Below are 72,089 nucleotides of genomic sequence, written 5' to 3' on the forward strand. Positions count from 1 at the left end.
CTATTACTCCACACATCGACCGACTTCTGCCTGCATCTAGAGTATTAAGTTCATAAAGAACAGAGTAACGCCTTAAGTAAGATGACATGCTGTAGAGGAATAAACGCAAGCAATATGATGTAAACCCCATATTTTTATCCTCGATGGCAACAATACAATACGTGCCTCGCTACCCCTACTTTGTCACTGAGTGAGGACACAGCAAGATTGAACCCAAAGCTAAGCACTTATCCAATTGCAAGAAAAACCAATCTAGTTGGCCAAACCAAACCGATAGTTCAAAGAGAAATACTAAGATATCAAATCATGCATATAAAAATTCAGAGAAGATTCAAATAATATTCATAGATAATCTGATCATAAATCCATAATTCATCGGATGTCGACAAACACACTGCAAAAGAATATTACATCAGATAGATCTCCAAGAACATCGAGGAGAACATGGTATTGAGAATCAATGAGAGAGAAGAAGCCATCTAGCTACTAGCTATGGACCCGTAGGTCTATGGTAAACTACTCACGCTTCATCGAAAGGGCAATGGAGTTTATGTAGATGCCCTCCGTGATCGAATCCCCCTCTGGCAGGATGCCGGAAAAGGCCCCAAGATGGGATCTCACGGGACCAGAAGGTTGCAGCGGTGGAAAAGTGTTTTCGTGGATGCTTTTGGAGGTTCAGGAATATATGTGAATTATAGGAGGAAGAACTAGGCCAGGAGGTCACCGAGGGGCCCACAAGGTGGGGGCGCCCCCCTAGGGCGTGCCCTCCACCCTTGCCGCCACCTCGTGGCTCTTCTGACTTGTATTCCAAGTCTCCTGGGTGTCTTTTGGTCCAAGAAAAATCATCGTGAAAGTTTTATTCCATTTGGACTCCGTTTGATATTCCTTTTCTGTGAAGCTAAAAACAAGGAAAAAACAAAAACTGGCACTAGGATCTAGGTTAGTAGGTTAGTCCCAAAAATAATATAAAATAGCATATTAATGCATATAAAACATCCAAAATAGAGAATATAATAGGATGGAACAATAAAAAATTATAGATACGTTGGAGACGTATCAGGCCGCCCCTTGGATGACTCTGTAGGTGGGGACGGAGGGATGGAGGGCATAACAACCAAACATAATGAATGTTACATTGATATGTAAAAAATAATTAGATTGTTATTGCAGCCACCATTGTAAACAAGAACACTATAATCTGGGAGGGAACACAACAGGTCACTATCGACTCAGGAATGACCTGATGGAGAACGGCTTGGTATGCTATTTTTGTAGCTATTACACACGAGTGACTTGTCAACATGGATGACCTTGAGGTTCACGCCCCACGTGCAGCTCCCATCTTATCTATTCCTATACCCCTCGGGTGTCAATGATGGTGGACTTGAAAGCAACGAAAGAAGAAAGGAAGATGACAGTGGAGACAGTGCCTACTCCATCAAGATCATGTATTGGGCCACAAGGGAGGTGGCCGACGTAAATCCAAGAAAGAGATGGCGTTGGTGTGAGTTCTGATTACGAGAGTTAGCCGAGAGGAGAAGTCAGTTGGAGTGGTACCATCTCCCACATCTCTGGAGCATTGAGCGTGAGCAGCTCCTCGGACCCTTGTAGTGGTGTGTCATATGTCTGGTATGGTTATGTTGCGATCGAGGGTGTAATTACGCACATCATCTTTCTTCGCAAACTAGGCCAAGTATCCATCCTATTTAGTAGGTGGGAATTGTCTTGTAGATCGACCGAGGTGGGTTTTCGAACCTTGAAGCTCTCTTATCCTTTGGGACGAGCCTTGAGGTGATCCATGTTGGATTATTTCCACCTCTGCATTTGGGTACCTCGGGAGCACACTTGTTTGCTCCAGCTTATCCTCGAATGTCTACTTTGCTTGGAGTAACTCGGTCCACCTATCATTCATGTAGTTCTCTTCCTCCTTAAGACACTGAGACTTGTTTTTCATCCTCTTAGCCATACCACCAACTGTTTTTGCAGGGTTTCAAGTTGAGGGCCCTCAAGTGGCACCTCGAAATCGGCATAGTCATCGGGGTCGAGGCTTCGCCCTTCCTCGACCTCGGGGCTGTAGTCACAGTCATTGGGGTCATCATCGTCCATGTTGGCCTTGTCGTTGTTATCGTTGGTGTCTGATGCCCCACAAGTATAGGGGATCAATCATAGTCCTATCGATAACTAAGAGTGTCAAACCCAATGAGGAGTAGAAGGAAATGACAAGTGGTTTTCAGCCATTTATTCTCTGCAAGCACTGAAATTATCGTAGCAAATAGTTTGGTAGCAAGGTAATTCGTAACAGGTAACAAGTGACAAATGTAACAAAGGTGTAGCAAGGTGGCCCAATCCTTTTTATAGCAAAGGACAAGCCTGGACAAACTCTTATATAAAACAAAGCGCTCCCAAGGACACATGGAAATTATCGTCAAGTTAGTTTTCATCATGCTCATATGATTCGCGTTTGCTACTTTGATAATTTGATATGTGAGTGGACCGGTGCTTGGGCGCTCTCCTTACTTAGACAAGCCATCCACTTATGATTAACCCCTCTCGCAAGCATAGCAACTACGAAAGAAGAATTAAGATAAATCTAACCATAGCATTAAACATGTGGATCCAAAACAGCCCCTTACGAAGCAACGCATAAACTAAGGTTTAAGCTTCTGTCACTCTAGAACCCATCATCTACTTGCTACTTCCCAAGCCTTCCCCTAGGCCCAAATCTGTTGGAAATATGAGCAATTTACCAAATGATTTTATTAGCAGAAATACTAGGTAAAACATGACAACTATAGCAGAGATAAAACAAGTCATGCAATCTCATAGAGAGAAGGTAAATAGCATCTGCATATATGAACTGGAACCAAACATATCTAGAGCAGACACTGGAGTAAGAAATTGTGGCAGAACCTCATATAGAAAGAGCATGAGAACGTACGGAACGGCGACAGAAGCATTATTCTTGCGGTCGAAGTCCTTGCCGGTCATGTTGTCGAAGAGGTTGTCGACGCCAGGGAAGAAGTGGTCGTTGAGGAAGTGGTCGTCGACATTTGGATCGTCCATGATGAACCGGTCAGTAGTCGCGCAGAGCGCTCCCACAAACCTTATCACCCTTATCCCTTATAGGACTCAAAGAGGTGGTGTTTTGGAGGCCTACTGTCCCGACATGCGGTGCACGCCACAAGCAGGGATGGGGAAGATCGTAGCAGTAGCTCAGAGATTGGAACTCACTGGCGAGAGGATGAGATGTTCTGGTGTGTCTCTCTAGAGAGGAGCGACCTCTCTTTTATAGGCACAGAAGAAGCACGCATACGGGCTGTGACAGGAGGTCAAACGAAGAGAGGGAGGCGCAATGAACAACCAGCAGCTGAAGGGATGTGCCGTTCGTACTCAGTCTCCACTATAGCAGAATATTTTCAACTTTCGTATACCCGTCATGGGTGGCAAAAATTTAGACATTGTCTCAGCTCATTCTCGCAACCGGCGGCGGGATGAGGCGGGCAGCGGAGGAGGAGCGCGTGTGAATGTCCCTCTTGTTCTCATGCTCATACATGTGGGGAAACAACCTCCCTTATAAGGAGGTCCATCTCCTACCGAACTAGCAATGTGGGACTAAACTTCAGTCCCAACTCTTGCCTTGCACGAATGGGGGGCCTCTATGACTTATTAGGAATTCTGAAACTGATTGTTGGGTTGGCCCAAAATAGATTAAAATTCTAGCAATCCCCCACCAGATCATAGAGGTACACAAAATTTGTCTTTGGTTCCAAAACATTGTTTTATATACCAGTACCGTAGTAGAGACAGTTACGTTGAACTTCCACCTAGAACTCTATGCTACACCAGTAAGCAACTTGAACAGTGGAATAGGCCTTAAACTACATGTTTTCTGCGAATCTAGCTTCACACAGAGCCTTGCCCGATACTAGGCTATCGTGGGTCTTCCCCGCGGGTGGAGCTTATGCGTCATACTCTGAGACCTTTCATGAGTTTACTAGAGAGCACCCTACTCTCATAGATTGAAATGTTTAACAATCAGACTCATATATGTGTGTTCTTCAAAAGGTGTTCTGCAGGATAACATCTCTGCTTAAATGAGCCACTTAGAACACATTAAGATATACATAAAGCTGCAATGCAGATTAGGAGAGTATTGCATCTTCATGGAGTGGTATTGTTAATAGTAATGATACTCTCCTCTCAGTTGACCAATGATGTCGCTTGAGATGCGTCGGTGTTTCCCCAAGGAATAAGGGAAGATGCAGCACAACAACGGCAAGGTATTTCCCTCAGTGATGAGACCAAGGTTATCGAACCAGTAGGAGAACCACGCAACACTACGTAAACGGTACCTGCACACAAATAAAAATACTTGCAACCCGACGTGTTAAAGGGGTTGTCAACCCCTTTCGGATAGCGGCGCCAAAAAGTGACGTAAGGGTAGGATAAAATTGTAGTAGATTGATAGATGCAAATAAAAATAAATAAAACGCAACAAGGTATTTTTGGGTTTTTGATATAGATCTGAAAATAAAAGAAAAGGCAATTGGCAATATGGATCTAAAATTATATGATAGGAAAATAGACCCGGGGCCCGTAGATTTCACTAGTGGCTTCTCTCGAGAAAATAGCAATGGTGGGTAGACAAATTACTGTTGGGCAATTGATAGAAAAGCAAATAATTATGATGATATCCAAGACAATGTCATGTATATAGGCATCACGTCCAAGATTAGTAGACCGACTTCTGCCTGCATCTAGTACTATTACTCCACACATCGACTGCTATCCAGCATGCATCTAGTGTATTAAGTTGATGGAAAAATGGAGTAATGCAATAAGAATGACGACATGATGTAGACAAGATCTATTCATGTAGGAATATACCCTATCTTTTTATCCTTAATAGCAACAATACATGCGTGCCTTGCTGCCCCTTCTGTCACTGGGAAAGGATACCGCAAGATCTAATCCATTACAAAGCACCTCTTCACATCGCAAGATAAATAGATCAAGTTGGACAAACAAAACCCAAATATCGGAGAGGAAATACGAGGCTATAACAATCAAGATTGGATATTAAATCAAGGAAAATCTGGATCATAAACTCACAATTCATCGGATCCAAAGAAAGACACTGTAAAGAGTCATTACATCAAATAGATCTCCAAGAGACCATTGTATTGAGATACAAAGAGAGAAAAAGCCATCTAGCTACTACCTACGGACCCGTAGGTCTGAGTTGAACTACTCATGCATCATCGGAGAGGCACCAATGAGGATGGTGAACCCCTCCTTGATCGTGTTCCTCTCCGGCGGAGTGCCGGAATTGAGCTCTAGATTGGATCTCGTGGTTCTGGAACTTGCGTCGGCTGGAATAAAATTGTCAACTCCCCTAGGGTTTTTGGAGCAAGGAGGTATTTATAGATTGAAGAGGTGGTGCAGGAGGCCACCGAGGTGGGCACAACCCACCAGGGCGCGCCTGGGATCCCAGGCACGCCTTGGTGGGTTTTGCCCCCCTTGGGGCACCCCCACAGGTGCTTATCTGGCACATCTGGTGTCTTTTGGTCCAAAAAAATCCACAAAAAGTTTCACTGCATTTGGACTCCGTTTGATATTGATTTTCTGCGATGTAAAAAACAAGCAGAAAACAGCAACTAGCACTTGGCACTGTGTCAATTGGTTAGTCCCAAAAATGATATAAAATGATAGTAAAACATCCAAGAATGATAATACAACAGCATTGAACAATAAAAAATTATAGATACGTTGGAGATGTATCAACCAACAGCTTGTCTTCCGCATCTAATTCACGGGATCTCCTATCACCTAGACTAGGTTACCACTATGAACAACTCATATTGTGGGTCTCATACCCATCTCCTTCGATGCATTATCTATCACATTACGTGATAGACCCTTAGTCAAAGGATCTACTAGATTTTTAGACGTTTGGATATAATCCAATGCAATTACTCCGAAGTTTTTCATTTTCCTGGCAGACTTTAACCTTCTGTGAACGTGTCTTGATGACTTCATGTTATCCTTTGAGCTGCTCACTTTTGTAATCACAGTTTGATTATCACAGTTCATAAGGATACCCGGCACACGTTTCTCAACGACCGGCAAGTCATTCAAGAGCCGAAGAAGCCAATCTGCTTCAACCGTAGTTGTATCTAGTGTTATGAGTTCTGCTTCGATTGTTGACCTTGTTAAGATGGTCTGCTTGCAAGACTTCCAAGAGACAACGCCACCTCCATGAGTGAATACATATCCACTCATGGCCTTTATCTCATTAGCATCAGATATCTAGTTTGATTCACTATACCCTTCCAGTATCTTTGGGTACCCAGTGTAGTGAATTCCATAACTCGCAGTACCTTTCATATAACGCATAACTCTCTCTACAACTTTCCAATGCACATCTCCTGGTTTTGAGACAAACCGACTCAGTTTGCTAACAACAAAAGAGATGTTAGGTCTTGTAGTACTGGATAACTACATAAGCGTGCCAATAATCTCAGAACATTTCAATTGATCTCTAGCAATTCTTTGATTCTTTCGAAGTAGCACGCTAGCATCGTATGTTGTTGGAGAGGGCTTGCAGTCACTATAGACAAAGCGACTCAAGATCTTTTCCATGTAGTGAGATTGAAGTAATGTAATCCCACCATCATCATCTCTCAACAACTTGATGTTTAGAATAACACCAGCCACTCCTAAACCCTTCATATCAAAACAACGAGATAGAAAATCCTTGACCTCCTTCATACCATTCAGATTTGTTCCAAAAATCAATATGGCCTAAACATACAAGTAAAGGATAACTCCCTCGCCCCCACCATGGCAATAGTACACATATTTTTCAGCTTCGTTTACAACAAAGCCTGCAGCTGTTAAAGTTCTTTCAAACTTCTCATGCCACTATTTGGGCGCTTGCTTGAGTCCATCCAAAGACTTCAGCAACTTGCACACTTTTCCTTCCTGACCATCTACTACAACCCCATCTGGTTGTTCCATATAAATTTCCTCGTCCAACTCTCCATTTGGAAAAGCAGTCTTAACAACCATTTGATGAATGAAAAGACCATGTGAGGCAGCAAGTGAAAGTAGTACTCGAATAGTGGTCAGTCGAGCCACAGGTAAGTAGGCATCAAAGAAGTCTTCACCTTCCTTTTGGATATAACCCTTGGCCACGAGTCGTGCCTTGTACTTCTCAATAGTACCATCGGGCTTAAGCTTCTTCTTGAATACCCATTTGCACCCTATAGGTTTGCAACCATAAGGACGATGAGTTATCTCCCAAGTTTCATTTGCCAAGATGGAATCCATCTCACTATGGATCGCTTCCTTCCAGTAGTCAGCATATTCACATGCATAGGCCTCTAAAATAGAACTGGGAGTGTCATCTATGAGATACACAAGAAAAGCATCGCCTAGTAGGAACTTCATTGTTCTCCTCCACATGATTTTGAAAGTGTTCCATCAAAATGGTAGGTTCAGTAATTGTAACTAATTCCTGATTCGAGGAACTAGGCATCTCCTGATTTGATGAGCTTGCCATATCCTTCATGGGAAAATATCTTCAAAGAAAGTCGCATCATTCGACTCCATGATTGTACTGACATGCATGTCAGATACCTCAGATTTTACAATCAAGAATCTATAACCAATGCTATGAAAAGCATATCCTAGGAAAACACACAGTTTTTGGTCCAAGGTTGCGCTTCTTTGGAATTGGCACATTGACTTTCGCCAAACAACCCCATGTTCGTAGATAAGAGAGTTTTAACCTTTTCTTCTCCCATTCCTCGAATGGAGTTATCTCTTTGTTCTTTGTGGGAACTCGGTTTAGGACAATGACATGCAATCAATATCGCCTTCGGCCACCATGCCTTGGAGAGACCCGATGTGTCTAACATGGCGTTAACCAAATCAGTTAGAGTATGGTTCTTTCTTTTGGGCAACCCCATTTGACTGAGGTGGATAGGTGGGCGTCCTCTCATGGATTATACCATGTTCAGCGCAAAAACAATCAAATTCGCTGGAAAGATACTCTCCACCACAGTCGTACCTAAGCCTCTTGATCTTTCGATCAAGTTGGTTTTCCACTTCAGCTTTATAGATCTTGAAAAGGTTCAAAGCCTCATTCTTAGATTTCAGAAGATACACATGGCAGTATCTAGTGGAGTCATCAATTAACGTCATGAAATATTTCTTTCCACCTTTTATCAAAATGCCATTCATTTCACAAAGATCTGAATGTATGAGCTCTAGTGGTGCAAGCTTTCTTGTTTCCGGGGTCATGTGAGACTTAAGAGGTTTCTTAGCTTGCACACACACTTGACACTTAGATCCCTTGACAATGGTGAAACTAGGGATTAAGTTCAACTTGGCTAGTCGCGACATGCAACCAAAGTTAACATAACAGAGACGTGAATGCCATAAATTTGATTCACTATTGTTGCAAACATGATTAACAACTTTATTGCAAACATCTAACAAGGGTAAACAGAACAGGCCTCCTGACTCATAGAAATTACCAACAAAAGTTTCATACTTGGATATTGCAAATTTATTAGACTCAAAGACAAGCTTGTAGCCATCTCCACACAGAGGAGATCCGCTAACAAGATTTTTATTGACGGAGGGGACATAATGCATGTTCTTCCACCACATGATCTTCCCCGAAGTAAACTTCAGATCGACCGTGCCAACACTATGAACAGAAGCACTTGAACCGTTGCCCATCTACATGGTGGAAGTCCCTGCGGTCCAACATCCTTCATGTCAATCTCCCCAATGACAACATTAGCGGTCTTGCCGCCTTTCCCATGTTGATGCTTGTCATAATGGTTAGGGAAACTAGGAGCCCAATGATCAGGATCTCCGCACACATGACAAACACCTTTCTTCTTATCATTCTTCTTCTTAAAGTTAGTGTGCTGTACAGCCTTGTTCTTCCCATCAAATTTTGCTTTACCAGCAAACTTACCCTTGTTCTTGAAATTGTGGGGTTGGAAGTTTTCCTTCTGTACCAGATTGGCACTAGATCCTCCCTCAATACCTCGAGCACGTGTGTCTTTTGATCTCGCCTTTTCTTCCACATCAAGAGTACCAATGAGATCCGGAACAGAAAACTCATGTCTGTGGTGTTTCAGAGAGGTAGCAAAGTTCCTCCATGAGAAAGGAAGCTTAGTGATTATGCCTCCGGCAACAAACTTTTCTAGTAACACACAATTGAAGTGATCAAGTTCTCTAGCAAATGACTGTACCTCATGAGCTTGCTCTACCATGGAGCGCTCATCAGTCATCCTGTAGTAATAGAATTGTTCCATGATGTACAACTCAGTGCCGGCATCCGAGACCCCAAACTTGGCCACGAGTGCGTCCCACATATATTTTCCATTATCAATTGATGCATAAGCATCAACTATATTGTCACCAAGAACACTCAAGAGAGTACCCATAAACAGGATATCCATTTTCTGAAAAGCTTGTTCATGTTGAGGATCAAGATCTCCTTCGGGTTTGCCAGGAGTGGAGTCATAGCAACTCATGGTTTGAAACCATAAGACAGCTCTCATGCGCCACCTCTTATAGTGCACACCCTCAAACATAGGAGGTCTCATGGATGCAGCAAAACCACTTGGGGTAAATTGCCTATAATAAGGTTTTTGGATTGCTGAAAACATTAGCAATTTACCAAATGATTTTATTAACAGAAATAATAGATAAAACATGACTATTATAACAAAGATAAAACAAGTCATGCAATCCGACAGGGAGAAGGTAAATAGCATCTGCATATATGAACTAGAACCTGCTATCTCTTAAGCACTGCGTTGGCTTTCCCCGAAGAGGAGGGATGATGCAGCAAAGTAGCGTAAGTATTTCCCTCAGTTTTTGAGAACCAAGGTATCAATCCAGTAGGAGGCTACGCGCGAGTCCCTCGTACCTACACAAAACAAATAAATCCTCGCAACCAACGCGAATAGGGGTTGTCAATCCCTACACGGCCACTTACGAGAGTGAGATCTGATAGATATGATAAGATAATATTTGTGGTATTTTTGTGATAAAGATGCAAAGTAAAATAAAGACAAAGTAAAAAAGCAAAGGAAATAACTAAGTAGTAGGAGATTAATATGATGAAGATAGACCTGGGGGCCATAGGTTTCACTAGTGGCTTCTCTCGAGAGCATAAGTATTCTACGGTGGGTGAACAAATTACTGTTGAGCAATTGACAGAATTGAGCATAGTTATGAGAATATCTTGGTATGATCATGTATATAGGCATCACGTCCGAGACAAGTAGAATGACTCCTTCCTGCATCTACTACCATTACTCCACTCATCGACCGCTATCCAGCATGCATCTAGAGTATTAAGTTAAAAACAGAGTAACACCTTAAGCAAGATGACATGATGTAGAGGGATAAACTCATGCAATATGATGAAAACCCCATCTTGTTATCCTCGATGGCAACAATACAATACGTGCCTTGCTGCCCCTACTGTCACTGGGAAAGGAAAACGCAATATTGAACCCAAAGCTAAGCACTTCTCCCATTGCAAGAAAGATCAATCTAGTAGTCCAAACCAAACTGATAATTCGAAGAGACTTGCAAAGATAACCAATCATACATAAAAAATTCAGAGAAGATTCAAATATTGTTCATAGATAGACTTGATCATAAACCCACAATTCATCGGTCTCAACAAACACACCGCAAAAAGAAGATTACATCGAATAGTTCTCCACAAGAGAGGGGGAGAACATTGTATTGAGATCCAAAAAGAGAGAAGAAGCCATCTAGCTAATAACTATGGACCCGTAGGTCTGAGGTTAAACTACTCACACTTCATCGGAGGGGCTATGGTGATGATGTAGAAGCCCTCCGTGATCGATGCCCCCTCCGGCGGAGCTCCGGAACAGGCCCCAAGATGGGATCTCGTGGATACAGAAAGTTGCGGCGGTGGGATTAGGTTTTTGGCTCCGTATCTGATCGTTTGGGGGTACGCAGGTATATATAGGAGGAAGGAGTACGTCGGTGGAGCAACAGGGGGCCCACGAGGGTGGAGGGCGCGCGTGGGGGGGGGGGGGGTAGACGCGCCCCCTACCTCGTGACCTCCTCTTTTGTGTCTTGACGTAGGGTCCAAGTCTCCTGTGTCTTGTTTTTTGAGAAAATCACGTTCCCGAAGGTTACATTCCGTTTGGACTCCGTTTGATATTCCTTTTCTTCGAAACCCTAAAACGGGGAAAAAACAACAATTCTGGGCTGGGCCTCCGGTTAATAGGTTAGTCCCAAAAATAATATAAAAGTGGATAATAAAGCCCAGTAATGTCCAAGATAGTAGATAATATAGCATGGATCAATCAAAAATTATAGATACGTTGGAGACGGATCAAGCATCCCCAAGCTTAATTCCTGCTCGTCCTCGAGTAGGTAATTGATAAAAACAGAATTTTTGATGCGGAGTGCTACTTGGCATAATTTTAATATAATTCTTCTTAATTGTGGTATGAATACTCAGATCCGAAAGATTCAAGACAAAAGTTTAATATTGACATAAAAATAATAATACTTCAAGTATACTAACAAAGCAATTATGTCTTCTCAAAATTCCATGGCCAAAGAAAGTTATCCCTACAAAATCATATAGTCTGGCTATGCTCCATCTTCACCACACAAAATATTTAAATCATGCACAACCCTGATGACAAGCCAAGCAATTGTTTCATACTTTTGACATTCTCAAAACCTTTTCAATATTCACGCAATACATGAGCGTGAGCCATGGACATAGCACTATAGGTGGAATGGAATTGTGGTTGTGGAGAAGACAAAAAGGGGAAAGATAGTCTCACATCAACTAGGCGTATCAACGGGCTATGGAGATGCCCATCAATAGATATCAATGTGAGTGAGTTGGGATTGCCATGCAACGGATGCACTAGAGCTATAAGTATATGAAAGCTCAAAAAGAAACTAAGTGGGTGTGCATCCAACTTGCTTGCTCATGAAGACCTAGGGCATTTTGAGGAAGCCCATCATTGGAATATACAAGCCAAGTTCTATAATGAAAAATTCCCACTAGTATATGAAAGTGATAACATAGGAGACTCTCTATCATGAATATCATGGTGCTACTTTGAAGCACAAGTGTGGTAAAAGGATAGTAACATTGTCCCTTCTCTCTTTTTCTCTATTTTTTTTATTTGGGCCTTTTTCTCTTTTTTATGGACTCTTTTCTTTCTCCCTTTTTTTTATTTTTCGTCCGAAGTCTCATCCCAACTTGTGGGGGAATCATAGTCTCCATGGTCCTTTCCTCACTGCGACAATGCTCTAATAATGATGATCATCACACTTTTATTTTTCTTACAACTCAACAATTACAACTCGATACTTAGAACAAAATATGACTCTATACTTAGAACAGAATATGACTGGGATATGCAATGAATCAAGAGTGACACGTATGAAAGAATTATGAATGGTGGCTTTGCCACAAATACGATGTCAACTACATGATCATGCTAAGTAATATGACAATGATGAAGCAGAACGGTGGAAAGTTGCATGGCAATATATCTCGGAATGGCTATGGAAATGCCATGATAGGTAGGTATGGTGGTTGTTTTGAGGAAGGTATATGGTGGGTGTATGATACCGGCGAAAGGTGTGCGGTATTAGAGAGGCTAGCAACGGTGGAAGGGTGAGAGTGCGTATATTCCATGGACTCAACATTAGTCATAAAGAACTCATATACTTATTGCAAAAATCTACAAGTTATCAAAGCAAAGTATTACGTGCATGCTCCTAGGGGGATAGATTGGTAGGAAAAGACCATCGCTTGTCCCGACCGCCACTCATAAGGAAGACAATCAAAAAATAAATCATGCTCCGACTTCATCACATAACGGTTCACCATACGTGCATGCTACGGGAATCACAAACTTTAACACAAGTATTTCTCAAATTCACAACTATTCAACTAGCATAACTTTAATATCACCATCTTCATATCTCAAAACAATTATCAAGTATCAAACTTCTCATAGTATTCAACACACTCATAAGAAAGTGTTGTTATTAATCTTGTATACCAAGCATATTAGGATTTTAAGCAAATTACCTTGATATTTAAGGCTCTCAAAATAATCTAAGTGAAGCATGAGAGATCAATAGTTTCTATAAAAAAATCCACCACCATGCTCTAAAAGATATAAGTGAAGTACTAGAGCAAAACTACATAACTCAAAAGATATAAGCGAAGCACATAGAGTATTCTAACAAATTCCAAATCATGTATGGATCTCTCAAAAGGAGTGTACAGCAAGGATGATTGTGCTAAAATAAAAAGTAAAGACTCAAATCATACAATACGCTCCAAGCAAAACACATATCATGCGGCGAATAAAAATATAGCTCCAAGTAAAGTTACCGATAGAAGTAGACGAAAGAGGGGATGCCTTCTGGGGCATCCCCAAGCTTTCGATTTCAGATGTCCTTAGATTATCTTGGGGGTGCCATGGGCATCCCCAACCATAGGCTCTTGCCCCTCCTTATTCCATAATCCATCAAATCTTTACCCAAAACTTGAAAACTTCACAACACAAAACTTAAAGTAGAAAATCTTGTGAGCTCCGTTAGCGAAAGAAAATAAAAGACCACTTCAAGGTACTGTAATGAACTCATTCTTTATTTATATTGGTGTTATACCTACTGTATTCCAACTTATCTATGGTTTATAAACTATTTTACTAGCCATAGATACATCAAAATAAGCAAACAACACACGAAAAACAGAATCTGTCAAAAACAGAACAGTCCGTAGTAATCTGTAGCTAGCACACGATCTGGAACCCCAAAAATTCTAAAATAAATTTCTGGACGTGAGGAATTTATCTATTAATAATATTAAAAAATAATTAACTAAATATCACTTTCCAAATAAAAATAGCAGTAGTTCTCGTGAGCGCTAAAGTTTCTGTTTTTTACAGCAAGTGTAACAAGACTTTCCCCAAGTCTTCCCAACGGTTCTACTTGGAACACACACTAATTAAACACAAAAACACAACCAAAACAGAGGCTAGATAAATTATTTATTACTAAACAGGTGCAAAAAGCAAGGAACAAAAATAATATTGGGTTGCCTCCCAACAACCGCAATCGTTTAACGCCCCTAGCTAGGCATAACAAGCGAGGATAGATCTAGGTATTGCCATTTTTGATAGGCAATCCATAAGTGGCTCTCATAATAGATTCATAAGGTAATTTAATATTCTTTCTAGGAAAGTTTTCCATTACTTTCCTTAATGGAAATTGGAATCTAATATTTCCTTCATATCAATAATTGCACCAATCGTTCTAAGGAAAGGTCTACCAAGAATAATAGGACATGAAGGATTGCAATCTATGTCAAGAACAATAAAATCTACAGGCACATAATTGCTATTTGCAAAAATAAGAACATCATTAATTCTTCCCATAGGTTTCTTAATAGTGGAATCCGCAAGGTGCAAGTTTACAGAGCAATCATCAAAATCATGGAAACCTAACAAATCACACAAAGTCTTTGGAATCGTGGAAACACTAGCACCAAAATCACATAAAGCATAGAATTTATGATCTTTAATTTTAATTTTAATAGTTGGTTCCCACTCATCATAAAGTTTTCTAGGGATAGAAACTTCCAATTCAAGTTTTTCTTCATAAGATTGCATCAAGGCATCAACGATATGCTTAGTAAACACTTTATTTTGACTGTAAGCGTGAGGAGAATTTAGCACGGATTGTACCAAGGAAATACAATCAATCAAAGAGCAATTTTCATAGTTAAATTCCTTGAAATCCATAATATTGGGTTTAGCAACATCTAGGGTTTTAATTTCTTCAATGCCACTTTTATCAATTTTAGCATCAAGATCAAAAAATTTCGAATTCTTGGAACGCCTTCTAGGTAAAGGTGGATCATATTCAGTACCATCATTATCAAGATTCATATTCCAAAACAAAGATTTAATAGGGGACACATCAATAACTTTTAGATCTTCATCTTTATTTTCATAGGAACTAGAAGAACACGCTCTTATAAAGGCATCTTTCTTAGCACGCATCCTAGCGGTTCTTTCTTTGCACTCATCAATGGAAATTCTCATGGATTTGAGAGACTCATTGATATCATGCTTAGGTGGAATAGATATAAGTTTCAAAGAATCAACATCAAGAGAAATTCTATCAACGTTCCTAGCCAACTCATCAATCTTAAGCAATTTTTCTTCAATCAAAGCATTAAAATTCTTTGGCGAAGTAATAAATTCTTTAATATTAGATACAAAATCAGAGGGCATATTATTATAATTTCCATAAGAATTGTTGTAGGAATTACCATATTTATTTCAGGGATTACTAGGATAAGGCCCAGGTATGAAATTTCCTCTATACGCTTTGTTACCAAAATTGTTCCTACCAACAAAATTCACATCCATAGATTCATTATTATTCTCAATCAAAGTAGACAAGGGCATGTCATTAGGATCAGAAGAAACACTCTTATTAGCAAACAATGTCATAAGTTCATCCATCTTTCCACTCAAAACATTAATTTCTTCTATCGCATGCACCTTTTTATTAGTAGATCCTTCAGTATGCCATTGAGAATAATTAACCATAATATTATCTAGGAGTTTAGTAGCTTCTCCTAAAGTGATTTCCATAAGAGTGCCTCCCGCGGCCGAATCTAAAAGATTTCTAGAAGCAAAATTCAATCCGGCATAAATTTTTTGTATAATCATCCACAAATTTAAACCATAAGTAGGGAAATTACGTATCATTAGTTTCATTCTCTCCCAAGCTTGTGCAACATTTTCATAATCAAGTTGCTTAAAATTCATAATATCGTTTCTAAGAGAGATGATCTTAGCGGGAGGAAAATACTTAGAGATAAAAGCATCTTTCCACTTGTTCCATGAATCAATACTATTTTAGGCAAAGACGAAACCAAGCTTTAGCACAATCTCTAAGCGAAAAAGGAAATAACTTCAATTTAACAATACCATTATCCACATCTTTCTTATTTTGCATATCACACAAATCAATGAAACTATTTAGATGGGTAGCGGCATCTTCACTAGGAAGGCCGGGAAATGGATCTTTCATGACAAGATTCAGCAAAGCAGTATTAATTTTACAAGATTCAGCATCGGTAAGCAGAGCAATCGGAGTGCTAATAAAATCATTGTTGTTGGTACTGGTGAAGTCACACAATTTAGTATTATCTTGAGCCACTCATGACAAGCATGCAAACTAACACACAAGCAAACAAAAAGCAAGCGGTCAAAAAGAGGTAAATAGAGAAAGAGATGGAGAATAAAGAGAAAGAGGGCGAATAAAACGGCAAGGGTGAAGTGGGGGAGAGGAAAACGAGAGGCAAATGGAAAATAATGTAATGCGGGAGATAAGGGTATGTGATGGGTACTTGGTATATTGACTTTTGCGTAGACCTCCCCGGCAACGGCGCCAGAAATCCTTCTAGCTACCTCTTGAGCACTGCGTTGGTTTTCCCCGAAGAGGAAGTGATGATGCAGCAAAGTAGCGTAAGTATTTCCCTCAGTTTTTGAGAACCAAGGTATCAATCCAGTAGGAGGCTACGCGTGAGTCCCTCGTACCTGCTCAAAACAAATAAATCCTCGCAACCAACGCGAATAGGGGTTGTCAATCCCTACACGGCCACTTGCGAGAGTGAGATCTGATAGATATGATAAGATAATATTTTTGGTATTTTTGTGATAAAGATGCAAAGTAAAATAAAGGCAAAGTAAAAAGCAAAGGAAATAACTAAGTAGTAGGAGGTTAATATGATGAAGATAGACCCGGGGCCATAGGTTTCACTAGTGGCTTCTCTCGAGAGCATAAGTATTCTATGGTGCGTGAACAAATTACTGTTGAGAAATTGACAGAATTGAGCATAGTTATGAGAATATCTAGGTATGATCATGTATATAGGCATCACGTCCCAGACAAGTAGACCGACTCCTGCCTGCATCTTCTACTATTACTCCACACATCGACCGCTATCCAGCATGCATCTAGAGTATTAAGTTAAAAATAGAGTAACGCCTTAAGCAAGATGACATGTTGTAGAGGGATAAACTCATGCAATATGATGAAAACCCCATCTTGTTATCCTCGATGGCAACAATACAATACATGCCTTGCTTCCCCTACTGGCACTGGGAAAGGACACCGCAAGATTGAACCCAAAGCTAAGCACTTCTCCCATTGTAAGAAAGATCAATCTAGTAGGCCAAACCAAACTGATAATTCGAAGATACTTGCAAAGATAACCAATCATACATAAAAAATTCAGAGAAGATTCAAATATTGTTCATAGATAGACTTGATCATAAACCCACAATTCATCGGTCTCAACAAACACACCGCAAAAAGAAGATTACATCGAATAGTTCTCCACAAGAGAGGGGGAGAACATTGTATTGAGATCCAAAAAGAGAGAAGAAGCCATCTAGCTAATAACTATGGACCCGTAGGTTGAGGTAAACTACTCACACTTCATCGGAGGGGCTATGGTGATGACGTAGAAGCCCTCCGTGATCGATGCCCCCTCCGGCGGAGCTCCGGAACAGGCCCCAAGATGGGATCTCGTGGATACAGAAAGTTGCGGCGGTGGGATTAGGTTTTTGGCTCCGTATCTGATCGTTTGGGGGTACGCAGGTATATATAGGAGGAAGGAGTACGTCGGTGGAGCAACAGGGGGCCCACGAGGGTGGAGGGTGCGCCTGGGCGGGGGTAGGCGCGCCCCCTACCTCGTGGCCTCCTCTTTTGTGTCTTGACGTAGGGTCCAAGTCTCCTGTGTCTTGTTTGTTGAGAAAATAACGTTCCCGAAGGTTACATTCCGTTTGGACTCCGTTTGATATTCCTTTTCTTCGAAACCCTAAAATAGGCAAAAAAACAACAATTTTGGGCTGGTCCTCCGGTTAATAGGTTAGTCCCAAAAATAATATAAAAGTGGATAATAAAGCCCAATAATGTCCAAAACTGTAGATAATATAGCATGGGGCAATCAAAAATTATAGATACGTTGGAGACGTATCAGAACCAAGCATATCTAGACCAGACACTAGAGCAAGAAATTGAGGCAGGACCTGAAACAGAAAGAGCATGAGAACCTACGGAACAACGACAGAAGCATTATTCTTGGCGTCGACGTCCTCGCCAGCCATATTGTCAAAGAGGTTGGACGTCGGGGAAGAAGTCGTTGTTGGGGAAGTGGTCGTCGGCGTCTGGATTGTCCGTGATGAACCGGCCAGTAGTCGCGCAGAGCGCTCCCCAAAAACCTTATCACCCTTCTCCCGTACAGGAATCAAAGAGGTGGTGTTTCGGAGGCCTACTGTCCTGACTTGTGGTGCACGCTGCAAGCCGGGATAGGGAAGATTGCAGCAGCAGCAACAGCTCAGAGATTGGAACTCAGTGGCGAGAGGATGAGGATGTTCTGGTGTGTCTCTCTGGAGAGGAGGGACCTCTCTTTTATAGGCACAGAAGAAGCAGGCGAACGAGCTGCGAGGGGAGGTGAAATGAAAATAGGGAGACGAAGTGAACAACCAGTAGCTGAAGGTATGCGCCGTTCGTATTCAGTCTCCACTATAGCAAAATCTTTTCAACTTCCGTATACCCGTTGTGTGTGGCAAAAATTTAGACATCGGCTTGGCTCGTTCCACAACCCGCGGCGTGGCGAGGCGTGTGGCGGTGGAGGACCGCGCGTGAATGTCCCTCTTGTTCTCATGCTCATACATGTGGGGAAACAACCTCCCTTATAAGGAGGTCCAACTCCTACCAAACTAGCAATGTGGGACTAAACTTTAGTCACACCTCTTACCTTGCACGAATAGGCCGCGTGGGCCTCTAGGATTTATTAGGAATTCTGAAACTGATTGTTGGGCTGGCCTAAAATAGACTAAAATTCCAGCAAAAATCTTGGTGAAGTGTCATTTAGTGGGCGTTCTCATAACACCACTAGAGGAAACACAACATACATCTTATCAAAATATCAAACGTATACCAAATTCACATGATTACTTATAATAAGGCTTCTCCCATGTCCTCAAGAACAGAAGTAACTACTCACATAACATGTTCATGTTTACGATCATAGGAGTATTGAATATCATTAAGGATCTGAACATATAATCTTCCACCAAATAAACCAACTAGCATCAACTTTAAGGAGTAATCAACATTACTAGCAACCCACAGGTACCAATATGAGGTTTTGAGACAAAGATGGAATACAAGAGATGAACTAGGGTTTGAGATGAGATGGTGCTGGTGAAGATGTTGATGAAGATTGGTCCTCCCATGATGAGAGGATTGTTGGTGATGACGATGGTTTCGGTTCCCTCCTCCGGGACGGAAGTTACCCCGGCGGAATCGCCCTGCCGGAGCCCTAGATTGCTTCTGCCTAGGTTCTGCCTCGAGACAACGGCGCTTCATCTCGAAAGCCTTCTCTTAATTTTCTAGGTCAAAACACTTCATATAGCAGAAGATCGGCACCAGAGGATGGCCAGGGGGTCACAATCTCAAGGGGTGCCCCCTAGGCTTGTGGCCACCTGGTGGGTCCCCTTCTAGTATTTCTTCGCCCAATATTTTATGTATATTCCAAAATAATTCTCTGTAAAATTCTAGGACATTTGGAGTTGTGCAAAATAATTGTATCATAAAGTGTAATGACAGTCCATAATGTAATAAATATCAACATAAAAACATGATGCCAAATGGATGTATTAGTGTCGCCATTACAAGTACACCATTAGCTGCTAGGCCTTTAACAACATCATTGTTACTTGTACCACCATTTCTTGCATCCATGTTGGTAGTGCTCTCATTATGGCGGCCTTTGCATCAGCGCTTCGAGTTTCCTACTCATCCGCCATCTTTACGGGTATCTACCATGTAGACATCATAGGTGGAGGTCGTGGCCCACCTGCCGGTATGGTTGACATCTAGTGGTGGAGAGGTGTCTGAAGTTTCACTGATGTCTTCACCCATGTCGGTTGCCTCCTCGGAGGAGCTGGCTAAACCTCCAGCTAAGTCTGTGATGTTAGAAACTAGATTGGTGGTGGTTGGGTAGAAAATTCTAGCTTTTCCGGGCTCCTAGATATGATCGTAAACCAAATTTCAATCATCCAAGATTGTGAGATTCTGAATTTGATCTAACATCTTGTGCAAAAGCGCCTTTTCACTTTCATCCTTGGCCCGATCAAAGTTCGGGTCCAATGGGAGCTTGCCTGAGATTAGATTTTTCATGGCCTCGAGTGCTTCCTCGACCAGGCTAGATGCCTAATCTGAATGATGGTGCTCAGTTCTAGACTCGAGACCGGATATTAGGTAGATATCATGCCATTGTTCTGGGCTAGGATTGATTTCAAGACCTGGACAAGCGTGACAGTGTGTGCTTTGACCTGGTCTGACACCCAGCTCGAAAACCCATGAATCTGTGGTGTATTCCAGGTTCCCGAATCTAATGACCCAGCCTGGAGCGAAAAGTTTTGATCTGGCCGAGGTGACTTGTCGAATCCTCGTGAAGGATCATGCTTCCGAAGGCAAAAAGTTGACCCGAAAAGAAGGTCAAGGCAGAGCAATGCTGTCATTGATCTGGAGGCGAGCTAACTTCGGAAGATCTCAGGTAGGGGTTCCCAATTTGGTAGCATTGGCTAGATGGTAACAACGACACAAGGCACAAAGGTGTTTACCTAGATTCGAGACCTCTGGAAGAGGTAAGTGTGGATGGGTTACAAAGGACAATTGATCTACCACGAGATCGTATGAGAATGAGTTAGTCCTCTAAGGTTCTAGCACCTTGGTTTATATAGATACCAAGTCTGCCTAGGGTTACACATAAGTCGGTCGTACCTAGGGGAAAATACGTCGGAGACTACCACAATATCTTTGGGTACACGCCAAGTCATTAGATCATCCCTTCTTGGCTTTCTTGGAACAGACAAATGAGGCCCACTAGTTGATCGGCCTAGGGGTTATTTGGCCTAGCCCATAGGTCGAGCAACCGACATGCTGAGCACCCTCCCCCCTAATCCAGGACTCCATCAAATGGCAATGCCGGTTCAAGGTATGCATGATATCCCAGTCATCCTGGAGGAGGTCAGAGGATTGTTGTGGGAACATCGGAGGGCGGAAAGTGGAACCTAGCTTCCGCGACGCTCCCCCAGGTTCTTGCGACGTTCTACCAGGCTCTAGGAACTGGCCAGATCTGATCAAGGTGATTAGGCCACTTCCCAACTGGCAGTCGATTCTGGCTGCTTGTTGGGGAGGAGTCTGATGAACAAGAGGTTGACGAGGATGATACGTCTCCAATGTATCTATAATTTTTGATTGCTCCATGCTATGTTATCAACTGTTTTGGGCAATACTGGGCTTTATTATCCACTTTTATATTATTTTTGGGACTAACCTATTAACCGGAGGCCCAGCCCAGAATTGCTGTTTTTTTTCCTATTTCAGTGTTTCGTAGAAAAGGAATATCAAACGGAGTCGAAACTGAATGAAATAAACTGGAGTTATTTTTGGAAGGAAAGCTACCGGATGGACTTGGACCCCACGTCAGGAGCCAAGGAGGTGCTCACGAGGGTGGGGGCGGAGGGGTGGGAGGAGAAAACTGCATAAATATACAATTATGTTTTTCTAAATTGTGGGTTACCGGTTCATGTCGTTTTTATAAAAAATATAAAGAGAGTAGAAGAAATGAAGAGAGGGTGATGGGGAGCTGGTGCACGACAGGCTCACAAATACCGCACATGGGCTTAGATGAGCACCTAGTCAAAGAGTGGCGGTTTTCCAACTTGAAATCATCCTTGGAGATGACAGTACTAGCAGAGATCGATGGTGCTTCTAAGGAGTGATGGTATATTTAAGGGGTGGCAATGGATCTCGAGGAGTAGTGTCGTATTTCAGGAGGATCAAAAGAGATAGTGGAAGGTCGGGCTACCAAAAATCATGGTCATGCGTGTGCCACCTTTTGGATGCAACACTCCTAGATTTGAATTATCAGGCCATGTGTCATAGACACAGGGGTGTTGAATCCTTAGTTGCTAGAGAAAAAAAACATAATATATAACATGGGGATATAAAGGCTAAATACGAAGCCACATCGATGCAAGGAGGGGGTCGAACTGGAGAGAGAAGATGGGGGTTTCACACATAATGCATTTGATGTTCTTAATGAGCACTTTACATGGCAAACATTAAAATTTTCCAAAAATGGCAGGCTCTGCCATTGAATTATATTGAAGAAACTACCATAATAAAAGTCTTACAACAGTCAAAATGAAACAAAATGTAAACCAAATTGAAAACACATCATCATCCTATTTAGAACATGAGGAAAATAAAGTTACAAACATATTATCACCTACAACACATGGGTCTATAAAACATATTGCACATCACATTTGGGTTGCATCATCAGCCATCAATCTACCACGTTCTCGAAAGGGGCGGGGAAGAAGAAAACTCCTGAAATATATGGTTGTGTTTTTCTAAATTGGGAAGTGTCGATTCCTGTCGAGTTTTCTAAAGAAGATGAAGGAGAGAGGAAGGAAGAGAGAGAGAGAGAGAGAGAGAGAGAGAGGGACAATGAGATGATCTATGGCGGGCTTGCACATATCGTACATTGGGCATAGAGGAGTGCCTGATCAAAGAATCATGACATCATCTCTAGCAATGACGGTACTAGTAGACATTGGTGGAGGGTTTTAGGAGTGATGGTAAATCTAAGGGCTGATAGTAGATCTCGAGGGGCGGCGGTGGTTTTCAAGAGGGTCTAAATATAGAGTCGAAGGTGGGGCTCTGAAAAATCTGGTTCATTCGTGTGCCACACTTTGGATGCAACACTCCCATATTTTTATTATTATGTCATGTGTCATAGACACATGGGTGTTAAATCCCGGGTTGCCAGAATAAAAAAGATACCAACAATGGCACTAGAGAGAGAGTGATTGAGGGGATATAAGGGCTGAAGATGGAAGTCATGGTCGGGCGAGGTAGGGGTGACAAGCAGAGGAAGAAGATGGGGTTTCACATGTAATGCATTTGATTTTCTTAAATAGAAAATTAGAGGGCAAACATTGAACCATTTTGGAACTAATGGGCTTGGTCGTCAAATTATATTGAAGAAACTACATCATAAAATTATTACAACAATCAGAAAAAAATAAAAAGTGACCCAAATTGAAAATTACCATCATCCTACTTAGGAAAGCTGCATCATATAATAAACACCTATGACAATTGGGCATATAAAAACACATTAAGTATCACATCGGGATCGTATCATCACTCATCAATACGTTGTGTCATCAAAGGGGTGAGGTAGGAGAAAAATCTTGAAACATTATTATGTTCTTATAAATTGAGGGTTAACAATTCCTATTTGTTTTTTTCTAAAATAGATAAAAGGAGATGGGATGGAAGGGAGAAAAAGGAGAGAGAGGGACGGGAAGCTGACGAGCAGCAGGCTCGCACATTGGGTTTAGAGGAGGACCTCATCAAAGAGTGACAGTTTTCCAACTTGACATCTATCTCTCGCGACGATGGTACTAGTAGACATAGGTGGTGTGCATGAGGAGAAATGGTAGATCAAAGGGGTGGTAGTGGATCTCGAGGGGCAGTGGCGGATTTCAGGCAGATCTAAAGAGAGATTGGAAGATGGAGCTGTGAAATTTTTTGGTCATGCATGTGCAACCCTTTGCATGCAACACTCCTAGATTTTAATTATTAGGCCATGTGTCATACACACATGGATCTTGTATTCTAGGTTGCCAAAGTAAAAATGGTAATAATAGCGTCACTAGAGATAGAGTGGTCGAGGGGGTATAAGGGTTGTAGGTGGAAGCCACGACGGTGTGAAAAGGGGTACAAAGCAGGGAAAGAATATGGAGGTTTCACACAAGATGAATTTGATTTTTTTAATGAGCACTTTGAAGGTCAAACATTAAACCTTTTTGGAAATAATGGGCTCTGTTATTCTATTGTATTATATAAACAACGGTTAGAAAATTCTTACAACAATAAAAGCAAAGCAAAAGCAAAACAATTTGAAAAAACATCATCATCCTAGTTAGTAGTTACTAGAACACTAGGGAAACACAACTGCAACATAAATCAACACCTACAACACATGGGCATATAAAACATATTAAGCATCACATAGAGATTGCATCATCACTATAAATACATCGCATCATCGGAGGGGCGATGGATTAGAAAACTCTTCAAGCACATATTTATGTTCTTATAAATTGAGGCTTAATGGTCCCTGTCGAGTTTTATGAAAAGATAATGGAGAGGGGGAGGAAGGGAACAAACCGAGAGAGGGGAACCGGGAAATGACCTTTGGTGGGCTCGCACTTGTCATACATTGGGCTTAGAGGAGCACCTGGTCAATGAGTGGAGGTTCACCAGCTTGAAATCATTGATGGCAATGACGGTACTAGCAGGCAACAGTGCTGGGTCTGACGAGTGATGGTTGATCTAAGAGGTGACAGTTGATCTCAGGAAGCAATGATGTATTTCAGGATGATCTAAAGAGAGAATGGAAGGTGGGGCTATGGAATATCTTCAGCATGCGTGCGCCACCCTTTGGATGTAGCACTCCCTAATTTTTATTATCAGGCTATGTGTCATAGCCACATGGGTGTTGAATTTTACATTACCAGAGTAAAAAAAGATAATAACAATGACACTAGGGGAGAGTGGTCGAGGGGCTATAAGGGATGAAAATGAAAGTCACGGCGGTGCGATGAAGACGTTCATGGCGGAGGAAGAAGACGGGAGTTTTGCACTTAATGCATTTGATTTTCTCAGTGAGCACTTTACATGACAAATGTTAAATCTTCCCCAAAATACTGGGTTTAGTCTTTGAATTGTATTAAAGTATCTACCATAGTAAATTTTTTGCAACAATCAAAACAGAAGAAAATGTAAACCAAATTTAAAACACATCATAATCCTACTTAGTAGTTCTTAGAACACAAGGGAAACACAAGTGCAACATATAATTAACACCTAAAACACATATGCATATAAAATATATTAAGCATCACATTGAGATTGTACCATCATCATCAATACTCTGCACCATCAGAGGGGCTATGGAGGAGAAAATATTTAAATATATGGTTTTGTTCTTATAAATTGATGGTTGCTTGTTCATGTCGATTTTTCTAAAAAGATAACGGAGAGGGGAAGTAGGGGAGAGAGAGAAGAGGGAGAGAGAGAGAGAGAGAGATGACCCGCGGCATGCTCGCACATGCGTACATTTGGCTTAGATGAGCACCCTATCAAAGAGTGGCAGTTTGCCAGCTTGAAATCGTCTCTCATGATGGTGGTACTAGCATTTCAAGAGGATCTAAAATGAGAGTGGAAGGTGGGGTTACAGAAAATCTTGGTGAAGATTATGCCACCCTTTGGATACTTCACTCCCAAGTTTTTTATTATCAGTCCATATGTCATAGGTGTTGAATCATGGCTTTCCAACGTAAAAAAATAGTTAATAACAACAGCACTAGAGGGAGAGTGGTCGAGGGGGTATAAATGCTAAAGGCGAAAGACATGGCGATGAGAGGAAGGGGTGCGAAGTGGAGGAAGAAGATGGGGTTTTGACAGATAATGCATTTTAATTTTGTAATGAGTACTTTAAATGCAAACAGTAAATCACTCTAGAAATAGCGGACTCTATCGTAGAATTATATTGAAGAGACTACCATAATAAAAAATTTACAACAATGAAAATGAAACTAAAAGTAAACCAAATTGATAACACATGATCACCCTACTTAGTAGTTATTAGAATACAAGGAAAACAAGGCTGCAACAAATTATCAACACCTATAACACATGAGCATATAAAACATATTAAGCATCGCATCGGTAATGTATCATTAGCCATCAATCGATCGCATCATCGGTGGCGGGTGAGGGAGGACAATATTTTTGAAATATATTAGTATGTTCTTCTCAATCAAGAGTTACTGGTACCATTCACTAGTAGAAAAAGGGCCATTTGTCCCGGTTCGTAAGGCCCATTTGTCCTGGTTGCGGAACCGGGACTAAAGGGTCGTTACTAAAGCCCTAAACATTTAGTCCCGGTTCATGCACCAACCGGGACAGATGGGCCTCCACGTGGCCTCTGTGGCGAGACCAGGCAGGAGGGCCTTTGGTCCCGGTTGGTAGCACCAACCGGGACCAAAAGGCATCCACGCGTCAGCAGCTCGCATGAGCTGAGGTTTTTTTTTGAAAGGGGGTTTTGGTGGGGTTAATTTAGGTGTTTCATATATTGTGTTAGCTAGCTAATTAATAGAGAGAAGTGTCCTCTCTTATCTCCGTGCTTGGTGGATGCTACGTACTATACATATAGAGAGGCCCTCGACATGCTAGCTAGTAAGCAAATGAAGGAAACCATTAAGTACAGAAGTTCGTGATGAACATATTCATACAAAGAGAAGTGATATCGACCTCTCCTTCTCCGAGAGATTGGTCGAACAACAAGTTTTCGTACATCTATCCAGCGCTACTGGCTACATATATACAATATTAAGATCTCTTACAATATAATCCCCTAATTATATATGAAGTCAGCTTCTAGATGGTATTCTCCAGCTTTATTGATGACGTGGTCAAGAAAGAATCCCTTCAATTCCTCTTGAATGGCTTTCATGCGATCTTGTGGTAGGAGATCATCCCGCATCTGCCACATCTAATTTGAAGAAGGGGGTCAATACATATATATGAATGAAACTTAACACAAATGATGGTAATATAACGAAATTGTGAATATTATTGCTTACGCACATCAAATTGTCTTTTAGAGTAGCCCCGGATTTTTTTGCATGTCGAGTTGTAGATGAACTCATAAACATAGTATCCACAGTAATCATTCCCGGGTTCCTGCCACAAGAACTTTACGAGAAATAGAGGTCAATCAAACTAATAATGAAGCATTATAAATGGCATGGATGAAAGTAGCTAGAATCAACGGGAGATGCGCGAAACTAGCTAGCTAGTACTACTTACTTTCGGGTATGTCCATCGCAGCTCCTTCGGCAGTCCCGGAGCTTCTGCGGTGAACTTTTTCTAAACCCTACAAGACAAAGAAAATAATTATTACTTGTGATATCAGGAAATGAACAAAAAGTTGCCGATATGGTGCGATAATGATCGATTGAACTTACTTGTTGAGAATTTTAGTCATGTCCGCATAGGTCTCAGGATCTTTTCGTCTCGAGTCTAAGACAGTTACTAGTCCCTGCTCAAGCTTAATCTCCAGGAGAATATAGTGGAAGTTGCGCACGCATGCACAACTCATCAATTAAATTACTATAACCTCGAGTAATAAGGGAAACCGAATATGCAGAAGACAGTAACACTCACTTGAAGTTGTAAGGAAAGAGTATTTTATCTTTGTTTTGATTTATTACCAACGATTGGAGCAAGTTGGCCTTGGCTTCTTTGGCATTCTTTTTAACCGTAAATTCATCTACGAGATTTGTGTTAATGAAGCCAATATCATAGATTTCTGCTTTTCTGCATTCGACGATCTTCAATCTGCATAATATAGTGAGGATAATTATATATACATGCAATGAAAGAGCTGAGCTATATATAGAGAGACTTAATGACAGAAGTAGCACTTACAGACAGTAGCAAGTGACCGTTAATTTATCGAGGGCATTTTGATTGAAAAATTGGAAGAACTCCTCAAATGGAACAGTCAACAGTTCAATTCCAACGAGGTCGTGCTCCTCTTTAACTCTCAGCGTCAAAGTATTCTTTCCCCCAGACTCGCTGCATATTTTCATGTACCAATCATGGAATCCTCGCATCATCGTTGTCAGAATAGATCCATCTCTGACGAGAGGCTTCTCGTACTGGTATTTGTGTTCGTCCGCCTCCATTATATAAAAATTTGCATTGTCGGGCAGGTAATCTCCAAGATTGGTATAACCGGGCACCATCCTCGGATCATTAGCGACGATATCTCTAGACACCTTAAGCGGGGGGGGGGGCACGATTGGTTCGCTTGTTCACCGAGCTGGGCAATTTTTTTCCCATCTCGTCGTTCTGCTAACCTTCGATCACTGATAGTACTTCTCGACCGCTCCACTTCGATAAATGACTTTCCAATAATGCGCTCATAGTTGTTTTTCGGCGGAGACGGTGGTGGTTTCTTCAGGGCATCGAGTGTGCGCTTTGCTTTCACCGGATCTACCTTCTCCTCCGGAGGTGGATGTTTCTTTGCTTTCACCGCTTCAAAGAAGTCCCTCACTTCGCCATCCATGATCTTCACATTTTCCTCCATGGACCTCTCGTATGGTAACTTCTCTAGAGGCTTTAGAGATGGACCGAATCTGTATTACCTCCCGCCTCTGGCTGTACTGCTAGATGCCGGAGCAGATGGAGGGGCTGTGATTGTCTTTTTTGCTTGCTTACGAGGCGGAGGAGAACGAGTACGATGCGCCGGAGCAGCCGGAGCGGCGGCGGGTCTCTTCCGCCCTTGCTAACGAGGCGGAGAAGGAGGAGGTTGGCTGCTCTGGCGCGCCGGCGCAGGCAGAGAAGGAGGCGGAGTGCCGCCATGCACCGGAGAAGGAGGCAGAGTGCCCTGATCACTCACCGGAGGAGGAGGCAGAGGAGGAGGCGGAGTGCCCTGACTCGCCGGAGGAGAAGGAGGAGGCGGAGTGCCCTGACTCGCCGGAGGAGGAGGAGGAGGAGGAGGCGTAGTGCCCTGACTCCCCGGAGGCGGAGGAGGAGGCGGAGGAGGAGGCGGAGTGCCCTGACTCACCGGAGGAGGAGGAGGAGGATGCAGAGGTGTCCAGTCCGGAAGGTTGATGAGCTCCTTCCGCCATAGGCGTGGAGTCTTCAGAGCTGAACCCAGCCGAGTCTCCCCATCACTGGTAGGGTGGTCAAGATCGAGGTCCTCTAATCCCTCCATCATTTCGTTCACCGTCACCCTAGCATATCCTTCTGGAATTGGACGACAGTGAAAAGTTGCTTCGGGTTCAGGAGGTCGAGCAGAGCCGACAGCCGCCTTGACTTTGAAGTTCTGCCATTGCGTCATAAGGTGGCAATGTTGAGACCCCGTGATAGCATCCACGGGGCAGCTAGCAGGAGCTATGAAGACAGGCTCCAGCTGAAGCAACTCGGTGGAAGCCATGCTGCTTCTCCGCTAAGATGGCGGGGTAGCTTCGGGGGTAGCTTCAGTAGGTCGCTTGCTGCAAACTGCTTCTCGTTCTCGCTCCTCTATTGCTTCTACCCTTGCGCGCAGTGCCTGCAGTTGGGTCTGCTCCACTTTCTTCCTCCTCTCCTGGCATTTGTAACCGCCTGCGTCCGGAAACCCAGCCTTCTACGGAATGGAGCCTGGCGTGCCTCGTGTCCGTCCAGGGTGCTCAGGATTCCCGAGGGCCATTGTGAGCTCGTCATTCTCTCTGTCTGGAACGAACGTCCCGTCTTGCGCTGCGACGATATAGAACTTAAGCTTCATGATGGGTATTTGCATTTGCTCTTTTATCCAAACGCACTTCCCTGTTACAGGGTCCAAGCTTCTGCCAACCCCGAAGAACCAAGTCCGGCAACGGTCTGGCCAGTGCAATGTCTCTGGTTCTACCCCTTTATCAAGCAGGTCATTCTCAGCCTTGGCCCATAATGGTCGGGCTTTGAGGTAACCACCTGACCCCATGCGATGGTGATGCTCCTTCTTCGCAGCATTTATCTTGTTTCTCACTGACATTTGCTTACTCTTCTCCGATGTCTTGTGGGCCACAAATTCGTCCCAGTGATCTCTGATCTTCTCATCTCGGCCGGTGAATTCTAGTGTCTCTTCTTTGTCGACAAACATTGTTTTCAGCTCATTCTTCCACCTCCTGAATAGGTCTGACATCTTCTTAAGAGCATGAGACTTGATCAATTGCTCTTTAACTGGCTTCTCCGGATCCTCCTCTGGTGATAGGGTGAAATTTGCGTTCAGCGCGGTCCAAAGATCATCTTTCTGCATATCATTGACATAAGAGACCTCAAGGTCTTCCTTCTTAGGCCTGAACCATTGCTGGATGCTGATCGGGATCTTGTCCCTAACAAGAACCCCGCACTGAGCAGCAAATACTTCCTTTGTTCGGATGGGTTCAGTCGGTTGGCCATTGCACGCGATTGCTGTGATCGTGAACCCTTCATTAGGGCGCAACTTTTTCTTCGGGCCTCGTTTCTTTACCGAAGTTGTGCTCGATTTGGAGGGCTAGAAAAAAGAAGAAAGACGAGAGTTAATATGTGTACATATCAAAACAATGAATGCATCAATTAGGTAGTCAACACAGGCTTAATTTATATATATATATATATATATATATAGGAAAATGGTTGTGTACTCCTAGGAGTACGTACTCCCGCTTCTCATATACCACATAGATGAATCTTTTATACCACTTAATTATTTTTAATATACTTCATTAGTAATTATTAGATACCCCAAAATGAGTTCCATGAAAAAATTCATGTGAGTCTACATATTTTTAAATGTTTACGTATATACTGATGTGTTTGTACATGAAAAAGGTATATTACAAAAAGTACATCGCAGATGATATTTTTCAACAAAACTCGTATTGGGGTATCTTAGAATATTTAATGAAGTATATTGATAATAATAAAGAGGTATAATTAATGCGTATATGAGGTATATTGAGAATGGGAGTACATACTCCCAGGAGTACAGAAGAGGAGTCATATATATATATATATATATATATATATATATATATACCTGGCCGGACTCCGTTCGGTCACCGGAGCCGTCATCACGGTCTCCTTGCACCGGCATTCTGTCATCGGAGCCATCATAATCATGTGTTTCCTCCTTCATTGTTCGATCATTGTAGCCTACTTCTTCACCCCGTCCTTCCAAACCATCATTGTCATTAAGATACGACATGACATCACCTCCGGCTAAGATTATGTCCTCCAACACCTCTTCTGCTGCCTCTTCTCGTCTGTGCTCCATTGTTTCTGCAAATATTACAACATGACAATTATACAAACATGACAGCAGGTGGATATATTAGTGGCAAACGTAGACCTAGCTACCTAATCACAACAAGGAATCATATTAGTGGCCTCGACGCTTCTCTAGGGTTTGGGATGGCCTCGGCAACGATTCTAGGGTTTGGATCAACTTGTCACGTTTGTCTAGTGTCAAACGATTCAACAAAACCATGTCTTCATCATTAGGCGAAAGTAATAGCCGCATGATGGTATGAAGTTCTGCAAAGTTGTTCTGGAACGGAGTCCCAGATAGGATAATTCGCTTTTTCGTACAAAGTTCAGCAAGAGCCTTCCGAATATCGCTATTCGGAAGGCCTTTGCTGAAATTCGTACAAAAAGGTGAATTATTCTATCCGAAACTCCGTTCCAAAAAACTTTGCACAACTTCGCATCATCATGCCCCGGTTACTTCCGGCTAATGATGAAGCCATGGATTTCTTCAATACTTTGACACTAGGCAACCTCTCGACCCCTCGGTGACCCTCGAACCTCTGCCCTAGTTCCCGGCCCTCGCCCCTCGAACCCACGGCGCCCCCCCCCCACCCTCATGTCGAAGTTATCGGGGAGGGGGTATATCGACCCCCCACCCTCATGTAAGAAGAGGAAAAAGATCGAAGAAGAAAAAAGAGAAGAAGAAAGGAATAGAGGAGAAGATCGAAGAAAAAAAAGATAAAAAAGAGGAGGAGAAGAAAGGAATAGAGGAGAAGAAGAAAAAATAGAAGAAAGGAATAGAGGAGAAGATCGAAGAAAAAAAGATAAAAAAGAGGAGGAGAAGAAAGGAATAGAGGAGAAGAAGAAAAAATAAAAGAAAGAAATAGAGGGGTATATCGAAGAAAAAAAGAGGAGAAGGAGAAAGGAATAGAGGGGTATATCGACCCCCCCCCCACCCTCATGTAAGAAGAGGAAAAAGATCGAAGAAGAAAAAAGAGAAGAAGAAAGGAATACAGGAGAAGATCGAAGAAAAAAAGAAGAAAAAAAAGAGGAGAAGAAGAAAAAAAATAGAAAATTCTATTTTTTTTCCTTTTTCTCCTCTTTCTTCTTCTTCTTTTTTCCTCTTCTTATTTATTTCTCCTCTTCTTTCTCTCCTCTTCTTCTCCTTCTTCCTCTTCTTATTTTCCTTTTTCCTCTCCTTCTTTTTCTTCTAAATATGAACATATACATAAATTGACAAAAAATATGCACAAAAACATATACATAAAATTTCCTATACATACATAATTGTTTTACAAATATGCACATAGATATGAACATATACATAAATTGACAAAAAAATACATTTATGAAAAAAATGCTACGAGCATGTACACACATATATACACATACACACACATGCATATACAAAAAAATACATTTATGAAAAAAATGCTATGAAATAAAAATGCAGGGCAGGGCGACGGCACGACAGGGCAGGGGTGGCGCGCGGCGGCAGCGAAGGACAGGGGCTGCACCCGGCGGCAGCGAAGGGCAGGGGCGGCGGCACGGTGGTAACGCGCGGCGGCGACAGCGGCTAGTACAGGGAGGAGGAGGGGGGATCGGGGTGGCGCTCACAGCGAGGTGGCGTCAGCGACGAGGAGCGGGCTCGGGTGCGGCGGATGGCGAAGGCGCGCTCGGGGTGGGGGCAGGGGCGTGCGGGCTCGGGGACGACGTCGGCGACGACGGCGACGGAGACGGCGACGACAAGGCACGGGCGACGGCGACGGCGCGGTCGGGGGCGACGGCAGGGGCGGTGGACGGCGTCGGGGCGGCCTGGCAGCGTCGAGGAGGTCGGCGTCGTCGGGGGCAACTGGCGATGAAAACCAAATTTTCACAAGTGTTTCTTATATAGCAAACCGTTTGGTCCCGGTTGGTGGCACCAACCGGGACCAATGCACCCTTTTGGTCCCGGTTCGTGCCACAAACCAGGACCAAAGGTCTCTTTTCAGCAGCCCAAAGGGCGGGAAGCAGAGACCTTTGGTCCCGGTTGGTGGCACCAACCGGGACTAAAGGGGGGCATTGGTACCGGTTCGTGGCAGCAACCGGGACCAGCACCACCCTTGAGTCCCGGTTGGTGGCACCAACCGGGACCAAAGTCCTGCGCTTGCCAAAGCCGAGGTGCGGTGGGATATTTAGTCCCACCTCGCTAGCTGAGGAGCTGCTGCACCTGTTTATAAGCGCCGCCCTGCCATCTCTCTCCAAATCCTCCGAATTGCAGGCATTTGGGCCTAATCTCACACTGCTATGCCTGTGGGCCTTCTGCGGGCCTGAATCCTAGCCCAACTATCTGTGTTCCTAGTCGTATTCAGGCCGTGGTGGCCCAGTAGGTGACATTTTTTATTTTTTCCCCAGTTTTTTGTTTTCTTTTTTACTGTTGCTATTTTTATTTATTTTATTAACGTTTACTTATTTTATTTTATTAAGGTTTATTTTATTTCTACTTATTTATTAAAGTTTATTTTGTTTCTACTTATTTATTTTATTTTGTTTATACTTATTTACTTTATTTTGTCTACTTATTTATTTTATTTTGTTTCTACTTATTTATTTTTATTTTCTTTTTGCTTATAATGCTTTGAACAGAAAATACTTTGATAATTTTAGTTGCTTAAAATTTATATAATTTTAGTTTCAACAATACTAGAGGTTTATAAAAGCTTTTTAGTTGATTCCTTTAGTACCGGTTCTAAGGCTGTTACGAAGGGATTTCATTTTTTTGAACTTATTTGAACTCCAGACTTTTTCTGTGTTCAAAATGCACTATTCAAAGCCATATCATCAATTTTCAACCCTTTCTGACTTCATTTGTCATTTTTCATGTATTTATTGATTGTTTTGAGCTAAATGACCCTAAATTGAAAAGCATTTCAAATGAACTCTGAAAATATTGAAAGTTGGCATGGTATCATAATTTCATCCACATAGCATGTGCAAGAAAGTAGAGAGGGTTACGGCAAAAACTGAATGCACTTCGTGTACAAAACAGACAATCTCTTTTGAAGTATCAGGATTTCATACGGAAACTCATCTGTTACAAAGGGATTTCATTTTTTTGAATTTATTTGAACTCCAGACTTTTTCTGTGTTCAAAATGCACCATTCAAAGCCACATCAACAATTTTCAACCGTTTCTGACTTTATTTGTTATTTTTCATGCATTTACTGATTGTTTTGAGCTAAATGATCCTGAAATTGAAAAGCATTTCAAATGAACTCTGAAAAGGTTGAAAGTTGGCATGGTATCATCATTTCATCCACATAGCTTAAGCTGAAAAGTTGAGAGGGTTACGGGAAAAACTGGATGCATTGCGTGCAGTATATATAATTATGTGTGTCAAAAACCATTACAGATTCACATGGATAGATAAGTGACCAAATTAATAGAAGTTCATCATCACATTAAAAACAAAGTACATACATAGTTCTCATTGAACAACATATAGCTCTCCAGAGCATCTAGTTAAACCATACATTAATACTATGTAAAACCTTTCAATGCAACAACAAATGCGATCATAATCACAACCAAGGTAACAATTGATCCAACGACATAATGGTACCAAGCTTCGGTATGAATGGCATATTTTCTAATCTTTCTCATCTTCAACCGCATTGCATCCATCTTGATCTTGTGATCATCGACGACATCCGCAACATGCAACTCCAATATCATCTTCTCCTCCTCATTTTTTTTATTTTTTCCTTCAAGTAATTGTTTTCTTCTTCAACTAAATTTAACCTCTCGACAATAGGGTCGGTTGGAATTTCCAGGTCAACTAACTCCTACATAAATAAAATCTATGTCACATTGGTCGGCATAATTGTCATAAACGATAAATGAACCAAATAGTTACATAAAAATAATATATACCACATCCGAATCATAGTTAGGACGAGGCCCGATGGGGGCGGATACCAAAACCATCGCACTATATAAGAACAAGCAATAATAAAAGCAAGAAAATTAGACAAGTATCTATGTAAAGTAAGAATTCTTTTCTTTCAAAAAGAAGATAAGAACAAGAGGCTCACCACGATGGTGCCGACGACGAGATCGGCGCGGGCGATCGACGACGGTGAAGATGGGAACGGGACGTGACGAACCGCTAAACCTATGCAAATCTCGGGGAAAATGGAGCTTGGAGGTCGAGCTTTGAGAGGAGAAAGCTTAACTAGTGTGGCTCGGGCATTTCATCGAACACGTCATGTGCATAGGAGGTGAGCTAGAGCACCCAAATGCCCTCCCCTCGTCGGCCAGAAAAAATAGAGCACTATGGAGTGCTCTGCTGCGGCGATGGGGTATATATAGGCAACTCATTTGTCCCGGTTCGTGCCTGGAACCGGGTCTAAAGCTCCCCCTTCTGTCCCGGTTCGAGCCAAGAACCGGGACCAATGTATGTGGGCCAGGAGCGAGGCCCATTGGTCCCGGTTCCTGCCAGGAACCGGGACAAATGTGTCCAGACGAACCGGTACCAATGCCCACCAGGCCCCGGCCGGCCCCCTGGGCTCACAAACCGGGATGTATGCCCCCATGGATGCCGGTTTGTGACTGAACCGGGACTAATGGGCTGGCCAGGCCTGAACCAAAGCCCTGATTTCTACTAGTGATTTCAAGCTTTCTAAAATGATAAAGGAGAGAGGGGAGGGAAGAAAGCGAGGTTTTAGAGGAGCACCTGATCGAAAAGTGATGGTTTGCCAACTTGATATCATCTCTGGTGGCAGCGGTACTAGCAGATAAAAGTGGTGGGTGAGGGAGTCCTGGATTAGGGGGTCTCCGGACAGCCTGACTATATCCTTTGGCCGGACTGTTGGACTATGAAGATACAAGATTGAAGACTTCGTCCCGTGTCTGGATGGGACTCTACTTGGCACGGAAGGCAAGCTAGGCAATACGGATATGTATATCTCCTCCCTTGTAACCGACCTTGTGTAACCCTAGCCCCCTCCGGTGTCTATATAAACCGGAGGGTTTAGTCTGTAGGACAACAGACAATCATACCATAGGCTAGCTTCTAGGGTTTAGCCTCTACGATCTCATGATAGATCAACTCTTGTAATACTCATATCATCAATAACAATCAAGCAGGACGTAGGGTATTACCTCCATCAAGAGGGCCCGAACCTGGGAAACATCGTGTCCCCTGCCTCCTGTTACCATCCGCCTTTGACGCACAGTTCAGGACCCCTTACCCGAGGTTCACCGGTTTTGACACCGACATTGGTGCTTTCATTGAGAGTTCCACTGTGTTGTCACCATAAGGCTTGATGGCTTCTTCAATCATCGCTAGCAATGCGGTCCAAGGTGAGGTTTTCCTCCACGGGCAGATTTTTGTATTCGGCGGCTTCGCACTGTGGGCCAATTCGCTTGGCCATCTGGAGAAGATCGAGAGCTATGCCCCTGTCCATCAGGTCAGATTCGAAAACTTAAACTACACGACCGACATCCGCGGAGACTTGATCTTCGATGGATTCGAGCCCATGTCGGACGTGCCGCACAGTCGCGGCGAGCATGACGTTACTCTGCCGTCGGACAATGTTCGGGAGATCGCATCTGCAACTACTCCGACTATCAATCCGGAGCAAATTGCGCCATCCAAGAGCAGAGGGATAGACCCCGCCATGGAGACTGCACTCTCAGTGGCGATAGAGTCAGATACTGACTTTACCCCTTACGAGAGTCGCATCGCCGAACCACTGGATTCTTCTCCAGCCATGGGCTTCGAGCCGCCTGCATCCGCACCCATCGAATCCGATTGGGCGCCGATCATGGAGTTCACCTCCGCGGATATCTTTCAGCACTCACCTTTCGGCGATGTGCTAAATTCATTAAGGTCTCTCTCCCTATCAGGAGAACTTTGGCCGAACTATGTCCAGCTAGAATGGGATGCGGACGACGAAGAAATTCACTGCCCACCCACCACCCACTTAGTAGCCACTGTCGACGACTTAACTGACATGCTCGACTTCGACTTCGAAGACATCGACGGTATGGACGACGATGCAGGAAACGAACAGGAACCACCGCCCACAGGGCGCCGGACCACCACTTCATCACATGACATATACCTGGTGGATACACCCACAGAGGGCAATGGCGAAGAGAGAGCGGAGGATGCCCCATCCAAAGCAACCCAAGCGCCAACGTCAGCGGCGCTGCTCTAAGTCCCGCCATAGCAAAAACAGCGATAACAGCGCAAGAGGAAATAACAGTCCAGTCGACTCTAGAGGAAAGGACGACTGCACCACCCCGGTGGCAGAGCACAATCAAGATGCAAACGGCAAACATAGTACGGATCCAGTGTCCAAACACGGCGATGCCAAGGATAAACCTCATCAAACCCCGTTTGGGGAGGAAAACAGTCCGGACGAAGATGCACACATCATCCCGGAAACGCACTTGGAACAAGAAAACCTCCGCAGAAGGCTTATTGCCACAGCGAGGAGCCTGAGGAAACAGAAGCAAAGGCTTAAGGCCGCACAAGATACGCTCAACAGCAGGTGGAACAAAGTGCTCGACAAGGAAACAAAGTATGGTGGAAGTTACCACACAAATAGCTATCCAAAGTGCAAGTTATTACCGGAATTCGACGATGAGGCCTTAGAGCCCACACAGCCGAAGAATGATATGGCCAACCGGCCGGGTCCACCACATTGTGAACGTGATAGAGCGGCTAACAAAGTCGCGCATAAGTCAACACTCGATTTACGCGAGAACTTGCGCCAAAAATCCGGCGCGACTAGATCCATCTATGGATCTAGGAAGTGCGCTATGGTACAAAACCAAGATGGAACACTACAACCGTCCGAACACCATGGCACATCCCAATACAGGGGTGCCGCACACCCCTTATGTTTCACTGATGAGGTGTTGGATCACGAATGCCCAGAAGGATTCAAACCGGTGAACATAGAGGCGTACGATGGGACCACAGACCCTGGAGTCTGGATCGAGGACTTTATCCTCCATATTCATATGGCTCGCGGAGACGATCTCCATGCCATTAAATACTTGCCCCTCAAGCTTAAGGGGCCAGCTCGGCACTGGCTGAAAAGCCTCCCCGAAAACTCAATTGGAAGTTGGGAGGAGCTCGAGGATGCTTTTCGGGCTAATTTTCAAGGGACTTATGTCCGACCTCCGGATGCAGACGATTTAAGTCATATAATCCAACAGTCCGGAGAGTCCGCCCGAAAGCTTTGGAATAGGTTCCTCACTAAGAAGAACCAAATCGTCGACTGTCCGGACGCTGAAGCCTTAGCAACTTTTAAACACAGCGTCCGAGACGAATGGCTCGCCAGACACCTCGGCCAAGAAAAACCGAGAACAATGGCAGCCCTAACAAGCCTCATGACCCGCTTTTGTGCGGGCAAAGACGGCTGGTTGGCCCATAGCAGCACCAGCGACCCAAGCACATCCGAAGTCAGGGATGGCAATGGTAAACCACGACGCAACAAAAACAAGCGTCGAAATAAAGAAGGTAGCCCAGATAACACGGCGGTAAACGCCGGATTTAGGGGCTCTCGACCAAGTCAGCGGGAAAAGCCTTTCAAAGGCAGCAGAGAAGGACAATCTGGCCTAAACAAAATTCTTGACAAGCTCTGTCAGATTCACGGCACCCCCGACAAACCTACAAATCATACCCATAGAGAATGTTGGTTCTTCAAGTAAGCCGGTAAGCTAAACGTCGAACACAAAGGGGAGGAGACACCAAGTGGAGACGAGGATGAACCTCGCTAGCAAAGCACCGGAGGACAGAAAAAGTTCCCACTAGAGGTCAAAACAGTAAACGTGGTCCATGTGACGAAGAGGAGAAGCAAGCATGCACTCCGAGACACACGTGCCATAGAGCCCGTCACCCCTAGGATCAACCCCTGGTTGGCCTGCCTGATCACTTTTGATCGTAGGGATCACGTGACAAATATCCGGCATGAAGGACTGGCGGCCTTGGTGTTAGACCCAATAATAAATGGGTACCATCTTACACGTGTCCTCATGGACGGCGGCAGTGATCTAAATATGATATATCAGGACACAGTCCGCAAAATGGGGATAGACCCGACACGAATAAGCCACAATAATACTACCTTCAAGGGAGTAATACCAGGCCAAGAGGCCCGCTGTACGGGCTCTCTACTGCTAGAGGTGGTATTCGGTTCTCCCGATAACTTCCGAAGAGAAAGGTTAACTTTCCACGTCGCTCCATTCCGAAGTGGTTATCAAGCACTACTCGGAAGAACGGCTTTCGCTCGTTTTAACGCAATACCGCATTAAAATGCTCGGTCCACATGGCATCATCACAGTTAGCGGAAATATCGAACGTTTCTTACGTCCGGAAGAGGATGCGGCAGCTCTAACAGCCGCGAACTAGACGACCTCACCAACCAGAAAAAATGGCAGGTCGTCAAGACCACGGACACGGTTAGACGAGTCTGGCGTTCCACCACATATACATGAGATTGGTTTGATGATCAAACGCTCAAAGACGACACCAGGGCTTCCCGCGTGTAATCAGGGCCAGCCCGGCTCAACTTGACTTCTCTTGAATTTTGATAGTTCACTGATAATAACCAATTCTTCTTTTTTTGGCACGACAACTTTCACCTAAGTTCCTTCCTTTTACAGATGACAATCGTGCTACACCCGTCCAGGACACGGCACAACGGAGACACAGGCGCAGACGTGCAGCAAGGACCCGCCCAAAGGTTTCTTTTTAGATTAAGACCCTGCGTAAACCTTTTTTACTGTCTCTTGTTGCTCTCATCCTCCGGATACTACACACAACCGAGAAGGATGCCGACGTTATTGGCATGTGGCCACGTCAGGATATTGCACGTACCTGGACACATGGGGTTTATTATTGAGGGCATTGTTTAGCCAGGTATATATTATAAAGACCGAACACCTTAGAGAGTGTTCGGCGTCGCGAGTTTGGCCCTATATGCATCAGCTCCAAATCATGTCTTTGGTCAAATGTTGGGTTTGCTCGGCTCCCACGTTTTGGTACCTTACGTCCCGTTATATCGGCTAAGGTAGCACTGGGAGAACTACTGTGATTGTTCCCTGGTTCATCCGGATGAGCACCTCAGTAGAGAAAGCTGAAAACTGACTGTCATGATATAGCGCGAGACTGGTCAGCCACTCAATGACTCAGCGGAATCTTCGGGATTACTCCGCATTAACGAAGGGCCGTTTCTCGGCCAGGTACGCACGCGCCCCGTATACGGACGAGCGCAAAAGTACCAGGGGCTATATAGTAGCCCCACCGTCAAACTCCTATGGCTAAGTGAAAGTGTTAAAGCAATATAGTCAGATTGCCTCGTTCGCTGCGCTATCACCTCCTTAACGGACCAAGACATTGGATCAAGTGTGGATATGCCTTTCTGTGAACACCCCCGCATTATATGCGTGGGGGGGGAAGCCGACGACTGCAAACTTTCAGGTTATATACATATATACATAAACGGCCGCACATGAGGCATCACAGTACTTTCGGGAAAAAGTATAAATACAGCCTTGATAATTCAATAAACATTGTTTCTACAATGGGAGTACATGTTACTAGAACATAATATTCTTCGAGCACTGCGCCTCTATCAAACGAGCGCCTTTAAGAACTTCTTCAAAGTAGTGCTCGGCAGCCACTCGGCCTACGGCCGAACCTTGTGTCGCAACAGTGGTGGCCTCCATCTCCGCCCAGTATGTCTTAACACGGGCAAAGGCCATCCGTGCACCCTCTATGCACGCCGATCTCTTTACAGCATCGATGCGTGGCACAGCACCAAGGAATTGTTGCACTAAACTAAAGTAGCTATTCGGCCTTGGCCCTCCCAGCCACAGATGATCTACAACGGACCTCATGGAAAGTCTGGACAACCTATGGAGCTCGGCCCACTCGGCCATTCGCTCATTCAACAGCAGCGGACGGATTGGAGCATGAAACTGTGACCAGAACAGCTTCTCCACTTCGCGATCTTTCTGATCCATGAAGTACTCGGCCACATCAGCAGCACTTGCAGCCAAATCCACGTAGGTGTCCGCAGAACTCCATAGTCGGTCCAGAGGAGCATACTTCGGATCTCCGAATTTAGTCCGCAATAAGAAGGGCTTCCCAGACACGATATCTGCAGCTTGATGCAGCTCCTCCTTCGTTGCTCTAATTTTGGAGCGGGCTTCCTTGGCAGCTACCAGGGCCTTCTCCAGGTCTGTCGCCCTCGCTCGGCTTTCTTCTTCAAGAAGCTGGCAACGGTCAGCGGCATCTTTTAATTCTACAGCCATTTTGGCTATTCTTTCCTTGCTCTCGCAATGCGCGGCCTGTTCGGCCCTTAACTCTCCGGTCGCCTTTAGAGCGGCCACATTGCTACTCCTTGCTTGCTCCTTGGCTCGGGCCAGCTCCGCCTGAAGGGTCTTCACAGTGGCAGCTCCATCTGCAGTCACAACATATTAAAGATACTAGCATCATGCTCCTCTTATTATGTGATGATCACCAGAGAAATCACTCACCCTGTGCCTCGTCAAGCCGCTGGTTGACAAGCACGATATCGGCATCGGCCGCATCAAGTTGCTGCTTTAGCTCGGTAAACCCATCAATTCAGCTAGCCACCGTAGCCTTAGCCACCTGCACATAAAGGCAGTCGAGTTATTACCCGGGAATATGATCCTCGGGTTGCCGCCGTTCTCGACGACAACCAGAGTCTCAGGGCCTACTATCTGCATAGGGCACACCTAACGTGTGCGGTACTATCAGAAACACACACTATTGCACGTACCTCAAAGCTCTTCAGCAGACTCATAAAGGCTTCGTGCAAACCGCTTTCAGCGGATGAAATCCTTTCAATTACCGTACCCATTAGCGTATGATGCGCTTCCGAGACGGCCGCTTACCCCAAAAGATTGTTCAGCATGTCTGACCGCACATTGTATGGTTCCGGACCCTTGCTGCCGCTCTCCTTGGAAGCCGGATACTGGGGATTTCGGGTAGCCAAAGGGTTATCCTCTGGCCTTGGCGGATCCGGAGATATCCTCCGCGACGACACTTCAGGGTCGCCCACCTCCGGATGCGGGGTGTCAGGGGGAGGCATTTCGCTCTCCATCATCTTCGGAAGGAGATCCCTCGAAGACGAACTCTGTCGAGAAGGGCTGCGATCCGGACTACAATTTATAAGCATCAGTTATTGTCTTCGGAAGTAAGGTAGGATATTTTCACCATTAAGTACTTTTCGATTACTTACAGCTTGGTAGAGGGCTGAACCCCGCGCGGACATTGTGCGGCAAGAATACCCTCCAAGGCAGGACCCTGTGACGAAGATTTCTTCTCCCGTTTGGAAACCTTAGTTTTCGGATCTTCAGAGGTAGTCCTCTTCCTTCCCCGGGGAGAGAGATTGTCGGATTCTTCCCCTTGGTTATCCTCCCTCGCGGAGGCGCTCATTTCCTCAGTTGGAATAAGTAGCGAGTGAGGCCCGCTTTCGCCCTCTTTATTCCCCCCTTCATATTCCTTTGAGCGCACTAGATAAGGTGCTGGCTCGAGCATCTTTTCCAGCACCGGATTGTCCAAGCCCTCAGGAAGGGGGGCCGAACACCTGATCATCTTGGCCTTTGTTATCCAGTCCTGGTCAAAGAGCGACTCTTTAGAATGATGCCATGATAAATAAAAATACGGCGGGTTCGGCCGTGGGATTACTTACTTGGGTAGCAGGGCGGTTGCAGCTCAAACCCACATCCTCGGAGGTGTCCGGACACTTTATTTGGGGTTCGAAGAATGATTTGTACATCTCTTCGAGCGTCATGCCGAGGAAATGTTGAATAGCTCGCGGTCCTTTCGGGTTGAATTCCCACATACGGAGGGGCCGACGTTTGCAAGGCTGGGCTCGACGAACTAGCATAACTTGCATTACCATAACCAGACTGAAATCTCTCTCGAAGAGATCTCGGATACGGCTCTGCAGTATTGGCACGTCCTTTACTGGACCCCAGCTCAGTCGCCTGCTGATCCATGACATCAGTTGCGGTGGGGGGCCCGAGCGAAAGGTGGGGGCGGCTACCCACTCACTTCGGGGAGCTGTGATGTAAAACCACTCCCACTGCCACAATCCGGACACCTCTGGGAAGGAACCCTTTGGCCATGGAGCATCAGCGATTTTGCTTATTAAACACCTCCGCACTCTACGTGCCGCCCCTCGATCATCTTCGGCTTCACATCGAAGGTCTTGAGCCACAGGCTGGAGTGAGGGGTAGTGCGGAGGAAGGCCTCACATACGACAATAAATGACGAGATGTGAAGAAGGGAGTCCGGGGCTAGATCATGGAAATCCAGCCCATAGTAGAACATAAGACCCTTGACAAAGGGATCTAGAGCGAGGCCTAGTCCTCGGAGGAAGTGGGAGATGAACACGACACTCTCAGTGGGTTCGGGAGTAGGGACAACCTGCCCTCGGGCAGGCAGCCTATGTGAAATTTCTTCGATCAGATATCTGGCCTCTCTCAGCTTCTTGATGTCCTCCTCTGTTATAGAGGAGGGCATCCATCGACCTTGAAGGTTGGATCCGGACATAGCTGAAGGTACGAAGCGTTTGACCTGAGCTTTGGGTGTTAGAACTCGAGGCGGGGGAAGGATTCGATTGAGCACGAGAGGGAGAAAGAAAAGGCCTTGTCCTCGTTATAAATGGGGTGAATATCAAGCGTCCTCCTCGTGGCCGTTTGGGACTTGCCTAAGATCTGAGAGTCATACCAACAAGCATGGTTGGGTTACCCACGTTTGTATTGATGAGAATCCCGTGATAAGGGGAAAACGATCTCTGCTTTGATGAGACGTGTCAAGAAAACCGCCTCGCGATATGTGCAGTGCTGGTTGAGAAAAACGGTTTGAATAATGACCGGGCCGTGGCGTGATGTCATGCTGTCAAAACATGTCAGCAGATTAGATTTGTGAAAATATTATTCTCTCCACAGTGGTATGTGGAACTTATTTTTCAGGGTCGGACACTATTCTTGTGTTCAAACTCTTCCATGGAGTATTCGGAGGAGGAACCCGCCTTGCAATGCCGAAGACAATACTGCGCGCCGGACTCATCGTCATTGAAGCCTGGTTCAGGGGCTACTAAGGGAGTCCTGGATTAGGGGGTCTCCGAACAGCCGGACTATATCCTTTGGCCGGATTGTTGGACTATGAAGATACAAGATTGAAGACTTCGTCCCGTGTTCGGATGGGACTCTACTTGGCGTGGAAGGCAAGCTAGGCAATACGAATATGTATATCTCCTCCCTTGTAACCGACCTTGTGTAACCCTAGCCCCCTCCGGTGTCTATATAAACCGGAGAGTTTAGTCCGTAGGACAACAGACAATCATACCATAGGCTAGATTCTAGGGTTTAGCCTCTACGACCTCGTGGTAGATCAACTCTTGTAATACTCATATCATCAAGAACAATCAAGCAGGACGTATGGTATTACCTCCATCAAGAGGGCCCGAACCTGGGTAAACATCGTGTCCCCTGCCTCCTGTTACCATCCGCCTTAGACGCACAGTTCGGGACCCCCTACCCGAGATCCGCCGGTTTTGACACCGACAGTGGGTCAGAGGAAAGTTGGTAGATCTATGGGGTGACAATGAAACTCGAGGAACGGTTGTGGATTTCAGGAGGATCTAAAGAGAGAGTGGAAGGTTGGATTACAAAAATTCTTGGTCATGCGTGTGCCACACATTGGATGAAACTTTCCTAGATTTGTATTATTAGGACATGTGTCATAGACACATGGGTGTTGAATCCTGGATTGCCAGAGTAAAACAAAGTTAGTAACAATGACACTGGACGAGGAGTTCTCGAGGCGGTATAAGGGATGAGGATGGAATCCATGATGGTGTGAGGAAGGGGTGTGAAGCAGAGGAAGAAGATGGGGTTTTCGAACATAATGTGCTTTATTTTCTTAATGAACACTTTAGAGGGGAAACATTAAACCTACCTGAAAATAATGGGCTCCGTCAAATTATATTGAAGAAACTACCATAATAAAATTGTTACAACAATCAAAACAAAACAAAATGTGATCCAAATTGAAAACACATCATCATCCTACTTGTTATTCGAGTTATTAGAACATGAGGGAAACAAAGATGCAACATATTAACAAAACCTACAACACATGGGCGCATAAAACATATTAAGCATCGCATCGGGGTCATATTATCAGCCGTCAATACTACACACCATTGGAGGGGCGAGGGAGGAGAAAACTCTTGAAATATATGGTTATGTTCTTCTAAATTAAGGGTTACCGGTTCCTCTCTAGAATTCCAAAAAAAAGATAAAGGAGAGAGGAAGGAATGTCATAAAGGGGAAGAGAGAGACGGGGAGTTGACTTGCGGCGGTCTCTCGCACATGTCGAACATTGGGATTAGAGGAGCGCTTGTTCAAAGAGTGGCGGTTTGCCTACTTGACACAATCTGTGGCCATGGCAATACAGGCAACCATCAGTGCTGGGTCTGAGGAGCAATGGTAGATCTAAGGGGTGACGTTGGATCTCGAGGAGCGGCGGTGGATTTCAGGAGGGTCTAATGAGATAGTGGTAGGTGAGTCTAGGGGCGAACTATGACACTAGAGGAAGTGTGACTAATGGGGTATAAGGGAGTAAAACGATGGAGGCGGTAGCGGTGCATGGAAGGGGTCCGAAGCGAAGGAAGAATATTGGAGTTTCACACATAGTGCATTTGATTTTCTTGATGGGCACTTTACAGGGCATTAAACCTTTCCAAAAATAGCAGGCTCTCCCATCGAATTCTATTGAAGAAACTACCATAATAAAATTCTTACAACAATCAAAACGAATAAAAAAATTGAAAATTGAAAAAACATCATCATCCTACATAGAGGTTATTAGAGCACGAGGGAAGCAAAGCTGCATATTCTCAACATCTACAACACATGGGCGTATAAAACATATTAAGGATCGCATCGGGGTCGTATCATCAGCCATCAATATGCCACGTCATCGGAGGGGGTGAGGGAGGAGAAAACCGTTGAAATATATGGTTATGTTCTTTGAAATTGAGGTTTACCGTTTCCGGTCGAGTTTGCTAAAAGAGATAACAGAGAGGGGAAGGGGATGGAACAGGAGAGAGGGGGAGAAGGATGGTGGGCACTCCCGTGGAATTCTATTCAAGAAACTACCATGATAATATTCTTACAACAATCAACTTTGTGAAAGAATTACTATTACACTCATAGCTGCACATATACAAAACATGCAATCAGCTTTCAGTCAGAAGAAGAATCTTATGAATATGCACCGCACACATGACACTATGGTGTATTTTGGTACAAAGACTTTGATTGCATGGATTATTTGCAGTTTTTTTTTTTTTTCAGAAATGGCTTATTTGCAGTTGGATCTAGGAAAGCCTTTCTTTAGCACAAGCGCATGCAGATGCAGAAATGATAAATACCATTATCTGTGTTAACACTAATATAGGAACGGTTTTGACACATGGGACGGAGGGAGTATGTACGAGCAGGATGCACACCATTGCCGGCCCGGCGACCAGAAGATATGGGAATCAGGTATGCATGCATGCAGTTTTGCAGACGTCCAGCATAGTGGATGCAGAAGACTATACTTGTACAGGCTCAACAGTCCATTGTCTCTCTTAGGAACTAGGTAAATTCCAGGCTAGAAGTACAAGTTTGTATGTACGTATGCTTGCAAATTTTGCCTAAACACCGAGTGCGGTAGCTGTTTGGCTCCAGCCGGTCTATTCGAGCTTGGTATAATCAAAAAGTGGAAATTGAATTTGAAATTTTAGAAATTTTTAGAAACCAGTCTCACATATTAATCAAGATGTGATCCACACAGCTCAAAAAAAGTGATCCACATATTTGTAAATTTTAATTAACAAAATTCATTTATACATTTGTGCACTAAATAAAAGAATAAATGCAAGGATCTATAGTAGCAAATTATTTTAGATCCATTTTAGATCAAATGGGACATTCTCTTTAATAACGAATCATCAAGATGTGATCCATTTTAGATCCCGGAGATTAAAATATAACTTCATGAAGTTCCATAGATACTACCTCATTTTCGGTTTATAGGGCTCGGTTCAAAAATTTCACCAACCAAGGTAGATGGTGAGTGGTGGAATAATTTTTGTAGTTTGCAAAAGCACTCAATTAATACACTCATTTTCTCAAAAAATTATGTTTACCAATGCATGCATGCATGAAGTGCGTGCATTGATCAATTTTCTCTTAATCCTTACATGCAATGGTTTAATATACTTTCAAATCTGAACATGTGATGAGGAACAATCAAATTGAAACTTATAAAACAGAAAATCTAAAATTTTAAAATAAGCCATATAAATCAGAAAGGAGTGAGTACATAGGTAACCCCATCTATATATATTTTGGCGAAAAAAATGAATTCTTTGAAATTATAAAATGCATTTATTGTTGTTGTAAAAACCGGGCTGCGGTACACCCAGGATCATTTTGTGTGTTCTGCCTAAACACCGAGTGATAAACACTTAATTTGTATGTACTCCTATTTTGGCTGAACCGAACAGCTATTGCTTTATGCATCACACGCACACGGCAGGGCATATGAACCGCACACAGATGCGCTCAATACTATACATGTATATACTTCCAAAAACAGCGGTACAGTATATATTTTTAGCAACTTTTTTCATGTGTTTGATCAAGTAGGACATTCTCCATTGAGTACTACTCTACGGCCGAAAGCAACAGGGACAGGCCAAAACAACAAAAACAGCTTGAATACTCACTTTTTGGACCGTCACTTTTGTCCTCCTCCACACCAAATTTAACCGCATATGTCCATCTCTCCCAACAGAAATTAACATCTAGCGGTGGAGTTAACCTGCAAGGGTAGAGACCGTGACGTGCAAGAGATGCTAAGAAACAATGCACTGGCAATGGCAACAACCACCCGCAGTAGCGCGATCAGCATTGAACGCGCAGGAACCGGCCAAAAATGTCCAAGAAATGCATCTGCATGGGGCTCGAGACCAAAACGTTCGGATGGCATGCACTAACGCACACGCACACGCACGGTAGCCGGTGCAGGGAAAAAGTCCGAGGTATCACACGCAAGCACGGAGATTGTCGCTGCCTGCCGCTGTGCTTTCCTCGGGGGTCTCCGGCTCTTGGCTATAGTGTGTGTCGTCACGGCCTTGAACTCGCGTTGATATATGACGAGCTTTCTTTGCTGGCGCAGATAGAGAGATAAGGACCTTTTTTTCTTCTTTTTAGCGCGGAGATAAGGACCTTGCATGCATGCACGTAGGCGTCGCGGCATACAGTCGACACATGGATGGATATCTATACCTGCAGCAATACTGGCGCCGAAAGGAGAAAATGGGAAGCTTCGTCCCAAAATTGATCCGGCGCCCGTGGCAATTCTCACGTGTGACAGACGTGTCACGCCTCTCGGTGCCTATCTAGCCTGGAGATAACAAAGGTGCATGTACCTGCCGTCACATGTAGCACACATGTGAACGTGTAAGGTTGGTTGCATTGGCACACGGCATTAGAGCAACATCTTCAAGAAAAGATTGTGTACACAAAAACATCTTCAAAAATATCTTCCACGGGAACCCCAAAAAATATCTTCCGGAAAAAAGATATTATCTTCATAAAAAAACAGAATGACCGATTTGTATGGGCTGAAAACTTAGCTTAACTTTAAACTATGAAAAATATAAGTGCGAACTGTGAGATCACATGTTATTTTTTAGAGAAAAAGATCATATGTTGTCTGCATGGCCAGTGTCAAATAATTCAGTGTATATGTTATGAACAATCAGTGTAGGTGCATCCATGATTGATTGGTTGTGTTCCCATGATCGATTTTCAGATCGGCAGCATGATGTGGAATTTGAGATGCAACCGTATGATGAATTTTCCTTTTTGGATTTGCAATGTATGGATACTCATGAATAATTAAAAAAATCAGCACACCACACACCCATCCAACTCCCTCTTCCAAGGCGCAAGTTTCGCCAAATTAAATTATGAGAAATATGTCAAATAAATGTTCTTGCAATGGACTGGCATTGCTCGAGACCCATGCGAGGAGGGAGATGTTGGGTCGGCTAGGGGTGGGGTTTAGGAAGGAGAAAACTCTTACAATATGGTTATGTTCTTCTAAATTGATAGTGACCAGCTCTTGTCGAATTTTCTAAAAAAGGGAAAGGAGAGGGGAAAGAAGGGAAGCGGGGGGGGGGGGGGGGGGGGGGGGGGGGGGGGGGGGGGGGGGGGTGCGAGGAGCTAACCTGCATCGGTGGGCTCACCTGAGGCACCCGTTGGGCTTAGAGGAGCGCCTAATCAAAGCGTGGCGGTGTGCCAGCTTGCACCTTTTCTCTGGCAATGGTACTAGCACACACCGATTGTGGCTCTCAGGAGTGCTGATAGATCTAAGGGGTGATGACGGATCTCGAGGAGCGACGACAGATTTCAGGAGGATCCAAAGTGAGAGTGGAAGACGAGGCAATGGGAGAACGATGACACTAGAGGTACAGCGATCGAGGGGTTGGAAGGGCTGAAGCAGACGAAAGCAGAGAAGGTGCGAGGAAGGGGTGCGTAGTCTGGAGGAAGAAGATGGGGTTTCGCACATAACACATTACGTAATCATCGCTTCACCCAAACAATGTTTAGCTTTCCGTGGAACAATGGGATCGCTCGTTGATTTCTATTTAAAAAACTACCATAACAAAGCTCCTACAATAGTAAAAACCAAATGAAAATACAATCAAATTGGGAAACACAACGGCATTCTACTTAGATCTTTTTACATCACCATACAAACAAGTTGCAACATATTTTTCAACACCTAAAACACATAGGCGTAGGGGATAGGATTGATCCCAAACATAGGAGTCATCACATCACAATCATGTCATCAGCCAGCAAGAGGAGAAGGGAGGGGTGGGGAGTTGACCTCTGGCAGGCTTACACGGGGAGTTCGTTGGGCTTAGAGGGTTGCCCGATGAAAGCATGGTGGTGTGCCAACCTGGCACCACCTATTTCTTTGACTATACTAGCTAACATCGGTCATGGATCAGAGGAGTGGTGGTAGATCTAAGGGGTGATGTTGGATCTGAAGAGTGGCATTGGAAGATGGCGGTGGATTTCAGGAGGATCCAACAAGAGTGTGGAATATGTGGCTAAGGGGAGAACAGATCAATTAGGGGGATAGAGATCAAGGATGCGGAAGGGATGAAGATGACGGAAGTGGTGGTGCTGCAGGAAGGTTTAGAATGGAGGGAGAAGATGGGAATTTCGCATTTGATTTTCCTAATTACTTTACAAAGCAAACATTGAACCTTTTCAAAAATAGTGGGCTCTCTTGTTGAATTCTATTGAAGAAACTGCCAGAATAAAATTCTTACAACAATCAAAGCAAAACAAAAAGTAAACCAAATTGAAAGCACGACATCTTCCTAAGAACTTATTACAACAACAGGCAAACAAAGTTCCAACATATCATCAACCATCAATATGCCCGTAATCAGTGCGGAACCTTGAGTCCTAGAGTACCCTTTGGTAGTCACCATCTTGAGTTTCTTCACACATTTTTCAGTTAGTATTCACCTATGACTTCTCCATGGGGTATCCCATGAAAATAGACTTATGGAAAGTCAAATGCAATGGGATCATTGGGAGATTACTACTGAAACCACACCACTTTCATGGTTTTCTACATTGTCCAGCAAACAATTGTCTCCATCATCGAGAACCGCTTTCGATGTTCAACTGGAAAGGATGGGATTCACCTCCTAAGCATACCACTAATGCATTTAGGAGGACTAGATAATCCAAAATCACAAAGGATAACTTGCCCACCTAGTTGAGCTAAGGAAGAACTAAAGAAAGAATTAATGGTACAACTCATCGCTTGGAAGTACGGGATTGACCTACTTTGGCAACACAGCTAAAGCAATAGGGAAACTGAAGGAAAAAGATTTAACCTATAGAGAAAGAGGGTAAGGAAAGGATGCGGAAAATGATAGAAAAAATCAGCCAAGTTATCCAGAGTTTCTTTCACATTAGGGAAGTTATATTGATCATTCCGTCCATCCTCTCTTGATAAGATTGTCCTTGGTTTTGTATGGTATCCCTAGCCAGTAAATCCTGGAAAAATTCTTATCTTCAAAGTGACCTATATCTTCGAGTGAAACCTATATCCTGCCAAAGACCAAGATCTCAAATGCAAACATGTGGCTCAAATAGAAAACTGTCAATTTCCCTCAACTTTCAATATGATTATGTCTCCCCTTTGTGTGAGTTGAGTGATCATCACCATCTCTTGCAAATCCAACCCCTTCTTTGTTTTATCTCACGGCAAGATTCTTCTGAACTGAATCATATCCAAGCCATCTCTCTAGTTGTCACTTCACTATAACTTTATTTTGCTAAAGGTGATGTGATACAACATAGGAAATTGCACTACAAGTGGTGAATTATTCACCCAAGTGTTTTCCCAAAACAATATTTTCCCTCCATTGAAAATCACATTCTCTTTTGATTGCTAAAAAATGTGGTTAGCTCTCATCGAACTCTCTCATAAGAAAGCTCCACCACTTTGTTTATCTATTTGTGAGAGCACCTGCATGTTTGGGAATCCTTTTCTATCGACCAACTTATGTATTCTCCAACTTCCATAACCATTTGCACAGAAGACTCTCGTACTAGATTGTTTGGGAAGACATATTTTTTACGTGTTCACCAGGTGTTATTTTCCTGTCACCAATTTCCCCTCAGAATATTATTTCCTACTATAACCCCAAACTTTGAGCAAGTGTGTACAAAGGAATGCTACTCAAGCATGTGTTAGTCACATTGGTATATCTTATATGAATAGACTGCTACGTTTTTATCCTCCAAGTTTCTTCTCTACTTGTCTGTGTACCTATTCATTCAGCGTTACATAAACTTTAAACACAACTGGAATTTTGGTATCCCCAATTATGTAAACAAAAGAGTAATCTCACAAAGTGAAAACCTTAGTGTATGGCTTTTCTAAAACGATATTTCCAAGATAATAAATTTCACTTTGACCAATCAATTGTTGAAATCAACCATGAATCAAACTTGTATTATGTGCATGTTTAACAAGCATGACCAGCCATCAATAATGATGTCAAATAGCGAAGAATGATAGTGGATCTCTCTGCCCGACCTTTTATAAGTGGGAAAATAAGGGTCAACTGTATCACTAACTTTTTATTGCCACCATTTTCCCCTAAGGTTTCTACATCAATTGACCACTTACCACCAAAACATTTCTAGTGCATGATTAGAAAATTCCATTTAACTTGCTCATATGTCTTCTCAAAATCAATCTCAGCAAGATTCAAAACACTTTATATGATGAATTTCATGAATAGTTTCATGTAGAATTACTATTACTTCCAATGATATTTTTCTGTTATCTTCCTATACAAGACCGAATTGGTAGTTGATGATGATAATCTATCTATCATTCATCATTTATAATCATCCAATCTACATCTAATGCATGCGAGGTAAGCTATGGCATTTTAGAGAACTCCTTTGTCTCTTCAAACTAACTCCCCCCTCCCCACCTCCTTTGGACAAACAACAGAATACATTTGGGTGAAACCTTTTTTGAATCTAGGTGAAACCTAACAAGTTTTTAGTAATCTATACCTGAAAATAGGAAAAAAAATAGTTTTTGTAAACATATATTGTGTATTTTGAATGCATTGCAAACCAGGAGCACTTTGCTAGTTAATTGTCTTAGATTAATAGGGAGGGTCTCCCCGCTTCATTTGCAAATGAAACCAAAATATAGTACACATTGATTCAAGCCAAAGACCGGTTGCATAAATATAAATAGTATTGATCCCTATAGATAATTAAAATCAAAGCCTTACATAAAGAAACACAAGAGGACCTCATCTTTCTAGTCGCACATAGACGAGATGGTCAGCTCGCTAAACAAGGAGAGGAGCTTCATACATGATTGAAAGCTCTGATCATTCAGAAGGCACCGCCTCTACTCTCGATGACCAAGTGATCTCAGGAGGGGTTGCCGGGCTAGTTATAAGTCCCCCCCCCCCCCGCGCGCGCGCGCAAGTGTTTGCACTGTTTGCATGCCTTTATGGGTTCAGCCACAAAGTATAAATCGGCTTGTGGGAGTAGTTTGCCAAATACTAGCAAAGGATTTCAGTTTCAATTTTGTATGATTCTTCAACGACATCCTCCAATTCCTAAGAGTTTTCATTATGTACCACCACACCTATTTGGTACAAGACTACTGGGCATTGTTAGAGATCATGCAATTTGTAGTTTATAATAAGCACCACATAGTGGTTGTATAAACAATGTTAATGACAGAGTTCTTCCTATTAGAAATCTAAATTCTAGTAGTGGACAAAATTGTTCCCTAATGGAACCCAAAATTCTCACAAAAACAAGCCAAACAACTGTAGGAACCATATACTCAAACATCAGATGTTGAATGGATTCATCCTCATAGTAAAAGACACAATCAATAGGTTTGATAACATGTCTTTTCCTGAGGGTTTTCTCTAGCCATAATTTTATTATAGGAGAGTAACCAGAAGAAATTCATAATCTTAAGGGGTAATAAGGCATCACACAACATGTGTATATATAGGTTGCACTCCTCTGAAGTTGCTCAGATGGTAGAGAGTGCTACTACAAAAGTGCTCTCTATTTTCTAGTTGACAAACTCATAAAGGACAAGACTATTAGCAACCTCTACTATTTGAAGCTGATGTCCCATTAATCGGTCATCAAAGTTTCTTCTAAAACAAATTTGAGTTGAAAACCATCCCAAACCTTGGTTTTAGGAACTTCATTACAAGTTGCATACAAAGGCCAAAATTGCACAACTAAAGGTGAGGAGCCAAACCAGGTGTCTTCTCAATACCTGATTTTAGTTCCGTCACCCACATGTAATCTATATAAAAATTTGATGGCATTGACCGACATCACACCTTTCCAGAATCTAGAGGTGTTAGTGCAGGAACTAGTGAATAATGTTTAGATTGTTCCTTCTGTATTTATTATCAATTATAACCCTCCAAAGCCGGTGACCACCCTGAGAGTACCTTTTGATCGAGAGCCTAGGAGGCAAATTTTAACCTCTTGGAGATTAAGGTCCAGTCCCCCAAACACCCTTTTCATGCACACTAACCTCCAATTAGCTAGATGTAGCTTCATATGACTCTCAAAATCATTCCACAGAAAATGAGCCATTTGGATACTAATGATTTCAATGGCCCATTTGGGTAATTTTAAAGAGGAGAGTAACTAGATAAAAATACTAGATAGGCAAGCCTAAATGAGGATTAGTATCCCACCATATGAGAGAAGTTTGCCTCTCCACCCTGCCATCCTCTTCATGATTTTTTCTATGCTAAATATCCTCTGTATTGATCTTATCATAATGGAGACGAATATCTAGGTATTTAATAGGAAAGAGGCCTTTACTACAAACTAGGATAATATAAAAGGAAGCAATTCATTGTCTTCCATGTTGATAGGAATGAGTTCTTTGTTATTATTATTGATTTTCATCCCAGAAACCTGTTCAAAATAAGTGATGTTCCATTTCAAGTTTTGGGCTTCTTTGCATCATTTTCTAGAAAAAGAATCGCGTCATCTGCATACCGGGGGAAAACGATCCCTCGAGTAAATACGAATGCACATAAGCACTTAACTACGTTCTGAGCAGTTGCTTTAGACATCATCCTAGTTTAAACATCTACCACTAAATTTACCAAGAGGGGGAGAGCGGGTCTCCTTGCCTAAGACCTTTACCAGTGACAAAGAAATCACTTTAACTCCATTAATATTGACCGTACAGAGCCACCATGGGTGATCTAATGAATCCATGAGGACCATTCTGCACCAAACCTTCTAATCCTAAGAAGTTCACACAGGAAAATTAAATATACATTATCGAAAGGTTTACCATATTATAGTTTCAAGACCAGCCCCTTATCCTTAGAGAAGTGCAGAAAATGCAGAACCTCATGAGTAGTCACCACACTCTTGAGAGTGAAACTGCCTTTGAGAAAAACAGATTGATTATTGGCTATCAAGCACTCGAGAATAATAGCTAGCCTATTTGTTTCCACTTTAGCAAAGATCATGTAGCTAGAATTAAGCAGGCTATTTGGTCTTAACTCTTTCATGGGTGTAGCTTCACTGTCTTTAGGGGTGAGAGTGAGCATAGCAAAATTTAAACAATAGATATCAATAGTCCCATTATAGAAATCCTCAAACATGTTCGTGAGATCCTTTTTGATCAACTCCTAAAATTGTTGGTAGAAGATAAAAGGGATTCATGCTAGGTACCCATCTAAGTATGAGTCAAATATGTCTTTTTTTAACCTCAGCCTGAGAGAAAGGAGCTTAGAGGAGCTATCTACAAATCTAGCTAAATATGATTTCAGAGATAAATAAGTTAGGGTTGAACATAAACCCATTTCTCTCTACATTCGGCAAACAGATGGGCTTGAGCAATAATTAAGCCACCACCAGCAGCAGCAGGTGTCAATCATCTGATCCGATCATGTCAAGGAATCGAAGAAGCTATCAGCATGCTAGCTAGTCAAACAAGTCAAAGCACGGCCGTCACGGAACCCTATTCAATCCGCGGCGCCCCTGCCCCTGCCCGCCCTCCCGAACAGTAGTCCAAAACCCAACCTCCACGCATCTCATTCTCTAGAGAATCAAAACATAATTAAACCGCCCGAGCTCGTGCCACGGCGAGCTGAGATCGACAGGCCTAGAGCTAGATGTGGCGGATTAGTAAACAATTGGGCCTCAGACTACACCGATTTGTGTACGCATTAGGCTGGTCATAGTGGGGAGTAACTTATACTAGTGTCATGCATATGACACTAGTCTAAATTACTATCTTCATACTACAAGGTAACATAGTAGTAGTGTCATAGATGACTTCATTTATTACCTTGTAGATCTATCTTGTCTTGGAAACCGCTATGTTACAGTAACATATTATGTTACCACTTCACATTAACTACTTGCCACGTAAGCAAAATTTTCTTTGAATGTGCTATGTTACTAGCTAAGTTAGTCCCACTATAACTAGCCTTGGGTGAGGGAATTCCGTGCGAGGTGGCGACTGGCATCTTGCGGTTGTTCCCCGACAGTGGTCTCACGACCCACGGCTCACGTACTTACCTTAGAAAAAACATTCACGGTAGCAGTACGTACGCGCAGCCCGATCGCTGCCTGCAGCAGCCCCGATCGAATCAGCAGCATGCAGTATCAAATCACGCACACGCACCACCCCCCGAGAGCGCGGCGCCTGTGTCCCATTAGTTTAAGCAGCGGGCTGGTTGATTATTAACCGGGACCTGTACGTTCCGAGATGACATAAATTCCAGCACGATACGACGGTTGCCGCACAGTAATCGTACGCGTTTGCTCATGTGCCTCTGGAGTTGTTGTAGGAGGTCACAGGCGGAGGTAGCTTGGATAGGAGAATAGGGTTTCAGCGTGTGTGCTGAAGCCGCGGGGCCCGCCGGCGTCCCCTGAGATTCTCCCCGGCTGTGTTGGGTTGCTTTCCGTGTGGGGAGACGCGAGACGGGAGGTGCACGTACGTCGCCGCTGCATTGGTGTGGAGGCTGTGCGCCTCACAGTTTTCCAGCAGTAAAACAAGAAATACCAGCGCATGGAGCAGACGGTACAAGGCACTGCAGCTATCAGGGGCATCCGCATCATCATCAATCAAACTATATATCAACACGTACTAGTACTTGTCAACAGTTCCCATGTCTGGTGAAAAATAGTTATCAGTTGCGGGGGGGTTTTCTGGAGTTGATAAGTTGACTGCCACACCTCAGTGATTTTGAGTAACCCAGATTCCACGTCGGGCAAGGCTCCTTTGATTCAAATAATTTTCGTGGATATTTGGGGGCTTTCGATCGTTGGAAGAAGCTAAGTCCTTTGATTCCTAGGATTGAGAATTCAAATGAGTTCTTTTTAAGAATATCATTGCACCTTATTTGGGAGAAAATTTCCATACACCAATTTATTGCTAGAATTTCACTGTGTTATCATATGGTGTCTAAAGCTATTTGATCTAAAATCCAATACTTTCAAAATCTATAGGATTCAATAGGGCATGCTGGTCCAACTACGCGATGTCTTGATTCATATCACCTCTTTCCCTGCTTTAAATCTTCCTTCCATAATAGCGACCCTCCCACCCTTCTTCCTGCAGCGATCCCCTCCCCCCGGCCCACCTTGGCGATAACACATTCCTCGATGTGCTCCCCTCCTGAGCTTTACGATCATCTCCTTCACTCTACTCCTGCCACCATCGAAGTCGCGAAGCACCACCATCCATTGTTCCCACCTCGGGTTACGTCAGATCAAGGCGCCATCATGCCCCAAGTGTCACCAATGAACTCATTACCCATCAAACAACCCATGTCTTCTCACCGCCGCTTTTCATTGGGGAGATCACTGTTGAAATTAACATAGTTTGAAATCACCACCTCCTTCTTTTATCCTTCCTCCACCACCTTCCATTTCCCCCACCTATCTGGTGCCTCCTCTGTTGCTCATCACATTGCATTCCAAGATAGGTGTCGCGTGCCACACAGGTGTTTGAAGCATTGATTTACGAATTTTTTTTGCATTCCCTGCAAATTTCCAGGTTTATTAAGCAAGTGCTCCAAGTGTTTTTTGCTATAAATTGTGTACATTTTGGGGGTGGGGTGGGAGGGGGCACTATAGGAAAAATTGCCATTGCTGAGTGTTTGCATGTGTCGACTGTAGATCCACAGGCACTCGGCATACAGATCGTTTGCTGGCTGTCCTATAAGAAAAACTCGACAAACAAAAGTTACTTCATAATGTGGAGTCTTTGCCGAGTGTCCCCAAAAAACACTCAGCAAAGAGAAAGCGCTCAGCAAAGGAAGCATGAGACACTCGGCAAACACAAAGAGCTCGACAATAAACATGCCACGTGTTCCTTCCCATCGCCTTTAATGGCTCCATGACGGTAGGCGATGTTTACCAATTGTCTACCAGCAGACACTCGGGTTACCCCTTTACATTTTTTTAAAATGCAATAACTGTTTGTTGAGTGCCCTAGGATGAACACTGCATTTTTCATTTTTTTAATGAGGTGAACGTTTTGTGAGTACCCAATATTCAACATTCGGCATTCCACATTTTCCGTGTGTACTTGTGGGGTGGGGTGGCGGCAGTTCATGTGTGCATAATTTCCACATTCTTTGACAGATGCAAGCGCATATCATCTTGAAATTTACGAAGTCGCCGTAGGCACCTCGTCGTCGACAGGAACGTTTTCTCCCACTGAATGCGCATCGCTGGAAATCCTGAAATAAATCCGGGAATAAATGCGAGTATCAGGACTTGAACCCTGATGGGCTAAGGATACCACTGCCCCTCTAACCATCCAACCATAGGTTGGTTCGCTTTGACAGAGATACCTACACTGTACACATCCTAGCTTGGGGCCGTAGTACAAAGGTTAGATACGTGGAAATTTGACCAGAAGATCTAGTAACTACAGAAGCTCCCAAAAGACTGAACGTAAAGAATTTGTTAATTAACAAACCTGCTCAGGGTGTCCAGAAAAGAGAAAGATATGTACAACTTGCCTTTCTTTACAGCGTATGAACTAGTCCAACCGGACAGGTTACGTAAGAAATGAGTGATGACAGATCCACATTGAGAGAGACAGAGAGAGACGGGTATTGTAGACTTGTGACCTATACTGTAGCCGCGTAGTACAGTAGACGCCATGGTCCCGTCCGTGTCTCTCCCCCCTTTCCCTACCTGTGCGTGAGATGTCAGCCTCATGGCCTGCTACATATCCCGGAGTTATTCTCGGGCATTCTCCTTAGGGCTTGAATCCATGGCCGGCTTCGCAGCCGGAGAATGGAATAACGAGGGAGTAGGAACCTTTGTTTCCTCTTTTAGCTAGAGCGGGAGCTTGCAGGCCAAGACATGCAGAGAGAAGGCAGGCAGCAGGCTTCATCAGTGCTTCTCCATGGACGCACGTCACCGGCCTTCTCCGCCGAACTAGTGAGCTCGCGGCGCGACACGCATACACGCATCATATATCCTGGAATGTGGGTGAAAAACGGTCAAGCCGGCATGATTCGATTCATAGCTCTAGCTGGTCCTCTCGCTCGCTTGTTTCTTCCTCCACGCCTCCTTACGTATAGCTAGCCGTGTGAATGTACTGAGTACTGCTGCTAAGCTATACTCCCTGCTGCTGCTGCTGTTGCTGCTGATGCGTTTGTTTCGGCGCGTCGCGTCCTAGCTGGAGTAGCTTGCTAGCTGCTGCCGGAGCAGATGACAGTGTCGTTGTTAAGGTACAGCCCGCCTGAAAAGCATGTGATGAGAGGATATATGCAAGGAATCCTAGGGTTTTTGGTAGCATTTTCCCCACGAAACAATCCCTGGGTAGTTGAGAAATCTGAAATCTTTGATAGCAGCCTTAGCGCGCGGGCTGTCAGGGGCTCACAACGCAGGATAGGTCTCCGCGGAAGCTATTGTCGACAGTGGTGTGCTCGCGTTTCGTATGGCAACCTCTTTGTCACAGCTCACAAGTACTGTCGTTAGATAAGACACGTACGGGGCACATTTGGACAGGGAGCGGCCTCTCAGCCGACCTCGCGTTTCCGCTCCACTACCGCTAGTACTGCCTTTCCCCGATATCTGTTTATCTTCAGATTCAGCTCCATCTCTACCACCTAATAGTATACTGTAGCTAATATATAGACGTAGGGGAGAACCTTGGTGTCATGTTAGTCAAAAGGAATTCGTGGTTCCTCGCTCTTTGATTAGACAACCTGCAGGAGTGCAAACATACCGTGATCGATTTTGACTTGTAATCAGTCTGCCCCTGTCAAAACTGTACTTGCCGTGGAAACGCGGAAGCTCGGCAAGACCCGTTTCCGAGCCGTCTTCTTCTCTTACCACATGACATGACGATGCAGAGCAGCAAATTCTACAGGAAGGGAAGCGTTTCAGTCTTACGATATTATGTGTGTGTAAGACGGAGACGGGTCGATCTGCTATATCTGCGCGCGGAATTGGTGTGGAAAATTGTGCCTACGGTCGATCGATCCAATGACCAAACGGGAAATTAGTTAGCGCGGCGAAGATTATCATCATCATCGTCACATGAGAAACTTTCTACTGTAAGTGCGTCCCTGAAAACGACTCTGGGGCTGGGAGTCTCCGGCCGTCGCCGACCGATCAAATCATGACGGGTTCTGATCAGATTCCGTCACTGGAACAGCGGATTAAGGGTCCACGCGAGCGTGGATGCTCGACAGGATGGTTAGAACGATGAGTTTGTTTATTCCCTTGGGCCAGCTGGGGCAGGCAGGGTGCTGCCAATCTACGGAATGTAGTGGTTGGCCGGGTCTCTTTTCTATATGAATAGCTTCTACGGGGGGAAGCACCAGTGCTAATAAGTGAGGATGATCCTTTTTGTATATATACATGACATGAGAATGAGATCTCAATCAGAGCTATGAGTAAAAACTAATGAAGTTTCAATCGATCATTCATTCACTAGTTCGGTACACATGTAGTCGCTCTCAGGGCCTACTCACTTGAATTTTAGGTTTTTTGTATAGGTGAAGTTAAAACCCTCAAGCAAAACCATTTTTTTAAAAAAAACCACTCTAAAACCCAGTCAAAAGGCCCCTTGCCAATTTGTGTCTGGTTTTGGCCTTTGTTATTTTTGGAAAACGAGCTTAAAAACCCCGGCCTCTGCATCAATCAACGCATACGGTCATTTTTATTTATTATTCAACAAAGGTAATAAGAACATACATCAAGCCATTCGAAGTCATCACTCACACCTACAAAACTTAATAATATGGAGTGCTCTCACTCTCCATATCTAAAACCGGTGTCGTCTCCGATCCATCCACATAATGTATCAAAACCAATAGCCGATGCAGCAGACCTAAAGCGTACATCATATGCACACGTTTTAAAAGCCGACATCATCATCGGACAGCTGACCCATCTTCAGGACAGAGATCCGCATCATCCTTGCCAGTCCGTCCATCCGTCGACGTCACTAAGGTGTCCAACGTCGCCACCGCCCTGCGCGCGTCCATCCAGACGCGAAGATTCAGGAGGATCTGTCGTGCGTAGCACGTGCCGGCCAGGCATGACTTGACATCTCAACCGAAGCTCCGTGCAAGATGAAGCTGCTCCACCTCTTGCCTCTGTTCTCCAGCGCTACTCCTCAAATGATGCTCCCAAGAGAGAAACGACACAGCAGTACCGCCAGCGTCCGATCTAGAAGACTAGATCCTAGGGTTTCCCCTGGAGCAACACAAGTTGGTCGACAGTAGTTACACGGCAATGCCTTCATCAAGGTAACGGCGCAGAACGCCGCCATCGCCTGCCATCGGCTCGGTTTTCACCGGCAACTCTGTCTTCCTGACTCACAGCTGGGACTAGATGACGGATCTCGAGAGCAGACCATCCAGCCTCAGGCCGACCACCTCCGACGGAGGATATCGCCACCACCATCGGCTGCTGCACCGGCCAGATTATATCTGACCAGAGGCGCCGCCAAACAGTTCACCCGGCCCTCCAAGTCACTGACGCCGATTCGACGCCCGACGGCGCGCCGCCGCCGACCGTAGCCACCACCCTTCCCGATACAGTGACGTGCCGCGCCTGCAGCTGCCGTCGCCCGAGGCAGGGCCAGCCACCACGCCGTCGCGCTGCATAGATTGGACCAGCCGCGCCACCACACGTTTAGGGGCCCTGCACTACCCCTAAGACGCGGGAGAGAGGGAGTCACCTGGCACCAACGTCGGCCTCCGGGCTTAGCCCAGCGACGTCCTCCTGGGGCGGCGGAGGGAGGGGAAGAGGGAGATCGCGCCCCCGGCGGCTAGGGTTTCGGCGTCGCCTGAGTTGCCCTAGTGGGGGACGACGCGGGGGCAGGAGTGGCCCCACCTCAGCAGTGTAACTTGATATTTTTTAGAAAGATCTGGAAAGTATTACAGAAAATCAAGTATACTTCTGTCATTCCAGTGTGCTAAATTTCAGCTGAAATTCATCAAGAATTTAGGAGGAAATTTGGTCTAAAATTGATGTCCCAAATTCTCATTGGAAATACCAACCGTGTTGAAAAAGTTGCTGAAGCTAGAAAAATTCAAGTATAATTCCCTCATTCTACACTCACATGTGATCTCAGTTGCCACCGCGTTTTAGGAGAAAAATCAATTATGAAGTTGTCTCATTTTTTTCTAAAATATCAAACTACTAATAATCCAAAATATATACAGTAAAATCAAGCATACTTCCCTCGCTCTAAGTTCAAGTTTTAGCTTAGAAAGTGTGAATAGTTTAGAAGTGCATCTTTGTGGAGTTTTCGTCCCAGTTTTTGTCTGAATGTTCAAATTGTTCAAAAATATCTGGTAAATATAAAGAAAGCTAGCAGAATTGCATGACTATTTAATTCAGATTTCAGCCCGGACGCAGAAAATAGTATGTTTAGAATAAAAATGGTAATAAAACTAGTTCTACAAATATTTTTCTAGAAACACAATTTTTTTGAATTAACCTTTCAGAAAATACAGAAACTCAAGAATAATTCCCCAACTCTACTTTTAATACTAGCTTAAGCTATGTTAGAAAATAATTATAAGGTTTTTGTCTCAAATTACTGAAAGAATGCTATATCAAATTTTGATTGAGATTCAAACTAGATAGAGAAATCTAATAGCAATTCAAGAATTTATTTTCTCATCGCATGGCGCCAAATCAGTCGGCACGAGAGATAAGGGAGCCGATAAAAACAGTGCAACAAGATCCTTTGTCCTAGACTAAATCACAAAAAACTACCATGATTGCGTTGAAGTTTGCCGGAAAACCACCAAAAAGCAAAAGGTTGCAAAACCCACCGATTTTCAGTAATTTTTTGCCGAAAGCAGTAAATGCTGAAGCAAGCAAGTATTGATATGCACTCAAGCAAGCACTAAACGCTTTGAAAAAAAAGTACTCAAAATCAGTGTTTTTTGCAAACTGTGAGCGTTTCGGAGGTTTTCCGCAAACTTCTTATGCAATTTAGTCTTTCTCCTGCAAGCGTCCGACGCACGTGCCCAAGTGAGCCGCATTGATACACGAATACTGTGGGCGCGTTTGGTTCCCCGCATATAACCCAACCAGGGCCGCGCGGGATGTGCGTGGCCTGTTTGGTTGGTTGGGTTGCATGCGATCCGTGACCCGCACGAACCTTAAAGTAGGCCTCAGCCTGGCCTGGCGGAAACTGGCTTCTCGCGAGCCTGGCCCGGCGCGGCCACGCGTGTGAGGAGGCTGCATGCCTCGGGCAGTGCGGGAGACGGAAGGGACGTCTCATAACTCCCTCCCACTCTACTGTCATCGCCCCACCCGCACTGTTCCCACCACTCCTCTCTGCCTCACCGTCCCTCCCTCTCCTCTCCTTGGATGGCTCCGCCTCGCCCACCGCCGCGCCGTCCTCTGACCCCGTCGACGAGCGCATGGCCAGGATCCAAGAGCAATGGGTGGCCGGGTTCCAGAACTCGGGCAGGGACCTGACGTCAGCGCCGCGAGCGCCATCCCCCATCTGCTTCCGGCCACCACGAGGGCCGACCAATGCGGTGCCGGCTGTTCCTGCTCCGCCACCGATTCCGGACCTCATGGCCATGGGCTCAGCACCGGCGCCGTCGACCGAGCCGCCGCTTCTTGGGACCCCATTGGGCAGGGGGTTTTCTTGACCCCCGTCCAGGGGTTTTCTCCGGTTGGCGCACCGTCCTCCTCGACCTCCGGTGTGGCCATGAGCACGGGGCCAATGCCACCAGTCGTCGCCAGGGCCGGCTCTTGCTCTGCTCCGCCACCTCTCTCCTTCCCGTCGTGGTTTTCACCCGAGCCTCGGTTCGCTGCAACTGCCCAAGCACCGGTGAGTCAAAGAATCCCCAATGCTTGCTCGTAGATGTAGATTAGGGGTTTCTTTCTTAGGCATGTGCTAGTACTTAGTGGATTCGATAGGATTCGAGTAGATCCGATTCGATGCAATTCCAATCGAATCGAATCCGACCGATCTGTTCTTGTTTGCTACAGTTTGTGTTATAGGATAATGTTCTTTTGCTACTGCTTTCCTAGGATCTGTGTTCATGCTAGGATGTGTGTTCATGCTAGAATTCCCAATGCTAGTGTGCTTTGCTAGGATCTGTGTTCATGTAAATGGCATGTTCATGTTCAAGCTAGGATCATGTGCATGTTGTTGTTCATGTTGCTACATACATGTTCAAGCTAGGGTTTGTGTTGCATGCTCTAGATTGTTATACGTGCATATAGTAGGACCATTTTAGGATGCTGCCAAATGTGCATGGGTGCACATGGGTGCTATTTTTAGATGTTTCCATGCTTAGGATAGTGCACTGATGAGTGGCAGTTGTAGAAGACCAGATGCCACTGATTAGTGGCATTTGCTCATGGCAACTACCACTGTCAGTGGCATTTGCTACTATGAAAATGTCTCTGATCAGTGTCATTTGCCGTAGTGCTAGTGCAACTGATCAGTGGTGCATTTCTAGAAGAGCTAATGTCACTGGTCAATGGTTGTTCATTTTGCAAGCACCTCTAATACCTATCATCTTACCTGGCAAGATATTGAAGAGTGACTGGAACGTGGCGGGTGGAGGAGCTCAGGTGGTGGCCGGAGCTGAGGGCGCCTAGGTGAAGGAAATATGCCCTAGAGGAAATAATAAAGTTGTTATTTATATTTCCTTATATCATGATAAATGTTTATTATTCATGCTAGAATTGTATTAACCGGAAACTTAGTACATGTCTGAATACATAGACCAACAGAGTGTCCCTACTATGCCTCTACTTGACTAGCTCTTTAATCAAAGATGGTTAAGTTTCCTAGCCATGGACATGTGTTTTCATTTGGTGGACGAGATCACATGATTAGAGAATGATGTGATGGACTACACCCATCCGTTAGCTTAGCACTATGATCGTTTAGTTTATTGCTATTTCTTTCTTCATGACTTATACATGTTCCTATGACTATGAGATTATGCAACTACCGAATACCGGAAGAACACTTAGTGTGAGATCAAACATCACAACGTAACTAGGTGATTATAAAGATGCTCTACAAGTGTCTCTGATGGTGTTTGTTGAGTTGGCATAGATCGAGATTAGGATTTGTCACTCCGATTGTCGGAGAGGTATCTCTGGGCCCTCTTGGTAATGCACAAAACTATAAGCCTTGCAAGCAATGTGACTAATGAGTTAGTTGCGGGATGATGCATTATAGAACGAGTAAAGAGACTTGTCGGTGACGAGATTGAACTAGGTATGATGATATCGATGATCAAATCTTGAGCAAGTAACATACCGATGACAAAGGGAACAACGTATGTTGTTATGCGGTTTGATCGATAAAGATCTTCGTAGAATATGTAGGAACCAATATGAGCATCTAGGTTCCGCTATTGGTTATTGACCGTAGATGTGTCTCGGTCATGTCTACATAGTTCTCGAACCTGTAGGGTCCGCACGCTTAACGTTCGATGACGATATGTATTATGAGTTATGTGATTTGATGTACCGAAGGTTGTTCGGAGTCCCGGATGAGATCACGGACATGACGAGGAGTCTCAAAATGGCCGAGACATAAAGATTCATATATTGGAAGGTTACATTCGGACACCAGAATGGTTCGGGTCGTTCCGGAGTACCGGGGGTTACCGGACCCCCTCCGGGAAGTTATTGGGCCTTACAGGCCTAGTGGTGGAAGAGAGGAGGCTGGCCAAGAGGTGGCACGCGCCCCCTAGCCCAAACCGAATTGGACTAGGGCTATGGGGGCCGGCCCCCCTTTCCTTCTCTTCTTCCTCTCCTTCCTTATTCTCCTAATAGGACTAGGAAAGGGGGAAACCTACCCCAACAAGGAGTAGGATTTCCCCCCTTGGGCGCGCCCCTTGTGGCCGGCCAGCCTCCTCCTCCCCTACTTTATATACAGGGGAAGGGGGAATCCCATAGACACACAAGTTGATATTTAGCATTGTGCGGTGCCCCCCCTCCACAGTTTTCCACCTTGGTCATATTGTTGTAGTGCATGTAGTAGGACCATTTTAGGATGCTGCCAAATGTGCATGGGTGCACATGGGTGCTATTTTTAGATGTTTCCAAGCTTAGGATAGTGCATTGATGAGTGGCAGTTGTAGAAGACCAGATGCCACTGATTAGTGGCATTTGCTCATGGGCAACTACCACTGATCAGTACCACTTGCTCTTGGGCAAGTCCCCTGATCAGTGGCACTTGCTCTCGGGCAAGTCCCCAGATCAGTGGCACTTTCTATTGAGTTGAGAAAGTGCCATTGATCAGTGGCACTTGTCCAAGAGCAAATGGCACTGATCAGTGGTAGTTGCCCATGAGTAAATGCCACTGATCAGTGGCATTTGGCAAAGAGTTTGTGCATTGATCAGTGGCATTTGCTACTGTGAAAATGTCTCTCATCAGTGTCATTTGTTGTAGTGCTAGTGCAACTGATCAGTGGCGCATTTGCAGAAGAGCTAATGTCACTAATCAATGGTTGTTCATTTTGCAAGCACCTCTAATACTTCTCATCTTACCTGGCAAGATATTGAAGAGTGACTGGAACGTGGCGGGTGGAGGAGCTCAGGTGGTGGCCAGAGCTGAGGGCACCCAGGTGAGGGAAATATACCCTAGAGGCAATAATAAAGCTGTTATTTATATTTCCATATATTATGATAAATGTTTATTATTCATGCTAGAATTGTATTAACCAGAAACTTAGTACATGTGTGAATACATAGACAAACAGAGTGTCCCTACTATGCCTCTACTTGACTAGCTCTTTAATCAAAGATGGTTAAGTTTCCTAGCCATGGACATGTGTTGTCATTTGATGAACGGGGTCACATCATTAGAGAATGATGTGATGGACTAGACCCATCCGTTAGCTTAACACTATGATCATTTAGTTTATTGCTATTGCTTTCTTCATGACTTATACATGTTCCTATGACTATGAGATTATGCAACTCCCGGACACCGGAAGAACACTTAGTGTGATATCAAACGTCACAACGTAACTAGGTATTATAAAGATGCTCTACAAGTGTCTCCGATGGTGTTTGTTGAGTTGGCATAGATCGAGATTAGGATTTGTCACTCCGATTGTCGGAGAGGTATCTCTGGGCCCTCTCGGTAATGCACAACACTATAAGCCTTGCGAGCAATGTGACTAATGAGTTAGTTGCGGGATGATGCATTACGGAACAAGTAAAGAGACTTGCCGGTGACAAGATTGAACTAGGTATGATGATATCGACGATCAAATCTTGAGCAAGTAACATACCGATGACAAAGGGAACAACGTATGTTGTTATGCGGTTTGACCGATAAAGATCTTCGTAGAATATGTAGGAACCAATATGAGCATCCAGGTTCCGCTATTGGTTATTGACTAGATGTGTCTCGGTCATGTCTACATAGTTATGTAGGGTCCGCACGCTTAACGTTCGATGACGATATGTATTATGAGTTATGTGATTTGATGTACCGAAGGTTGTTCGGAGTCCCGGATGAGATCACGGACATGACGAGGTGTCTCAAAATGGTCGAGACATAAAGATTCATATATTGGAAGGTTATATTTGGACACCAGAATGGTTCGGGTCATTTCGGAGTATCGGGGGTTACCGGACCCCCTCCGGGAAGTTATTGGGCCTTATGGGCCTAATGGTGGAAGAGAGGAGGCTGGCCAAGAGGTGGCACGCGCCCCCCTAGCCCAAACCGAATTGGACTAGGGCTATGGGAGTCGGGCCCCCTTTCCTTCTCTTCTTCCTCTCCTTCCATCTTCTCCTAATAGGACTAGGAAAGGGGGAAACCTACCCCTACAAGGAGTAGGATTTCCCCCCTTGGGCGCGCCCCTTGTGGCCATCCGGCCTCCTCCTCCCCTACTTTATATACGGGGGAAGGGGGAATCCCATAGACACACAAGTTGATATTTAGCATTGTGCGGTGCCCCCCCTCCACAGTTTTCCACCTTGGTCATATTGTTGTAGTGCATGTAGTAGGACCATTTTAGGATGCTGCCAAATGTGCATGGGTGCACATGGGTGCTATTTTTAGATGTTTCCAAGCTTAGGATAGTGCATTGATGAGTGGCAGTTGTAGAAGACCAGATGCCACTGATTAGTGGCATTTGCTCATGGGCAACTACCACTGATCAGTGCCACTTGCTCTTGGGCAAGTCCCCTGATCAGTGGCACTTGCTCTTGGGCAAGTCCCCTGATCAGTGGCACTTGCTCTTGAGTTGAGAAAGTGCCATTGATCAGTGGCACTTGCCCAAGAGAAAATGGCACTGATCAGTGGTAGTTGCCCATGAGCAAATGCCACTGATCAGTGGCATTTGGCAAAGAGTTTGTGCATTGATCAGTGGCATTTGCTACTATGAAAATGTCTCTGATCAGTGTCAATTTGCCGTAGTGCTAGTGCAACTGATCAGTGGTGCATTTCTAGAAGAGCTAATGTCACTGGTCAATGGTTGTTCATTTTGCAAGCACCTCTAATACCTATCATCTTACCTGGCAAGATATTGAAGAGTGACTGGAACGTGGCGGGTGGAGGAGCTCAGGTGGTGGCCGGAGCTGAGGGCGCCTGAGGTGAAGGAAATATGCCCTAGAGGAAATAATAAAGTTGTTATTTATATTTCCTTATATCATGATAAATGTTTATTATTCATGCTAGAATTGTATTAACCGGAAACTTAGTACATGTCTGAATACATAGACCAACAGAGTGTCCCTACTATGCCTCTACTTGACTAGCTCTTTAATCAAAGATGGTTAAGTTTCCTAGCCATGGACATGTGTTTTCATTTGGTGGACGGGATCACATGATTAGAGAATGATGTGATGGACTACACCCATCCGTTAGCTTAGCACTATGATCGTTTAGTTTATTGCTATTTCTTTCTTCATGACTTATACATGTTCCTATGACTATGAGATTATGCAACTACCGAATACCGGAAGAACACTTAGTGTGAGATCAAACGTCACAACATAACTAGGTGATTATAAAGATGCTCTACAAGTGTCTCTGATGGTGTTTGTTCAGTTGGCATAGATCGAGATTAGGATTTGTCACTCCGATTGTCGAAGAGGTATCTCTGGGCCCTCTTGGTAATGCACAAAACTATAAGCCTTGCAAGCAATGTGACTAATGATTTAGTTGCAGGATGATGCATTATAGAACGAGTAAAGAGACTTGCTGGTGACGAGATTGAACTAGGTATGATGATATCGACGATCAAATCTTGAGCAAGTAACATACCGATGACAAAGGGAACAACGTATGTTGTTATGCGGTTTGATCGATAAAGATCTTCGTAGAATATGTAGGAACCAATATGAGCATCCAGGTTCCGCTATTGGTTATTGACCGTAGATGTGTCTCGGTCATGTCTACATAGTTCTCGAACCTGTAGGGTCCGCACGCTTAACGTTCGATGACGATATGTATTATGAGCTATGTGATTTGATGTACCGAAGGTTGTTCGGAGCCCCGGATGAGATCACGGACATGACGAGGAGTCTCAAAATGGCCGAGACATAAAGATTCATATATTAGAAGGTTACGTTCGGACACCAGAATGGTTCGGGTCGTTCCGGAGTACCGGGGGTTACCGGACCCCCTCCGGGAAGTTATTGGGCCTTACAGGCCTAGTGGTGGAAGAGAGGAGGCTGGCCAAGAGGTGGCACGTGCCCCCTAGCCCAAACCGAATTGGACTAGGGCTATGGGGGCCGGCCCCCCTTTCCTTCTCTTCTTCTTCTCCTTCCTTATTCTCCTAATAGGACTAGGAAAGGGGGAAACCTACCCCAACAAGGAGTAGGATTTCCCCCCTTGGGCGCGCCCCTTGTGGCCGGCCGGCCTCCTCCTCCCCTACTTTATATACAGGGGAAGGGGGAATCCCATAGACACACAAGTTGATATTTAGCATTGTGCGGTGCCCCCTCCACAGTTTTCCACCTTGGTCATATTATTGTAGTGCTTAGGCGAAGCCCTGCGTCGGTAACTTCATCATCACCGTCAACACGCCGTCGTGCTGATGGAACTCACCCTCGGCCTCATCTGGATCAAGAGTACGAGGGACGTCGCTGAGATGAACGTGTGCAGATCACGAAGGTGCCATGCGTTCGGTACTTGATTAGTTGGATCATGAAGACGTTCGACTACATCAACCACGTTACTAAACGCTTCTGCTTTCGGTCTACGAGGGTACGTAGACGCACTCTGCCCTTGATACGTCTCCAACGTATCTACTTTTCCAAACACTTTTGCCCTTGTTGTGGACCCTAACTTTCATGATTTGAATGGAACTAACCCGGACTGACGCTGTTTTCAGCAGAATTACCATGGTGTTATTTTTGTGCAGGAGCAAACGTTCTCGGAATGACCTGAAACTTCACGAGCAACTTTTCAGAAAATATGAAAAATACCTGCAAAAGATGAAGGCCGGGGGGCCACCACCTCTCCACGAGGGTGGGAGGCGCGCCTGCCCCCCTAGGGTGCGCCCCCCTACCTTGTGGGCCCCATGTTGCCTCGCCGACTCCAACTCCATATATTGTGTTTCGGGGAGAAAAAAATCAGAGAGTAGAAATCATCGCGTTTTACGATATGGAGCCGCCGCCAAGCCCTAAAACCTCTCGGGAGGGCTGATCTGGAGTTTGTTCGGGGCTCCGGAGAGGGGAATCCATCGCCATCGTCATCATCAACCATCCTCCATCACCAATTTCATGATGCTCACCGCCGTGCGTGAGTAATTCCATTGCAGGCTTGCTGGACGGTGATGGGTTGGATGGGATCTATCATGTAATCGAGTTAGTTTTGTTAGGGTTTGATCCCTAGTGTCCACTATGTTCTGAGATTGATGTTGCTATGACTTTGCTATGCTAAATGCTTGTCACTAGGGCCCGAGTGCCATGATTTTAGATCTGAACCTTTTATGTTTTCATCAATATATGAGTGTTCTTGATCCTATCTTGCAAGTCTATAGTCACCTATTATGTGTTATTTTCCATTAAACCCGAAGTGACAATAATCAAGATACTTACTGGTGATGACAGTAGTTTGAGGAGTTCATGTATTCACTATGTGTTAATACTTTGTTCCGGTTCTCTATTAACAGGAGGCCTTAATATCCCTTAGTTTCCGTAAGGACCCCGCTACCACGGGAAGGTAGGACAAAAAGATGTCATGCAAGTTCTTTTCCATAAGCATGTATGACTATATTCGGAATACATGCCTACATTACATTGACGAACTGGAGCTAGTTCTGTGTCACCCTAGGTTATGACTGTTACATGATGAACCGCATCCGGCATAATTCTCCATCACCGATCCATTGCCTACGAGCTTTCCATATATTGTTCTTCGCTTATTTACTTTCCCGTTGCTATTGTTATCATCACTACAAAATACCAAAAACATTGCTTTTACTACCGTTACCTTTTGTTACCGTTACCACTATTATCATATTACTTTGCTACTAAATACTTTGCTGTAGATATTAAGTTTCCAGGTGTGGTTGAATTGACAACTCAGCTGCTAATACTTGAGAGTATTCTTTGGCTCCCCTTGTGTCGAATCAATAAATTTGGGTTGAATACTCTACCCTCGAAAACTGTTGCGATCCCCTATACTTGTGGGTTATCAAGACTATTTTATGGCGCCGTTGCCGGGGAGCATAGCTCTATTCTTTGAGTCACTTGGGATATATCTTCTTATCATTATGAAGAACTTGATAGATCCAAAAACCAAGATCTATCCCTCAACTACGAGGGGAGGTAAGGAACTGCCATCTAGCTCTGCACTTGATTCACCTTCTGTTATGAGTAAGCTTGCGACACCTACACCTGCTTC

This window comes from Triticum urartu, chromosome 2 (assembly GCF_003073215.2).
Source record: "Triticum urartu cultivar G1812 chromosome 2, Tu2.1, whole genome shotgun sequence".
Classification (NCBI taxonomy): domain Eukaryota; kingdom Viridiplantae; phylum Streptophyta; class Magnoliopsida; order Poales; family Poaceae; genus Triticum; species Triticum urartu.